At 42.6% G+C, this 66,185-nt stretch overlaps 3 protein-coding genes and 1 long non-coding RNA gene across 4 annotated transcripts in view; 2 read left to right on the top strand and 2 right to left on the bottom strand.

The window, feature by feature from the left end:
- Positions 1-11,961: 11,961 nt before the first annotated feature.
- Positions 11,962-27,523, top strand: LOC142107021 (putative oxidoreductase YrbE). The gene is made up of 10 exons (XM_075190146.1): positions 11,962-11,995; positions 13,651-14,001; positions 17,892-18,473; positions 18,837-18,907; positions 19,675-19,783; positions 20,849-20,979; positions 21,398-21,505; positions 21,757-21,875; positions 22,350-22,506; positions 26,582-27,523. The coding sequence occupies exons 2-9, from the start codon at positions 13,757-13,759 to the stop codon at positions 22,386-22,388; spliced, it is 1,404 nt and encodes a 467-aa protein (XP_075046247.1). The 5' UTR covers positions 11,962-11,995; positions 13,651-13,756; the 3' UTR covers positions 22,389-22,506; positions 26,582-27,523.
- Positions 27,524-28,826: 1,303 nt separating this feature from the next.
- Positions 28,827-32,848, top strand: LOC142107022 (uncharacterized). Its single transcript, XR_012679850.1, has 2 exons — positions 28,827-29,163; positions 29,206-32,848. It is a non-coding gene; the product is annotated as an uncharacterized LOC142107022 (long non-coding RNA).
- Positions 32,849-40,884: 8,036 nt separating this feature from the next.
- LOC142107023 (tumor protein p73-like) lies at positions 40,885-49,333 on the bottom strand. The gene is made up of 2 exons (XM_075190147.1): positions 49,243-49,333; positions 40,885-41,813 (listed from the first exon to the last, which is right to left on the bottom strand). The coding sequence occupies exons 1-2, from the start codon at positions 49,246-49,248 to the stop codon at positions 41,493-41,495; spliced, it is 327 nt and encodes a 108-aa protein (XP_075046248.1). The 5' UTR covers positions 49,249-49,333; the 3' UTR covers positions 40,885-41,492.
- Positions 49,334-65,230: 15,897 nt separating this feature from the next.
- Positions 65,231-66,185, bottom strand: part of LOC142107024 (tumor protein p73-like) — an 8,449-nt gene continuing 7,494 nt past the window's right edge. The window contains exon 2 of the mRNA XM_075190149.1: positions 65,231-66,159. Within this exon, the coding sequence (XP_075046250.1) occupies positions 65,839-66,159 (321 nt within the window). The 3' untranslated portion in view covers positions 65,231-65,838. The remainder of the gene's footprint in view (positions 66,160-66,185) is intronic.

A 66,185-nucleotide genomic window follows, 5' to 3' on the forward strand; every position in this document is an offset into this window, starting at 1 on the left:
TGTGTATGTATGTGTATATATATATATATATATATATATATATATATATATATATATATATATATATATATATATACACACACACAGTATAGCCAACACTTCAAATGGAAACGCTGACGTTTATGAAGAATGCTCCAACAGAATTATAATTATTTATATTCCGCAGCGATGTACAGAGAATATTATTCTATCATTCTCATCCGTCCCTGTCCCATTGGAGCTTACAATCTAAATGTCCTACTGGTCTCGTCCATTTTGTTAGTGGCCAAGTAACTTACCAGTATGTTTTTTTGGACTGTGGGAGGAAACTGAAGCACCCAGAGGAAATTCACGCAAACACGGGGAGAACATACAAACTCCACCCAGATAGCGGCCTGGTCAGGAATCAAACTCATGGCATCCATGGTAATCACTGTGCTGCCGTCGTCCGGTATGTAGGCTTTCAGAGACAATCTGGACGATATATGAACAAGCCGAATCCATGGGCGATTCAGCGTTCTCTCTACAGGCTCATTGTGCTCTTCATAGGGTTCAGTGATTACGGTTTGAGGTGCTCATTAAGAAATGTTTAATACAACTCAGAACATACTAGGGAACAGGAAAATTGCCCAAGTGTATGAGGTCTACAGAGGAAACTGTAAATCTGCTCTAGGGACTCAACTTCCTTAGTCCACCATTGTCATCACTACAGATGGTGCCTTTTATTTTCCATGAAAAAATGCCTTGACTATCTGACAGAGTTTCATAAGTTGTCTATAGAGTAAATAAAAGCTATTTAGATCAACAGTCAGGGTTATTCCTCAGAGATCCTCCCCTGTACCCAGAGATAGTGAGCTTTCATCAGAATAGTCAAAGTAAGTTCCATGTGCATTTAGTGAGGGATTGGGTCAGGCAACCCAGCAAGAAAATCACTTAGTCTATCTTGGGGCAGCACGGTGGCTCAGTGGTTAGCACTTCTGCCTCACAGCGCTGAGGTCATAAGTTCGATTTTCAACCATGGCCTTATCTGTGTGGAGTTTGTATGTTCTCCCCGTGTTTGTGTGAGTTTCCTCCCACAATCCAAAATATACTAGTAGGTTAATTGGCTGCTATTAAAATTTACCCGTGTGTGTGTGTGTGTTAGGTAATTTAGACTGTAAGCCCCAATGGAGCAGGGACAGATGTGAGTTCTCTGTACAGCGCTGTGGAATTAGTGGCGCTATATAAATAATGATGATTTGAAGCCTTAAATACCCTTAATCAACTAAAGAACACAGAGCCTCAGTCTTCTGTTTTTTTTGCATCATAACATGGATCAGAACTGAAGAACTCCAGTTACTCTACTAAATATTTTACCTAATAGGGATTATTATTGAGCCCTCCCTTTAGTGAGGTTTCAAGAAGAAAATAATGTCCATGTTTCATGTAATGACATATACTTCCTTTTTCAGCAAATTAGTGAAGCTTTCTTCTATTATAACTAAGGGTGCGGTTCTTGAAACAATCATGGATAACATAATCAGCTGTGTGTATGTAATGATCCAAACACACGTTTTATTCTGATTTTCTGAAGTTTTATTTAGAGCTTTATATTATTTTGTTCGGATGTTGAACATTCCGGTCTTTGAATTTGATGTACAAGCGACTGTTATTATCTTTACTCAGTAAGTCGGCCACCTTTGTGCTTAAACAACTGTTACACTCTGTGTAGGAAACTGTGAAGATTTGTTGAGATTATTGTCCACGGAACTGTGCGGTTTTCTGCTCAGTGGAATATCTGACTGAACCCTGGAGTCATATTGGGACTTGTAAGTTCTTAAGGATTGTTGTCAATTTCTACTGATTTGAATTGTTTATTGTTAGTTTATACTTTTAAACCTTTTATTGTAGGTTATTGTGTATGTCATAATAAAATGTGAAGGTCTTGTAACTAAGCCAACTCTGGCTTCTCACTTATCCTTCCATTAACAGACACATATAGCTTGATTTAAATTTTTTATATTAAATTATATATTTATTTTCTATAAATGCATTTTTATTAATTGTGTCCACACAGTGGTATATAGCTCCATTTAGCAGCGTCATTAAAGCTTTGTTCTATTGTTTATAATGTAAATAGATATTTGCCAATTCTCTGTGAATTTTGTAAGGCGTCTGGTATTATATTGAGTAGTTTGTGTTGCATATCATCATCATCATCAATTATTTATATAGCGCCACTAGTTCTGCAGCGCTGTACAGAGAACTCGCTCACATCAGTTCCTGCCCCATTGGAGCTTACAGTCTAAATTCCCTAACATACACACACAGGCAGAGAGAGACTAAGGGCAATTTGATAGCAGTCAAATAGGAATGTGCAGATATATGGTGTTTTTGATGATGCATATAGCATAGTATAGTATTTGAATGTAGCATAATAATAGGTTTGGTACTTCTGTGTGTAATAAGTTATTTGTACACTGGCAGCAGTAATATTGTATTAAGCAAGATATTGGGGCAGTGATATTACTAGGATATGGCAGTGATATACATTATATGAATGTAAAGCTAAAACTGTTTTATACCATGTGTAAGATTGTATTAAAGAGAATACATAATATCTTAAATGAAGCTTTGACCTCCGTGCAGTCTTTCTTGATATAAGTATCATAGTCACTGTGATGTGTAACCAAGTGTATATGGCTATCTATTTGTATGGTATAGATGTGTATTAAACCTTATGGATCACACCGCACAGAGGACGGGTCTTACTCAATGGTTAATACATTTTCCTTGCCAGCTACACAAGGACAACTGTCAGTATTCACCTGAAAACATCATCATCACCATTTATTTATATAGCGCCACAAATTCCACAGCGCTGTACAGAGACCTCATGCACATCAGTCCCTACCCCCATTGGGGCTTACAGTCTAAATTCCCTAACATACACACACACAGAGAGGGAGAGACTAGGGTCAATTTTTATAGCAGCCAATTAACCTACTAGTATGTTTTTGGAGCGTGGGAGGAAACCGGAGCACCCGGAGGAAACCCACGCAAACACCTAGCAACTACCATTGATCAAGTGGCTCCAGCGACACTACATACTCCGCGTAGAATTCGTTGCCAACCACGGCACACTACAGTAACACGAACTCTACAAAAACTCTCCCGTAAAGCAGAACGTCACTGGCGTAAATCTTGTGCCTCTAATGATTTCATCACATATACTGCTATCTACCACTCCTACAGAAATGCTCTGGACACTGCAAAACAAATATTCTTCCAATCTCTCATCTATGCTCAGGCTTCTAACCCCAAACGCCTCTTTAACACATTTAAATCTCTTCTCAATCCTCCCACCCCAAATCCTCCAACTACCATCAGTGCCCAGGATGTTGCTTCCTATTTCAAGGACAAAATTGATAAGATCAGACTTGAAATGGTTTCATCTCCCTTGACAAGCAATCTGCTCAATTCCTTTGTAGCACCCTCTGACACTCTCTCTTCATTTGATGCCACATTTGAAGAGGAAGTTTCTACTATCTTCTCATCTTCCTACTCTACCTCCTGTCCTCTTGATCCCATTCCCTCACAAATTAGTAGGCCCCTGTCTCCTGTGCTCATTCCCTCTCTAAGTAAAATCTGTAATCTATCTCTTTCTACTGGTATTTTTCCATCACTAATCAAGCATGCAGTGATTACTCCCATTTTAAAAAAAATAAAATTCTGACCCAAACTCTCTCACAAATTAACTACCCCTCTCTCAGCCCCCATGCCCCTCCAAGCTTCTCGAGAGAATTGCCTACACTCGCCTCACACACTTTCTTACAGCAAACAACCTATTGGATCCTCTTCAGTCAGGCTTTCACTCTCAACACTCCACAGAGACTGCGCTGACCAAGGTTGTCAATGATTTGATCACAGCAAAGAGAAAAAAACATAACTCTCTTTTAATTCTCCTGGATCTCTTGGCTGCATTTGACACTGTTGACCACTCTCTCCTCATACAAATGCTACAATTCCTAGGTCTTGAAGACACTGTCCTATCCTGGTTCTCATCCTACCTATCTAATCGCTCTTTCAGTGTTAATTTCTCTGGATCCACCTCTGCTCCGCTGCCTTTATCAGTTGGAGTACCACAAGGCTCAGTTTTAGTATCATCTCTATACGGATGATACACAAATCTATCTATCCTCTCCTCATCTTTCACCATCTGTGTTGTCTCGCGTTACTGACTGTCTTTCTGCCATTTCATCTTGGATGTCTTCTCGCCAACTCAAACTCAATCTTTCAAAAATTGAATTAATAATATTCCCACCCAAAAACAGAAGCTTCCTGCCTGACATTTCTATTTCTGTCGATAACATGACCATAAATCCCACCCCGCAAGCTCATTGCCTAGGTGTAATCTTTGACTCACAACTATCATTTATTCCCCATGTCAACTCTATATCTAAATCATGTTACATACATCTAAAGAACATTTCCAGAATACACACATATCTCACACAAGACACAGCAAAAACATTAATTCATGCACTCTCAATCTCCCGCATCGACTATTGCAATTCCCTCCTTACTGGTCTTTCCAAAGTCAGACTTGAACCCCTACAATCTATTTTGCACGCAGCGGCTTGATTGATTTTCCTTGCAAACTGTTCTTCCTCTGCTGAGTCACTCTGTCAGTCTCTACATTAGTTGCCTGTATTTCAACAAATCTAATATAAAAATCTTCTAATTACATACAAGGCCGTCAACAAAATTGCACAGACATACATCTCCTCGCTTGTTTCACAATATCTCCCAACTCGACACCTCCGTTCTGCACAAGATCTATGTCTCTCTTCCACTCTCATCACATCCTCCCATTCTCGGTTACAGGACTTTTTTCGGGCTGCACCCACTGTGTGGAATTCCCTCCCTCGCACAGTAAGACTTTCCTCTAGTCTTCAAACCTTCATGCGTTCTCTGAAAACCCACCTCTTCAGGCAAGCTTATGATATTCCTCAACCACCATCTTAATCTCCCTAGGTTACCCTATTACCATCCTCTACACAGCTAACACAAGACAACAACCCTCTGACCAACATTGCTACACACACAGCCCACTCAATACTTTTACCTTTGCATTCTAGCTGGTCCAGTGTGCAATATGATGTAGCACATGCCCTTGTGTTTCAAACTCCCATTGTCCCATAGATTGTAAGCTTGTGAGCAGGGTTCTCTTACCTCTCTGTCTGTATGTATTACCCAGTATTGTTTTATTACTGTTTGTTCCCAATTGTAAAGCGCTACGGAATTTGTTGGCGCTATATAAATAAATGTTGATGATGATGATATCTTAAAACCTTAAATATGTCTATTGTACTACTCCCAGCAGCCATGTATGTGTAAACATTCCTTAATATCAGCCCCACCGTAGACATATAAATTGCCTTTTCTAGTAACTTAAATTATCCAGAATGCAGTGAGGGTTTAGTTGACTTGTTGCACTGATTTTGGACTTGTCTCATTATATGGAACTTTTGGATCCGACAGTGCAGATTTGCGACAGCAGGATTGGCAAATAACGATTTTTTTTATTGTGAATGGGCAATCCATGGCATCTTGCACATGCAAGAATTTCAAAAGGTGATAAAAATGTAATAATGGCAATATCTGTAGTTGTTAGAAAATGAATTCTCCACAGGTGGATGCAGTGCTCCCCTCCCCCAACACATGTGATCTCTGGATCTCTCTTCATCATGAGAATGGACGTGTTGGAGACATCTCTTCCAAAAGAAAAACATACCCAGAAATTCTTCACAGTTATAGCAATACGGCATCGGTTCCCTTAAAAGAACAGATACGGAGGTACTTTCTTCAGACCATTTGGCATGAAACCCAGAATATTCTTATAGGTTCCTCTGAGTTTATAATAACCTTCCCCCATCCTGGTCTCCCTGTGCCTCAAGACATGACATTTAAATGTACCAACAACTGCCCAATAGATTGTATGATACTTTAATGCATAAAGAAAAACACAATGGACTCAATATAATACTTTAAATTGACTTTATTGAATAGTCACAAGACAAATAACATTTTGTTTTAGTTTAAAATGGACTTAAGGGATGAATAAGTAAAATGTCATTTTTCTACTCTGCATTATAAAATTGTCATGTGACTCTTACAAACTTGTCCTAAAAGAGGGCCAAGATGGGGGAAGCCTCTGGACTCACAAAGAGTCGTCCTTCAGCACTCAGGAGAGGAAAAACCCCCTTTGGAGGAAACCTCTGGGGAACCATGGCTAGAAGGACCGCCCTTCCCTCTGGGCACTAAGAGGCTATGCAGAGTTAAATGACCAAACTAGGTTTTAGGGTATCCAGCTCCATCTACAGACATATCCATGGAAGACGCCCAAACTGTTCTTCTAATTTTTCTCCTACGAATCACGAGACCTAGAAAATATATCCTTGAAGAATGTACAGTCTTGTAGCTTGGTAGTGGGCTTAGCAATAACAGATATATTCATAGTATGGTGTATCCTATGTGTGTGCTGGTACTCCTCCAGGAAGAGCCCGATTCTTTATACCCAGTAAGGACCGCACCCATTGGCCTAAGGTACGATGCATCCTGGAGGAGGGAGTGCCTATCCCTACTTCTCCAGGATTATGCTATCACACCATGCTGTCATGATATGATGCATCCTGGAGGAGGATGTGCCCGATACGTACTTCTTCTCCAGGACGGTCTATATCACACCATGCTGTCATGGTATGATGCATTCTGGAGGTGGATATGCCTATCCTTACGTCTCCAGGACGGTCTATATCTCACCATGCTGTCATGGTATGATGCATCCTGGAGGTGGATATGCCTATCCTTACGTCTCCAGGACGGTCTACATCACACCATGCTTTCATGGTAAGATACATCCTGGAGGTGAATGTACCTATTATACTTACCTCTTCTCCAGGAAGGTCTATATCTCACCATGCTGTCATGGTATGATGCATCCTGGAGGTGAATGTGCCTATCCTTACGTCTCCAGAACGGTCTATATCACACCATGCTTTCATGGTATGATACATCCTGGAGAAGTGTGTGTCACGAGACGTAAAAACTATATCCTTTATCCTAGTCCCTTGTTTACACCTCTATTAGAAGGGCTTGTTGTCTCTGTATATAGAAGAGCAGCAATGAGAATGAATAAAAAGGTCAATAAGGTTAAACCGCTGATTGGCCAATACAATACAAATGTCAAAAGCCAATTAACCTAGTAGTACAAGACATACACACCAGACTAACCTTAGAGCCTTCAGGTTGCAGGTCCTACTGCTTTCTTCCTGTAGTAGACCGATGTCTAGTGGCCAAAAACTTCCCCTTATATAGGCAAGTGGTGTAACAATGACCCTCCCTATGTCATCCATGTGTGTTGAAATGGGTGTGGCTGGTGGGTGTGACAATGGAGAGCTGGTTTAGTGGGTGTGGCTGATATGGGTGTGGCTGGTGGGTGTGACAATGGAGAGCTGGTTTAGTGGGTGTGGCTGGTGGGTGTGACAATGGAGAGCTGGTTTAGTGGGTGTGGCTGGCGGGTGTGACAATGGAGAGCTGGTTTAGTGGGTGTGGCTGGTGGGTGTGACAATGGAGAGCTGGTTTAGTGGGTGTGGCTGGCGGGTGTGACAATGGAGAGCTGGTTTAGTGGGTGTGGCTGGCGGGTGTGACAATGGAGAGCTGGTTTAGTGGGTGTGGCTGGTTTAGTGGGTGTGGCTGGCGGGTGTGACAATGGAGAGCTGGTTTAGTGGGTGTGGCTGGTTTAGTGGGTGTGGCTGGCGGGTGTGACAATGGAGAGCTGGTTTAGTGGGTGTGGCTGGCGGGTGTGACAATGGAGAGCTGGTTTAGTGGGTGTGGCTGGTTTAGTGGGTGTGGCTGGCGGCTGTGACAATGGAGAGCTGGTTTAGTGGGTGTGGCTGGTTTAGTGGGTGTGGCTGGCGGGTGTGACAATGGAGAGCTGGTTTAGTGGGTGTGGCTGATGTTATGACAAAATTCTTGGCTAGTTGTACTATGGATGGGACCGGTAAATTTGTGTGTTGTAGGAAAAACATTTTGCTTTGTTGGTGTGACAGTATGTATAACAAAACTTATCAGGAAAGACTGCAAGAGCTGAACTGGTACAACTCCGAGGAGAGAATAGACCGATAGAAACATTTATATGTATTAATAGAGTTCAGGATGGCAGTATTCTTTAAAGTGATAGGATTTCTAGAACAGGGGACACGTTTGGAGGGAAGAAGACTCAAAGTTGACATAAGAAAGATTTTTATTTTTGCCAAAAGTGTGATAGACCCATATAAAAATCTCTTAGCATTTGTGGGAGGGACTCACAAATTTTGGGGAGTTCTCCTGGACACCTGTAGAGTAAACCACCCTTTCACACCCTGCAAAGTAGGCGAGGTTGTGATGGCCCGAATCGCTGCGGATCACATCCTCATGACCCCACTCCCTGCTTTGTGATGCCGGAACTGAGCGTCGATGTCATAGTCCACACGTGGAGACACTGTGTGCTGGCCAGGTGTAATGATGTCGTCACGCTTGGTAGGCCTGCGTGCGCAATGCGGCCCCCTCAATAGGTCATTTCAAACATTGGGAAGTGTAAGTATAGTACCATTCATGTGTTAGGAAACACTGTTGCTTTTACAGCTGTCGCTTACAGTCTGTATTTGCTTTCAACTTTAAATTGTTTTGTTTTTCCACAGGATCCATCACCATGGTTTATAATATCATTACACAGAACATAATAGTATATATATATATATATATATATATATATATCAGCTCACAGAGATGATAATTTCCTAATTACTAACAGAAATGTACAGTACGTAGTGCACAATTGTATTACCCTGTTGTGGTCAGGGTGTAGTGAATATAAGGTTAAGTACATGTCCCTGGTACCTTTGTGGGACGCGGCCCTGCAGACTCCTGCTCCGGTGCACTAACTTCTGCGGCAGACCGTCTTTTCCAACATACCGCGCCACAGCAGAGGGGCAAGGGTCTCCCAAATAGATTTTATATGGATAAAATGCAGAGTAGGTGATGATAAATAGCAAATGGTTGGTGATTCTGGTCACAGCTATATATTGTGCATGTTGGGGGGCCCCAGCTAGCTGACAGGAATCAAATATCACAGTTCTCTCTCGCTGCAGTTAAATAATAACATTATAACGTTGCGGTGCTGTATATTACAGGTGAATGGTGGAAATGTTACAACATGATCATTTCTTGTTCATTGGCTAACAGTTTAGTGCAAATAGTGTAAGATGTGTAATCAATATATAAGCTTATCTCTCACAAACTAGAAGGTTCTTCTGTGGTGTAGCTTCCCCTGAGATGCATGGAGATTAATGGTGATAATGGTGATATTGGAAGTCTATACACTTCTGTACTTTTAACTGTATTCAGCTTCCTTTTTACACTGTCACACTTGTCTTCCTGCTCCTGTATCTCCTTTTTTTGCTTTAAACTTGCTATACTTTGTCAGCTTTCAACAGTAGTGAACCGAAGTAAAAGAGATACAGGTGGAGGACATATGTGTGACAAAACAATAGTAAAAAGTCTGATGTAACGTACTTATGTTGAAGTGGTTTAAAAGCATCTCTTTCCACAGCTAGCAGCAGGCTAGACTAGATATTATGGAAGCAGCTCTGATAGATCCAGTGTACACTGAGGGGGTCATGTAGAGTTGAACGCAAGTTGCCTTTTCGACATATAATACGATTTTTACTTCTACACAAGGGCACAAAGTACTGGTTCTGAATATAGTGCTTTGTGTGCACAGAGCCGTAACGAGGGCAGTGCGGCTGGTGCGACTGCCCAGGGCGCCACGGCCGCCCGCCAATCACACCCCTCCTGGAATTATTGTGATGCTGACACAGAGCAACACCTTCCCGCCCCTGAACGCAGACTGCAACGCGCCTCCTGCAGCATCGTTACGCTGATGATGTGAAGAGGAGCCAGCAAGGAGGGAAGCTGAAGAGAGACCCAAGGTAAGTTCAAAGAGAGGAGGAGAGGGGGAGCGGAGGACAGAGGCAGCGGATGACGGGGGGAGACTGGGGTAGCGGATGACAGGATTAGCGGTGACAGGGGCATCGGATGACAGGAGGAGGAGAGGGGCAGAGTGGTGTCTCTTGCCCAGGGCACTAAAGTGTCTAGTTACGGCTCTGTGTGTGCATGCTCAGAAGCAAAAAAGCGTATTAGGCTGGGTACACATTACAGGTTTTTAACCTGATTATCGGGCCAATCACATGATAAACGACCATTCGACCCCCATATCGCATTAGTGTCCACACACACCAACGATGAACAATTATCGTTCCAAAGGACATCATATCGTTTGATTTGATTTTATAAACCAAAAATCCTGTTCAATGATGGACCAATGTCGTTCCAATCCTGCAGTGTGTACACACTCAGGATCTCCATAAAGTTTACAGAAAATTTCTGCCGATACAATATCATTAACAATTGCACAAAGGGTGCAACTGCATTTTTTGTTTGTTTTACTGGCTGCAATGCATGTAGCCCAAAAAAATACTTGTCATCCTTATTTTTACACCGAAATTTAATGTTGAGCTACAACACACACACCCTCCCAACTTTAATTGAAAATGTACATACAGATTTAATCTCCCCCCTGCCTGTATTGCAACATGGTTTTGCCAAGGTGCAAATTTGCTCCTTGTTTTGCTCCTAACTTTAAATGAGATGCATATTGTCCTATTGCAGTAACCTGCGATGCATTATTTAAATGATTAAGTGTTTTCTTTAACATTAATTAATACATTGCAGGTTATTGCAGCAGGAAGAAAGGTGGAGGGTTTGAAAGTAGAGCATTATGTGCTATATGAAATAGGTTGGTGGATCAGTATACTTAAAAGCCACTTCAACTAATATATATATATATGTACATATATATACACATATATATATATATATATATATATATATATATATATATATATATATATATATTATATACAGTGATTGATGTGGGGGTGTATACGGTGGTGTGCCATACCGCCACTTCTCCTATTGCTTTTATTGTAAAACTATAACATTTAGTTCATTTACATTTTCCATACCACCCCGTCTAAATTTCCAAATCAACCACTGGTGATCAGGAAGTGATGGAACATTCCCTCTGATGAAACGGTCGGCACACTAGTAGGCAGAGAAACGCGTAAAGGATGAGAAAAGTTTAGAAGTTGTGAGGTTGACCAAGCATCACTGAATATACACCCGGATCCTAAGAGACGGAGAACATATAAAGAGACTGTGAAGATGGATTACCAACCGAGCTAGGGTCCTCATCGGAACATTCTCCGTATAGAAGTCCAGGCTTCTAGTGTGCGAGCCGGCACCCTTATTACGCACTTTGATAAATAGGCCCCTTTATCTGGAATGAAATAAACCAAAAATCAGTTTGATAAAATTACAGGCAACCACAAGAAATGGAAAAATTGTGTTCCCTAATGGAAAAATATTTAGTTCTGTGGCACTGTTTCTCATTGCCAGAGATTGGGTAATTAATGCATTATCTTTATGCACTGGACTGGGATCTGTTTGATCCACTAACTCCATAATGTCTACTAACTGCTGGAAGGTCAGTACTCCCCTCACAATTTTGCCTAAACAATTTATGACGTAATTCTATGAGGGGCTGCAAAAACTACAGTCAGTTCTGACAAAATCCTGGGAACCTGGTTTGATGTTAACTAACTTTGGGGAAGACTGACAGAGATGTCATTGGCTAATCCTATTAAATTACATTAAAAAAATGCTATACTGAGGTAATATATAGTGATAAACCAGTATTTTGAAAACTAATTTTCCAGAAGTAAATACATTGTATTCCAATTTAGTCAATAAACTACAGTAGTTGTAATACAAGCAGTCACCACTAGATGTCGCCCGTTAATTAGCCGTCTGCTCAATACTCGGCCGCCGTCTCTATGACTTATATCCCTTTCCGGTTTCGTTCCGTCTCCAGGTCAGCTGAGAATTTGCTTTGAAACTAGTAAACTTTACCTGGGGTCCCACCGTCCCAGAGCAGACAGCTGTGTCCGGGGGGAGGGGAAGACATAACAGGCTGCACCGGGGAGCAGTGTCCTGTGTGGTTCTCTATGGTATTTGTAGTATAGACAGGCTATATATAGTATATAATACAATATATACAGCACTGGGGTCCTCCCTACACTCTATACATGAAGTAACTGTATGCAGACAGGCTATATATAGTATATAATACAATATATACAGCACTGGGGTCCTCCCTGCACTCTATACATGAAGTAACTATGCAGACAGGCTATATATAGTATATAATACAATATATACAGCACTGGGGTCCTCCCTGCACTCTATACATGAAGTAACTATGCAGACAGGCTATATATAGTATATAATACCATATATACAGCACTGGGGTCCTCCCTGCACTCTATACATGAAGTAACTGTATGCAGACAGGCTATATATAGTGTATAATACCATATATACAGCACTGGGATCCTCCCTGCACTCTATACATGAAGTAACTGTATGTAGACAGGCTATACATAGTATATAATACAATATATAAAGCACTGGGATCCTTCCTGCACTCTATACATGAAGTCACTGTATGCAGACAGGCTATATATAGTATATAATACCATATATAAGGCACTGGGATCCTTCCTGCACTCTACATACAGTTTCTACCTGTATAGACAGGCTATATATAGTGTATAATACCATATACAGCACTGGGGTCCTCCCTACACTCTGTATACAGTTTATTCATGTATAGACAGGCTATATATAGTGTATATAATACCATATATACAGCAGTAGGGTCCTCCCTGCTCTCTGTATACAGTTACTTCATGTATAGACAGGCTATATATAGTGTATAATACCCTATATACAGCACTGGGATCCTTCCTGCACTCTGCATACAGTTACTTCATGTATAGACAGGCTATATATAGTGTATAATACCATATATACAGCACTGGGATCCTCCTTGCATGCAGTTATTTTGTGTCTACATCTCCCCTGTAAGACCACCCCAAGGTGGGCTGTATTCCTCTCACTAGCACAATAAATGAAGGTATGGGATATGAGGGAGGCTTGGGAAATAGATGTCTGATACCTCTGGCTCCTTATTAATTAAATATGACGTGTGAAAGAATTTCCTGGCCCATATGGACTGTAGTAAACTGAAAAAAAAATATCCTCTGCACCCCCATTGGTATTCTGTTACCATAGCATCTTTTGATTGAGGACATATTAATTGGTATTAAAGCATTTATTATGTTTTTAAACTAACAAATTTATATCATTCCTGGTAAAAAAAATTTTTTTTAACTATATTCTGGTATATTCTGGTTTTAGCTTTTAGCCCAAAGTGTAGAAGTTGAACATTGTGCCTCGACTTTACAACAGGAACGGAAAGATCTGTTATTAGCTATTTTGACATTTAATAAAAGTGTGTCTTATTTTCAAAGCTAAAAAGGATTTTATGTATGTGTGTAACTATATATAGTGGTAAATTGGAACATGAGGAATTTGGTTAATAAAGGCCCCCCTGCACTTGAGTTATATAGAGTTTTGTATAAATTCATAGCAAAGCTTGCAGTGTTGTTCTTTTTTCCCCCCAAGGCATGCGATCAAAGCATCCAAGTACTTTACGAGGCCCTACCTGCAAACACCAGCTAGGTTATTGTTGTACAATAGGCTGAACTTTTATAAGCTTTATTTTCCTAATATGGGACGGAAGAAGAAGACGCTGCACGATTACGCTGCAGAGTTCACAGACTTGGCAGTCAGGAGACATTTAATTGAGCACAATGACACCGGGGAGACCTCGGTCATGGAGACGTTGTACTGTAAGTCTTGCGAGCTGCCTATGCGGGTGAGAAGGGATCGCATTTTAGAGCACCTGGCCTCCGGAAGGCATTACAGGAACCGACGGTTGATTAAACAACACTGGAACAGAGCCCCTCTGTTAGTGTAAGTATGATTTTGGGTTTTTTTTCCACCACAATTTACATATTACTTTGTTTGTGGCAGATCTAGACGAAGAATCTCTAAAATTGAAAAACACCCTATTGCAAATCTATTGCTTACATATCTGGATATAATTATCAATCATCTTTTTCTCACCAAATCTTAGAGGTATATTCACTAAACTGCGGGTTTGAAAAAGTGGAGATGTTGCCTATAGCAACCAATCAGATTCTAGTTATCATTTATTTAGTACATTCTACAAAATGACAGCTAGAATCTGATTGGTTGCTATAGGCAACATCTTCACTTTTCAAACCCGCCGTTTAATGAATATACCCCCTAGAATTTTGAGAAGTGAAATCTCATGTGACAAATAACAGGACAGGTTTGACTTTGTCATTACGTATTCAACAAACCAATATGAAGAAGTGGATGAAAAAGTACAACCCATGTGTATATCTTAAAGTAATAATTCTCTATTATCACTTTTAAATCAATTTCTGAGTAATATTAGCCCATAACACCTTACAGTGCTGCTTCATTTCATTCATATATGAGGGTATTTGTTTATTCACAGCTCTATTAGAAGACCACTGTGCTTGACGATTGGTAGCTGTTTCTTGTGGTGATAATGTGTGTGTGTTTTGCCAAGCATGGCACGGTGTATTAAAACAAAATAACTCAACTTTTATCTCATCTGGTCCAAGGAAATTGTTCTGTAAGACTTGTGTTTCGTTGAGAAGCAACTTAGCAATCCTAAGTCATATTGTGTTGGTTTTTTATTTGGAGGAGGGGGGGAGGGGAGTCAATGGTTTTCTCTTGGTTTCTTTGCCATGAAAACCTTACGTCTTCAAGTGTTTTTCTGATGGTAGAGTCATGAATTTTAACATTTACCATATGACAGAGGCCTGGATATTCCTGGTTGTTGCTTTTAGGTCCTTTGCGGTTTCTTTAGATCATCATAGTCTGATCTTTGGGGCGAATTTGCTGGGACGCCCACTCCTAAGTAGATTGGCAACAGTCTTCAGTGTTCTCCATTTGTAAAAACATATTGTTTGCTGTAGAATGATGGACAAATTGTTTGGAAATGTCTTCATAACTAACAATTGATTCTCTGAGATCATCAGATGTCTTTTCCTTGTGGCAAGGTGTAAACATTGAGACTGAAACAGAGCTTGTAGTATGCTAATCTTTTACCTCTGAAGAAACAGCTGTTTAGGCTGAGAAACGCGTTAGTTGATGCTGAATTTGGCTTTACATGCTTTGGAGTCTTTGGACATTTACAACCCCGGGGTTTGTTATTGATTAATAGAATTGGACACTGACTATTACTTGAGAAGTAATCACTTCTCTCTAACTACTCATTGATAAAGGCAAGCTGACACCTGGAAAGTTATGTACTAAGCTGACTAATAGATATCTATCAATTGCACTGTGGATTGTTCCTCTCTGCAGGGTTCTGATATACACCGCTGATGTTTTCAGCTTGTGTACCTTTTAATTCATCTACAAGGATTATTATTCAGTTGGTGTTGAACATTCAATAATAGTATCCTATGAGAGATGTCAAACTTTTTTTCCTCTGGAAGGATCATTAAGAGATTGTGTGAGATATTCATTCTCTATTGCAACGAGTTATGTGTCCAAATTTTTTGATTTATTACAAATGAATATTTATTGGTTCATTACATATCTTTAATTAAGGGCCTGTGAGTCAGTGTAGGAACCATTGTATGTATCCATACAGTGTGTTAGATACATATGTAAAATTATTTTGTAGATTTTTACAGTTTTATATATATTGTGCACTAATTAAATTTGCTTATTTATCCCTGTTCAGTGCCTTTCTGTATTTCTATTTTTAAGAAATGCTTCCGAACGGAACTTTGAAAGACCTGCTTTTAATTATATATGTATGCATATATATATATATATATATATGTGTATATGTGTATATATATTAATCTTTATATATATATATATATATATATATATATATATATATATATATACATACAAGTTAACCCGTGCATGATACTCATGCATTCTAGTCAAATCAAGCTACTTAAGGTGTTAAAAAGGTTCTTGTCATGCATTTGGGCCATAGCCCAGGCCTCAACCACCAACCACTCCCCACTGTCACCCCCGGCAACCACTCCCCACTGTCACCCCCGGCAACCACCAACCACTCCCAACTGTCACTTCTCCTTCAAGAAATATATATATATTTTATTGAAATCTTTATAAACACTTTTAACAATTAACAAATTAAATTAACAAATTAAAAACATCTTAGTATACCAAATTTCAGCCCTTTCTGAATTTTTTTCCCCCACACACACACTAAGAATTTAGTAGGTCAGTGTATAACTCCGCCCAGCAGGTGGCGCTGCAGCTTGGTTTTATTTTTTCCACACACACACAGACAGACAAACACACGCCACTAGACATTTATATAATATATATATATATATATATATATATATATATATATATATATATATATCTTTCTATATATTATAATGTGTTGTTGATGTGGACAGCAATGAGGGTGTACTTACTTTTTCACGCATGGCTTCTGCAAGTTAACTTATTTTATGTTGACTAAATAATAACAGTTGAATATGTTGTGTGTTATTTGTCGCATGAGATTAGGTTGATCAAATTTTAGGACTTGGTGAGGGCCTGATGATTATGTCCTGGCATGTAAGAACGCAGATTTGAAAGAATGTGTCCTATTTCACATCCCAGTGCATTGACAGAATTTGTGCTGTTTGACATCTTATTCCCATTTTATGTTTTCTGTCATCAGACATTGCTGTGTGTGTCCTTCAATACACAGAAAGTCTCTTGTGCATAGGAAATACGCCCCCCACCCTTACAACTTTGCTTAAAATAGTTTCGGGTCATATAAGTCCCTGAAACTTTGACATATATTTGTGAATTCTTTTGGTAGCTCTGTTATTTAAGGCAACTTGTGTTCAGATTAATACTAGCTCTTTGAAGTAGATGCTTCCATTGATAAACTCTTTCAAATTTTATTTATAAAATAATGTTTTATTTATGACTTGCTCTGCGCAATAAAGCAAAGGTTGGCACACGTTGGAAAGATGTTTGGTTCAAAAGTTGAACTTTAGCAAATATCCCACCGTTTCTGATGATAATTTGGCTAATGCTACTAGGGTTCAGATAAACCAGATATTGGTAACTGACGAGCCAGCCCGTTATTAGATCACGTCTTGCAGATCTATTAGTGGCGTCTTGTAGGAAAACTTTGATTCACGTCTCCTGTGCATCTACCTATGTATGGCTATTATTCAGGTTTGTCCTGGTGACCAACTGTCAGGGCTATGGAGAGATTGGATGAAATGACTTAGGGCTAGATTTACTAAACTGCGGGTTTGAAAAGTGTAGACGTTGCCTATAATAACCAATCAGATTCTAGTTATCTTTTATTTAGTACATTCTACAAAATGACAACTAGAAACTGATTCGTTGTTATAGGCAACATCTCCACTTTTTCAAACGAGCTGTTTGGTAAATCTACCCCTGTGTCTCTTAATTACATATATATCTATAATTTTGTGAGTTCATCCCTGAAAATTAATGGATGGGGCAAAAGTGGAAAAACATAATATTAAATTTGGTTTTAAAATAACTTAATCTCATATTGCGAGAGAAGGCAAAACTAAACTGGCTTTGTAAGTGGTAAAAGGTCTTGTTGCATTGTGTTTTCCAATTGTATTGCTTCCATTAATGACGGTGGTAAAAATGTTTCTTAGAAATGTATTTCATTGGTCGTAGAGCGGCTGCTTCTATAGAAACAGACTTTATTTTAGATAGAGAAGTCTTGTATTCATAGATGTATTCACACCTCTTGGTTTTTTTGCTAGTACGTCTGGTGGAGACCATGGCGTAAACCTCTCGATGTCTCTAGACTCCTCTCGCCATCCTCAGCCCTCCTTCACGCTGCAGTCTAACTCCGCCAGTAATGCTATCAGTACGAGTAATCTGGTCCCTTCTCCTCCACCTCACTGCCATCAGACCTTGCTTCCCGGTCACCCAAGCACCATCAGCTCCACCACCAACATTATTTCCGGCAGAGAAGATCAAGCACCGTCTACCTCTTCCTCACTCCCATCATCGTTCGGCACCATCCACATCCAGAACCCATCCGTATCTTCGAAACACAGCAACCAAAGGCACGTTATCTCGGAAGCTTCCAACAGCGTCGTCACTGGAGGACACTATACCAGCGTTGGTTTTCACGGCAATGGTATCGGCTTGGCGCTGGTAGGAGTTGGCCATGGCAGCAAGGCATTGCTTCAAAGCCTAACCGAGGAAAATGGCTGCTCTCTGTACTACATTGTTGAAAACCAATTCTCCCAGGTGGAGAAAGCTTTTAGTGATGGACTCTTAATGAAGACCAGAGTATTGCAGGAACAGGATGTGGACATTGTCCTCAGCGACCAACGGTAAGAAGCAACTATTACTGTCAATGTTCTCCCACCTCCTTACGTTTGCAATTTTGGGGTCCCCTGATTAGATCTGGCCTCCACTAAGAGATCTTTTGATGCCTCTTCAAACTACTTCTGTAATTACTTCCACAAGTCCCAGCGCCAATAGTTATTTTTTTTATATGTGAAATTATCAATGCATATTTTTTGGAAGAATTCCCCACCCTCCCGATTTCATGTAACACCTTTCACCTGTCCCGTGTGGTGTCCTGTGTTAGGTATATTGTCACTTGTGTCACTAGGACGCCAGACTCGGGAACGGTGCTGCCGTTGCATCTGATTTGGTTACGGTCTTCCACTTTACCTCTTGTCCCATTGCAGGGTGTCCGGGGTGGTGATTTGTTCCCCGCCGGAGGTAGCGGCTATTATGGCGCTGGAGGTGTTACGAGCTGGTAAGTGGGGGTTGTGGTTTGTACCCCCGTTTATCCTGATTTCCAGTTCTCTCACTATTGATAGCCATCGCCTAATGACCAAGCACAGGGTCTGTAGGTTTGGTGGAAATGTACCAAAAATCAGGCTTAATTACAATTAATGGATGACTAACACCAGAGGGGTATGAAAGTTACTAAATATTATTATTATTACCATTTATTTATATATCGCCACTGATTCTGCAGCGCTGTACAGAGAACTCACTCACATCAGTCCCTGCCCCATTGGAGCTTACAGTCTAAATTCCCTAACATACACACAGACAGAGAGACGGTGACAGACACAGACGGGCAGGGACAGACACAGATACAGACGGACCGAGACAGACGGATAAACACAGACACAGATAGACACACAGACTAGGGTCAATTTGTCAGCAGCCAATTAACCTACCAGTATGTTTTGGAGTGTGGGAGGAAACCGGAGCACCAGGAGGAAACCCACGCAAACACGGGGAGAACATACAAACTCCACACAGATAAGGCCATGGTCGGGAATTGAATTCATGACCCCAGGGCTGTGAGGCAGAAGTGCTAACCACTGAGCCACCATGCTGCAAAATATTATCTGTTAAATGAAGAACGATGATAATAAATTGATGTAATATTTTGGATGGAAATTTGCAGAAGTCTTATAAAGTACATAGCAGCCGTCTCTTCCAGTTCTCTTCCGGTGACCATTGTATGAATTCACCAATATTTGCCTATATCTCTGTCGTCTTTTGAAGGGAAAGCCGTGTTGTGCGAGAAGCTCCTTAGCACGAGCAGGCAGACGATTGAAGCGTGCTTCGATGAAGCGGACAGATACGGGAAGCCGCTCGTGTGTGGCTTTTACAAGTAAGTTACGTGGGTACCGTGTACTGTATGTAAATGTGCTGCAGAACATGGTACCGTCAGCACTGTAGTCAGAATCAATGGAAAGCAAATAGCAAATATCGAGTTTCTCAATCTTCTTTGCATGTTTACCGTCTACCCCCTAAAAGTAAATTTATTTGATGTACCCCCTAAAAGACCGCTCCGTGTGCATATAAAAGGTTTTAAAAATACAGCGTGGTAAATGTTTTATTATTTACAAATAAATGTGTTTTTTAGTTAAATTTTAACAGTGTCAACTACCCCTTGAATCTATTTAAAGTCCCGCCAGTGGTACACGTACCACACATTGAGAACCTGGAATCTAGCGCATTCATAGTATCGCGGCCCCATTTATCTTTTGGGAACCGCACCCTTGAATGTCATTGCAACATCTCTTCCTGCAAAAGGGGATTTTGTTTGTGAATTTTTGTGCAAGACGAAACGCAGGTGTCTACTTAGCCCACATTTATCAAGGCAATCCCCAGTCCAGGACTGCCTATCAGACGATGCAAAATTGGGCGCTCTTTCTAGACGCTCCATCTTGACACGGAGATCCGTACGCTTCCAGTAAAATAGGCACATAACGTCACAAACTTCTCCGTAGGGGCACATTCTTACACTTTCATAAATTACCATTGATGAACAAGATACAGATGGTAAATGAAATGGGAAATAGCACATAAGGGGCAGGACAGCCACATTTTATTTTCCATCCACGTGAAATAAATACAAAACTGGTATTTAATAAGTTCTACTTTGTTGTATTCATTTTTATTTGACCAGGTTACTCTTTCAATATTGGTGCTATTTCTTAAAGGAGTAAGTGCAACAAAAGCCAATCTAGAGTCTTCAGTAGCAATAGAATAGAGATGAGTGACCCTTAAATCAGGTACCCAGGAAATAGACAGGACCTCTGTAGTTGGGGTCACCTCCTGCATCAGAGCATTGCAGCCCAATGACCACCTTAGGAACAATGGGGGGAGTTTTTCTAAATAATTTATGTAGTGAGTAATTTGGACAATGTAGGATTGTTTTCTTTTTACACAGGCGTTTTGACCCCGCCTTGAGGTACCTGTATAAAAAGATTCACGAGACGAACACCCTGGGAAGAATACAAAAGTTGTCTACGGTCAGCCGCACTTATCCCTCAGCTTCTCTCAGCCAGATAAAGACATCAGGTACATTCTAATTCCAACCACCTGGACATTCTAGAATGCTGACCAAGAACATTTGATAGCTGAGTACATTTGACAATAGGTATATAGACGAGTTTATTCAGAGACTCGCAGGGGATCTAGTACAGGAGAGATATGAAGTGTAAGGGAAAACTGGGCTAAATAGACAATAATATAAAAGGTTTCATTTGGAAGTATTTTTAGTTCGCACCTAAAGATGTCTGATTATCTTATGTTTGTCCAAGGAAGCCACATATCACATGTATTATTGTAAGGACACAATTTGCCTGAAATAAAATAGCGTAACTTTAATACTGGGCTTCAGGTCAACATTTTAGCTCCCACCTCTTTGTCATTTCCTATTTGTGAACTTAAGAAAACGTGTTGAATCCCAGTTCTAAATATGTCCTGTTATTTGCAGGGGGTATTTTCTATAACACAGCCTTACACGATGTAGACGTCGCCAACTGGTTACTTGGCGTCAGTGTGCCGGATACGGTATTCTCGCTCGGACATGCTTTCTGTCCAGGTAGGAATTTAAATCTTAACGTGGTAATTATAATGCTATATAATCCGCTTGTGGAGTTGTGTTCATTTGTTCAGAGAAGATAATGTAAAAATGTGACTTTACATATTGTTTCTCCTGATCATTATTCCCATGCAGTGTCACAATCTGATAATTATAGTCCCAATAGAAGCTGATTATTATGTATAGCGGAGGACTTATTGTCGGTCTCCACATGGCACGATGGCGATTTCACATTACTTTTCCGTTCTCAGACATGGCTGCCTTGAAGGACGCAGACACGGTCAGCATCAACATGAAGTTTTCTAGCGGTGCTATAGTGAGTTTGGACGTTAGCCAGCACTGCACCAAGAGCTGCGATCAGAGATTAGAGGTAATGACTCCTGTATGGTACCTTCTACATTGTAACCAAAAGTGAACCAAAGTCTAACGTCCCTCTTCAACAATCCTTAGGTTATTAGCGATGAAAATGGGTGTCGTACGTGGCACGTATAGCGCTTTTACTGTTTCTCTTACCAGGCGGGGGTATACCAGCTTTGTACAACCTTGACTTCCATACGCACAGAGAAAACCGCCCCCCAAACTCTACCTCTTGTAATCGACTACACCTCCAGAGACAAAACTATTGCTGCTTATATTGTGTGACTGCACAGCGTGGTCTGTCTCACATTGGGTGTGGAAATCTTGGTGCCGTCGTGTGGCCCTGACGGTGACTAAGAACCCGCAATGGGATGTATAATTTATAATGTGTTTGTTGATAGAATATTGTTGTTCTGATAGGAGATAGCGCCGTGTACGGAGCTCATTATCTGTTCAGTGTAAGACGCTGCGTCTCTCTGTCGTTTAGTTGAACGGCTGTCTGGGATCGTTACGTCTAGACAATTAGAACCCACTGTGCATTATAGAAAATGGTTCGTCCTTCCCGGGGCCCTGCCAGACACACCACGAGAGGTACAGAGACTCCTACAAAGAGCTCGTCCGTCATTTTCTACGTACCATCAAAGGTCGGTAATAACTTGAATGGAACCTTATCCTTGCAGCTTTCAACATTGAAGCCGAGTTGAATACTGACAATAAAAGGAGCCCCATTTAAAACACTGAAAAGTTAATGGAGACCAGGATGTTTACATACCCGGAGTGACTGCTTTGCTGGGGTCCTCCCAGCTCTAATCAGTACAGAACCGCTCTGCTGTATACTAATGCCGCTTACCTGTTGTAAGCCAGCAGCAGTGGTACCAGTGCCAATCCTGTTCACGTGGCCTAGGAAGCTCATGGGGAGGTGGTATTGACCACTGCTTGTGTGTAACAGGCCACTGGTGGGAGTCTAGAACAGCATCAGAACTCTCCTGAAAACAGTCTCTAACACTATATAGACATATGTGTCTTCATTCTATTACAGTAGTTGCTATATTTTAATTCTACTGGTGTTGGTTGAAATTGAACCAAAAATTAAAAAAACACTTTTATGTTGTAGGTTACCTGTGCTTTAAATACACTTTTATACAACCTAATTTAAGTTCAAAATATCAGGAAGGAATCACTAATATCTAACTCTCATAAAGCATATTGAACAAGGAAGATATTGGTCTGAATTCACAAAAAAAATTTTTATTGTCAAATGAGACAAGTTATATGTACCTTTGTTCACACATCTCCTGATATACTCTGTGCTGCTGAGGACACTGCTCCTTCCACTATATAACTCTGTCTGTGGCTTCCTGTTTCCTCCATTCCCCTCCTCACATCATGTCACTGCCCCTGTCACATGCAGCCCTGTCCTCACTAACACATCACGCATCTCCTGATATACTCTGTGCTGCTGGGGGACCCTGCTCCTTCCACTATATAACTCTCAGTCTGTGGCTTCCTGCTGCCTCCATTCCCCTCCTCACATCATGTCACTGCCCCTGTCACATGCAGCCCTGTCCTCACTAACACATCACGCATCTCCTGATATACTCTGTGCTGCTGGGGGACCCTGCTCCTTCCACTATATAACTTTCAGTCTGTGTTTTCCTATTGCCTCCATTCCCCTCCTCACATCGTGTCACTGCCCCTGTCACATGCAGCCCTGTCCTCACTAACACATCACGCATCTCCTGATATACTCTGTGCTGCTGGGGACACTGCTCCTTCCACTATATAACTCTGTCTGTGGCTTCCTCACATCATGTCACTGCCCCTGTCACATGCAGCCCTGTCCTCACTAACACATCACTCATCTCCTGATATACTCTGCTGCTGGGGACACTGCTCCTTCCACTATATAACTCTCAGTCTGTGGCTTCCTCACATTATGTCACTGCCCCTGTCACATGCAGCCCTGTCCTCACTAACACATCACGCATCTCCTGATATACTCTGTGCTGCTGGGGGACCCTGCTCCTTCCACTATATAACTCTCAGTCTGTGACTTCCTGCTGCCTCCATTCCCTTCCTCACATCATGTCACTGTCCCTGTCACATGCAGCCCTGCCCTCACTAACACATCACTCATCTCCTGATATACTCTGTGCTGCTGGGGACCCTGCTCCTTCCACTATATAACTGTCAGTCTGTGGCTTACTGCTGCCTCCATTCCCCTCCTCACATCATGTCACTGCCCCTGTCACATGCAGCCCTGTCCTCACTAACACATCACTCATCTCCTGATATACTCTGTGCTGCTGTGGGACGCTGCTGCTTCCACTATACAACTCTCAGTCTGTGGCTTCCTGCTGCCTCCATTCCCCTCCTCACATCATGTCACTGCCCCTGTCACATGCAGCCCTGTCCTCACTAACACATAACTCATCTCCTGATATACTCTGTGCTGCTGGGGGACCCTGCTTCTTCCACTATATAACTCTCAGTCTGTGGCTTCCTCACATTATGTCACTGTCCCTGTCACATGCAGCCCTGTCCTCACTAACACATCACTCATCTCCTGATATACTCTGTGCTGCTGGGGACCCTGCTCCTTCCGCTATATAACTCTCAGTCTGTGGCTTCCTGCTGCCTCCATTCCCCTCCTCACATCATGTCACTGCCCCTGTCACATGCAGCCCTGTCCTCACTAACACATCAGTCATCTCCTGATATACTCTGTGCTGCTGGGGGACCCTGCTCCTTCCACTATATAACTCTGTCTGTGGCTTCCTGCTGCCTCCATTCCCCTCCTCACATCATGTCACTGCCCCTGTCACATGCAGCCCTGTCCTCACTAACACATCACTCATCTCCTGATATACTCTGTGCTGCTGGGGACCCTGCTCCTTCCACTATATAACTCTCAGTCTGTGGCTTCCTGCTGCCTCCATCCCCCTCCTCACATCATGTCACAGCCTCTGTCACATGCAGCCCTGTCCTCACTAACACATCACCCATCTCCTGATATATTCTGTGCTGCTGGGGGACCCTGCTCCTTCCACTATACAACTCTCAGTCTATGGCTTCCTGCTGCCTCCATTCCCCTTCTCACATCATGTCACTGCCCCTGTCACATGCAGCCCTGTCCTCACTGACACATCACTCATCTCCTGATATACTCTGTGCTGCTGGGGACCCTGCTCCTTCCACTATATAACTCTCAGTCTGTGGCTTCCTACATAGCTTTCCCCATATCATGACATTTACATTCCACATTCCCATCTCACACATTGTCCTGGCAAGCCTGTGGTGGGTTTAGACTGCTGTTACCGATATAAATAGTTTGCTGGAAACTCATTTAAAGGACATTAGCATAACAACCTGAAGAGGTTATTAGTAACATATTCATAGAAAGTTACCTTTCTATGTGTGGATCACATTTATTTAATAGAGCTCCTTTTTGAATGTCTGTTTTTTTAAAACCATCATTAAAACACATTTACAATAATAATTACCTTTAAAAAAATCCCAAAAAACTATTTAAGTATCATCCTTTTGGAAAATATTAAATAGGTCTTCACTGTCATATAACTTTAGTTTATGCCAGGGTAAGAGATAAACAGCTGTGCCTGATTATGTAAATTCATGACTAAAAGCACAGATGGCGATAATGGTGATCGTTCCAGGAGTGCCGGCACAAGCTGATACATGGCGTCTTTAAAGCCAATGTAAGTCAGACTTTTTGAAAGCGCTTTTAAAAACTACCGATCATGGCCCGCATCCGTCCCTTTCTCTCTCAGGAGGCCACCAAAACCATCATACACGCACTCATCATCTCCCGCCTGGATTACTGCAACCTCCTCCTCACCGGCCTCCCACACTACCGTCTCTCCCCCCTCCGCTGTATACTCAATGCGGCCCAAAGACTCATCTACCTCTCACGCCGCTCCTCCTCTGCCTCCCCTCTCTGCCTTGCCCTACACTGGCTCCCCTTCCCCTACAGAATTCTTTTCAAACTCCTCACCACCACTTATAAGGCTCTTTCCCACTCTACTGCCCCTTATATCTCTAACCTCCTCTCCATTCACACTCCCACCCGCTCCCTGCGCTCGGCCAATGACCGCCACCTCTTCTCCACTCTGATCACCTCTTCCCATTCCAGAATCCAAGACTTTTCCCGTGCTGCCCCCCTTCACTGGAATGACCTCCCTCGCTCCATCCGCCTCTCTCCTACTCTGTGCTCCTTCAAACGTGCACTCAAAACTCACCTCTTTCTCAAAGCCTACCACCCATCCACTTAACCCCCATCTCCTCCACTCATTCTCCCCTCTCTCCCATTCCCTCAACTGGCTCCTCTTGTGCCTGGTCTGTTTAACCCTCCCTTAGGATGTAAGCTCGTATGAGCAGGGCCCCCTCCCCTCCTGTCTCCTTACCCGTTCTTCTGCTCCGTGTCTATTGCATCTGCCTGCCTGGAGTTTCTGAAGTATTGGTACTTTTGTTTATTGTTCTGTACTGTTATACCCTGTATAGTCTACTGTTTGTACTATGTGCGGCGCTGCAGAAACCTTGTGGCGCCTAACAAATAAATGATAATAATAATAATGGCAGTAAAACGTTTATAAATCACGAAACTATCAGAATAGGAAAATTTGCAAATTTTCCATGTTTAATAAACGCCTCTCAGCAATGGCCGGAAGACGTTACTGAACTTCGTCTCGTTTTCTCTTGCAGGGAAAGATCATCCGGCAGTCACCAAAGAGCAATACGTTAGCGCAATCCAGATCGTGGCAGCGGCAGAGCAGTCCTGGCAGACGGGATCCGCCGTAGACATGCGGAATGAAGCCGTAGATATATCTATTATCAAGACTGAGATTATATGACCCGTAAGAGCTGTTTTGGAGGCTCTGTTATCTGGGTGACATAGAACATAGAAATCTGTTTTCCTTCCTGCGTTAAGGTTCTTCCCTTGTCGGCCCCCGGACACGCTCACTGTCACCTGATGTTACATGTGCCGCTGACCAGAGGGTGACTAGAATTGCTCTTCCTGCTTATCGCAAGTAATAATTATTCTTCCATTATTCGTCTCTTCATGAAAGAGATTGTTTCCTGCTCGGAACATAAAGACTTCAGTGGAGACGTTTTCCTGTTTCTGTTCTTAAACTGGACCCGTTACTTACACGCAGCGGAGGTAGCCCGTGAGTCTTATAGTGAGCTGATCCATGTGGTCCACTTTAGCCAATCTCTGGAAATGCTGTTACGGTTTGACAAGTGCGACCATTGAAATGGGGTGCGGGGCGCGCCATCTTGCACAGAGCAAATGTTTTGTTTCAGGTCAAAAATGAAGAAAGTTGGGTAGCTCTTTTCTCAGATATAAATGAAATATTTACTGCTCATTCGCTACATAGAAGTCCAAGGTGTCTGCTTAACGTCCGGCTTCTCAGGAACGCGGTGCAGAAGAGTGACACCTCTTTTGAGGTCTGTATCGGTCAGGGATAGTCTTCTGCTGAAGTAGACAGCACATAGATGCTGGCAGTTGCTGGGTTAATCTTGTATTGAGTAGTATGCTTAAAGTGGACCCGTCATCTCGGAATTTGCAATAAATATTTATTGGACTGTGGCCCCTAACCTGAAAAATAACGTCCACACACCGATCAGCCACAATATTATAACCACTGATAAGTGAAGTGAATATCATTGATTATCTCGTTAAATTGGCACTTGGCAAGGGGTGGGATATATTAGGGAGAAAGTCAGTTCTTGAAGTTGATGTGTTGGAAGCAGGAGAAATGGGCAAGTGTAAGGATCAAAGCGACTTTAACAAGGGCCAAATGGTGTTGGCTAGACGGCTGGGTCAGAGCATCTCCAGAACGGCAGGTCTTGTGGGGTGTTCCCGGTATGCAGCGGTTAGTACCTACCAAAAGCGGTCCAAAAAAGGACAACTGGTGACCCGGTGACAAGGTCATGGGCGCCCAAGGCTCATTGGTTTGCGAGGGGAGTGAAGGCGCCCGTGTGGTACATTCCCACAGAAGAGCTACTATAGCACAAATTGCTGAAAATCAACTCTGGCTATGATAGAGAGATGTCAGAACACACAGTGCATTGCAGCTTGCCGCGTATGGGGCTGTGTAGCCTCTGACCGCTGTCCACCGCCGAAAGCCCCTACAAATGGGCACGTGAGCGCCAGAACTGGAGCAAAGGAAATAGCTGGCTTGGTCGGATGAATCACTTTTGATTTTACATGGTGTGTATGGCCTGGTGCGTGTGTATGGTTTACCTGGGGAAGAGATGACACCAGGATGCACGATGGGAAGAAGGAAATCTGGCGGAGGCAGTGTGATGCTCTGAAAATGTTGTTCTGCGATTCCTTGGGTCCTGGCATTCATGTGGATGTTACTTTGACACGTACCATCTACCTAAACATAGTTGTAGACCAAGTACACCCCTTCATGTCAACAGTACTCCCTGATGTCAGTGGCCTCTTTCAGCAGGATAATGCGCTCTACCACACTGCAAAAATTATTCAGGAATGGTTTGAGGAACATGACAAAGAGTTCAAGGTGTTGACTTGGCCTCCAAATTCCTCAGAGCTCAGTCAGATTGAGCATCTGTGGGATCTGCTGGAAAACAAGTCCGAGCCATAAAGGCCCCACCTCAGGACTTAAAGGATCTGCTGCTAACGTCTTGGTGCCAGATACCACAGGACACCTTCAGTGGCCTTGTGTAGTCCATGCCCTGACAGGTCAGAGCTGTTTTGGCGGCACAAGGGGGCCGCAAATGGTTTTAATGTTGTGGCTGATCAGTATATATATATATATATATATATATATATATATATATATATATATATATATATATATATATATATATATATATATATATATATATATATATATATATATATATATATATATATATATATATATATATATATATATACACACACACACACACACACACACACACACACACACACACACACACACACACACACACACACATATTGCCCTATTCTGAGGTTTTATTATTGTTATGGGGTAAATATATATTTTTATTGTTATTGACAAACGCTTCCAGTTAGTAATAATATTGACAGTGTTATTACATTGACATACCCGAGATTAAACCTTCTTGTGGTGTAAGTGCTGGCGGGTTAATATAGCTTTAAAAGGTGAGATTGTGATGGCATGTGTGCTTCAGCGCTCTCTAGTACCCCATACCACTGCTCTGAGGTATTAAGAGACAACTAGTCTTGTGGAGGGAGCTGCTGTGAGGCACACAGATACAGCTAATGTTGTGGAGGGATCTACTGTGAGGTACACAGATACAGCTAATGTTGTGGAGAGAGCTGCTGTGAGCGCACAGAGATAACCAGTGTTGATAGAGGGAGCTGCTGTGAGGCGCACAGAGACAGCTAGTCTTGTGGAGGGAGCTGCTGTGAGGTACACAGATACAGCTTATGTTGTGGAGGGAGCTGTTGTGAGGCGCACAGAGACAGATAATATTGTGGAGGGAGCTTCTGTGAAGAAGTTTCAGGTTTCGATAAGTTGGATGTTTCATATAGAGGTGTGTGTGACTCCACAGTCTTCCTGCATCATTGTAACAGGGGCCTCATATCACTACTGTGTGTTGTTGACATATAGATGCTCTGATTGGCCACAGTTCTAGCTCCTCCCACTACAGATCGATTGCCAGAGGATACGATATGTAGATTGAGTACTATAGATACTCTGACCTTAAGAGAGCGAGTTTTATATTGAATGAGAAATTGATCGTTCATCATGGCGGGTCCACTTTACAGGCTGTAAACCAAAACCCTTCACCCATCGCAAAGTAATTCACTGTCTACCAGCTGAACGTTTATTATGGGAAGAGTCATTGAGCGGAAGAAACACTGTACAAGTGTATTTCTATATAAGCTGCCAGCATTATACTATGCATTTCAAAGACCAAAAATCCTTCTTATGCCTGATCGCTGCCGGGGAACATTGCTTTTGTGTTGATAAGTTTGTGAGAATGTGCAAATAGTTACAAATATAAATGTCTATCAGCGTGGAGATATTCGGGAATCGCTGCACCACGTAACTAATCTAACCCTTTCTAATATATTCTAAGTTGACCTGTATATAGTGTATAGCCTTATATGACCTTCTGGTGAAGTCAGGCACTTAAACTTATTTATAAAGTCTAAATATTTTGCTATAGTCTTTATTATTATTGAACTTAATAAATGTATGTTTGGCATTCCTTCTTGCAATTCCTGGACTCTTCCAAGCTACTTTGATATCGGCAATGAAAATAGTTATTAAAGACAATTCTATCCGTGGTCTCTCACGCACCTCTGCGCAGTGCTGTATTTAGTCACTAAGACGTGAATTTGGGATTATGTGGCCGTAAAAATATCTCTGCTGTTGTTGATCTACAAGCTGAGCCACAAGTTGTCTTTGGTAACGATAAAAGCGGATCGATAGGCGTGAGAATCCAGCTATCGCTTCGCTAGCGTTGGCGCTAGTTGCTAGTGAAACCATTCTCACAATTATTGGTTGGCCCCCCGCACAGAGGACTAACTAGGCGTCTGGGGCAGGACCTCAGGAAGTGGAGGAGACGGGTTAGAGAGGGGGGTACAGTATCACATTGTAAATAATCATAAGGTGTGAGTGTGTGGGGGGTGTCTAGATTTTGATCAAAGAAAAAATCTAATAAGAAATTGCAATTGGGTCTGTGCAATTTGACTGGCAATGTGATTGTACAATGTATGTGTCATTTTCATCTCTCTTCCTGTATAGACAACTGCAGAGCCAGTCCTAGAATACATTTTATATTACACCATAATTACCCTGGGTGACCTTGCTTGGTAGGATTGGGAGGTGACCTGATGGAACGTGGGCTTGGTGTAACCTTTTGAATGGCGGGTGTGATTTCCTAGTTTCGTTTGTGGAACTACATATCTGCTTCCTATCCGTAGACGATGGGGAACACTTTTAATGTTTCCTCGTTTAATTCATTTCTTGTTGGCTTTGAACTGTTACATCCAGAAGAATCTAAGTCATGTTATTATGGCCATGAGTTGATAAATGCTCTATGTATTCAAAGCAACTTCCGTGGATTTAATCCCAAAGTGCCTTGTTATGGGGTGATGAATCGGTAGGGATTGTTGTGCCTTCTTCCCAATAGTGTAATGAGAAATGTCGTGTTATATGTGCGAGCTCTCGTGTTTCTTGAGTGTCCTATTTGTTTCCCTTTGTAACTTGCAATGTTCATGTTCTGCAGAATCCCGATGCACTTAGATTAAGTTAGTGGAACGGTCATCAGTGTTATGGGTCGTCTTTATGAGGGTGTGTGGTTATCCGGTGTCTTCCGAGAGCCCCGATCGCAGGTCATATAGAAAAGTATTTTTAAATGATGTTAACATCTGACGATATAATTTATGTTTAAAAAAAAGATTTGTGTTTATCCGAGTGTGTGAATAATGTAAACATTTGAAGCGCGGCCCATCGTCACTTGTTTCATACTAAAGTCCGTGTCTGCGCCTCGTTTTTAGCGTTGTAAATGTTACCGTCACTCTGTTCAGTGAGATGTAATACAAAGTTATACTTATGTTTGGTGTAACATTGCTAGGATCCGCTCTCCTGACAACGATGTTGTCAGTGCCCCTCCCCCCGTTAAATAGAAAGAAATGAAAACTGACGTAGGAGCAGCGTAGGCCCCCATGCTGCCGGTTTGGTCCAGGCAAGCAGTAATAGGAGCTACGATGGCAGCGCAGGACCATTGAAGCGTTAGGGAGGGTGGATCCTCCGTATCGGGGTAACGCCAGACTGAAGGTAAGCAGAACTTTGTATATTCTCTAAATGAACGAACGGGATCAGTGATTAGGGAAGCTGGCGAAAGTTACGTGTAAATCACCCAATGAGAGAGAACCACTGCAGAACAGTAAATATAAATATAGATTTGTATACTATTTGGTATTCACATTCTGCATTGTATCGTTGCTTTCTCTTGTAATTCCACTAGGGGGCAGTGAAGGAGGAGGCGGTCTCACTGTGGCTTTTGAATGATGTCACTTACTTGACCAATGATACTGGATGCTAAGTGGCCTAACAGATGTCAGCAGGGGCGACTGAGGGGGCAATTCAGTTCAGCCGCGTTATTCTAGGAATAACCCGGCCTCTGCACTATTACTGTTAGTGCGGTAAAAGTGCGCAGTATTACCGTTAGTATGGTAAAGTGCGCAGTATTACCGTTAGTATGGTAATTGTAAGGCTGATTTTTGCTTGCACCTCTCAGGGCCGCGAGTAAATATCTGGGTTAAAATGACCGTAATAAAAGGTAATACTACCAACGCCGCGTTATTCCTAGATTAAAGTGGCCGAATTGCATCTGCCCCTGGGAATAGTTTTAAAATCACCCATAAAAGTAAAAACTTGAGCATGTGTTTTAATTTTGTTTTTTGCATTTTATTTGATTTTCTGAATTGGAGGTTTGCAATCCGTGGCTCTCCGTCTGTTGCAGAGAGGCATGCTGGGATTTGTAGTTTGATAAGCTGATCGAAACCACAGGTTGCATAAATCTGCTTTAAATAATATCCGAGGCAAATTGTATCGGCCTTTGTTTAAGGAGACGTTGCACGATTCCCATTTACCATACGTTCTAGAGGTGTATTTTATATAGGACAGCCCTGTTTCTGTAAGATGACAGTGTTTTATGATCTTCAGATAAACTCTAAGGGCTAGATTTACTAAGCTGCGGGTTTGAAAAAGTGGGGATGTTGCCTATAGCAACCAATCAGATTCTAGCTTTCATTTATTTCGTACCTTCTACAAAATGATAGCTAGAATCTGATTGGTTGCTATAGGCAACATCCCCACTTTTTCAAACCCGCAGCTTAGTAAATCTAGCCCTAAATGCGGTTTCAATGGTCCCTGTTTTCTCCCCCATATAATGTTGTGTAGTCCAATCTCTATGTCTGCTGTAATAGCTATTAAACTCTTCCTTTGCCTCATGTTGTGTTGTATCCATGCACACCACTATAGCTGTATAAACGGGTGCAGACAGCCAAAGAACGCTTATTATCTGAGAACAATGCGTCTCTCTTGTAGAAACGCTATTGTGTATTGCACACATCCACATTGCCTTAAAGTGCTTAGAATGATTAACCATCCAGTGACACCATATATGTCAGGGGTCCGTACACCCCAGCCACGTAAAGAGGGGTTTTGTGTAATAATGGTGTTAAATAAATGAATAAATCAATTTATAGCTCATTTTTCTGGAAATTGACAAATGTCAGTTAAAATATGTAAAAAAAAATATCCCATCTACCTAGTTTATATTAAAAGAAACACGTAAAACGACAAAAGTGTCAGTCAGTCACCAATCTAAACCAAACAAAGGTACAGACTAGTATAAAAATGATTGTGGCGTAATGACCATTTCAGCCTGAAAACACAAAGACTATTATCAAACCAAAAATAATTTTTTAATCTATAATATTGGTCTAAACAATGGCTTTAATTTTACACCATATGTTAAAATATGTCCTAACTACTTGTAGTCTACTCCACCTTTAAAGAATCCCCCCATAGAGGGTGTAACTGATAGGCCTGGACTCAGTTGTTATGCACCCAAACCCCAAAGATTTATCACCAGACGCCAGGAGAACAATTTTTTTTTTATTTTGTGACATAAAAAGGAAAAGAAAAAAAACACAACAGAAATCACAACAAAAAATACATTTTTTTTTCCCATCGATATTACATTGTACAGATAATGTATTTACAGTCAAGTCTATATGTACTAATTAATACTGCCCATCAAACGCGTCGGATTACTGGGGAAACCAAACTCAACGTAAGTATCTCAAAGCAATAAAGTGCTTTAGAATGCTGCTGTGTGGTCAGCTAGTCCGCACCTCTGTGGCCGAAGCTGCTCAGGTACAGATATTGGTCGGGGAGATGGACTGAGCGGTGTGTCGGTGCTCAAGGTTGCGCCAGGGCTGTTGGCAACGTTCCCATAACTAATTATCAGACTAAATATGTATAGGTGACCGTAGAAGGAATCAATACTCTTCAGGCTGTGTAGGTAGCAGAGTTTATTGCCTTCACGTCATGGCAATCTGCACCAACCCAATACTGTAGATGTGAGAATTTGTGATGGAATCTGGTGACTTGCTCCCTTCATTTCAAACTAGACATTGTGTGTGAATATGGTGTTTCTAAATAAACATTGTCCCTTTTATTCAAATCGATTGATATCTTCAGTTTATACCATTTTTTGATTGTGTTAAATCTGTTGCCTGGCCGAGCCGCGTTACCACTAGACATCTATGTAACCGTAGGTGCTGCAGCGGCCGCGTGCCATCGCACGTTACCCGTTGCATTTAAATGTCTACAACAAGGTATGCCGAGCAAAATATACATACAAAAAAACATTGGAAAAAACAGTTACAAGCCCCCCCCCCCCCCCCTATGTTGTATAGAAGATAGGAAAACGTGGCAGAAATATAAAATGTACCTACTCCTTATACAGAGAGCGCAGGTAACAAAGTGGCCCGTCACTATTGCTCCGCCAAGGGCTACTGCCAGCTCCCTCCTGGAGCAGAACAATAAACGGATTAGACGTTCTCCAGGGGGTAAATTTATCAAGCTGCGGGATTGTGAAAGTGTAGATGTTGCCTAAAGCAACCAATCAGATTCTAGCTGTCATTTTGTAGAATGTAGTAAATGATAACTAGAATCTGATTGGTTGCTATAGGCAACATCTCCAATTGTTTCAAACCCACAGTTTAGTAAATATACCCCCCCAGGAGCATCGGCCGAATATTGATTCTACCAACCAACTGGCTGCATCCACGGTGTGTAGGAAACGGGTATACTTTAACATTAAATAATAAAGCTTATCGTTTAAAAATAAATGAGTGAAATATGTGGACCTTTACATTCGTACAGAATAAGTAACACATAACAACATCCGTGCTTATCCCAGGTTCCTCATGCGGTTCTGAACACCATAACTATTATATTTTTGTGCACCAAGTTCCCAGCTTGTTTTTATTTGGTTCTGCTAAAGAATCCTAAGAGACACAGTGGGCTTTTCTGAAAGCACCGTTCCTTATATAGGAAATGTGACCTCCGCCTCTGTCAGATTTGGCTACTCAGCGATTAGGCTGAGCGGTAAAATCCCACAGGACGCAGTTAGCGCGGTCAGACGTTATCCACGTTCATAATGAGATGTTAACTACCATCTCTAATAACAGCTGATAGATCCCGATTAGATGCTTATCGTGATCGGCGGACACTTTGCAATGTGATTTGCAGCCAGTTGGTCCTAGGAAGTCTCAATTGGCTGTGACCATCTCATTGTGTATGTGTAGCTTGGTAAGGATAATGGTACACAAAGCTGTATATTTAGAACTAATTGTGACTCTTAGAAACTGTAGGTTAGCAACACTGAACAGACGACGGTTATAATGTCCTGTGACCAGTCTGTAATTAATTATACCCGCTGTCTGAGGATTGCACTCATGAGTTCAATGCCCGACCATGGCCATATCTGTGAGGAGTTTGTATGTTCTCCCCGTGTTTGCGTGGGTTTCCTCCGGGTGCTCCGGTTTCCTCCCACACGCCAAAAACGTACTGGTAGGTTAATTGGCTGCTAACAAATTGACCCTAGTCTGTGTGTGTGTGTGTGTGTGTTAGGGAATTTAGACTTTAAGGCGCAAAGGGGCAGAGACTGATGTGAGTGAGTTCTCTGTACAGTGCTGCGGAATTAGTAGCACTATATAAATAAATGATGATGATGAGGATTGTATTATCCTGGCAGATGTGTTTACAATATAAACCCACTAGGGGGCGTCTCTGTGCTCCCAGTAAGAGAGAGGTTCTGAAACTTAAAATGGTCCAGCAGAAGGCATTTAGCTTTACCTAAACTCCAGATGTTAAACATGTAATAACTATTAACGTATAGTGATATTTTCCTTACATAATGCAATGTTACGGCAGGTAAATGTTGCATTTTCAGATCCATTGTTGGAACGCGGTCTATTGTGCGTTATGCGTTAATGTCTGTATTAATGAAGCAGAAATGTGTTAAAGGTGAAGTTTGTGCTGAATGCATATGAAGCTCTTAGCACCTACACAGAGAACTGCATATGTCTGTATGGATGCGTTTTATGTTCAATTACAGAGCAGGAGAGAGAGCACAAGCTGGACAGTCTTTCTGCACCGCGGGACGCAGAGTAAAACATACCGAGGTGAATATATTCTCTTATTAAAATAGAACTTGAATAACAGGGATTCACCTAGTTTCACATTGGGTAACAAATATCCCCCCACACCCTATCATTGCAAATGTGATTTGGCAAACTTTGTTGGTATTACAAAAATGTACATCTATAATAATTGTGTCTCGATGTGTTAAACGTGTTTTGACTTGTTGCGATATAGTGTAGCGTTAAATCTTTAATTTATGTTCTGCCGTATATGGCTAAAGGTTCCCAGAATTTGTGCAGGGACAGAACTATAGGAGCAGTTTAAATCAATTCTGTTTTAAGAAACAGGCGACAAGTTGTTGTTGTTAAAAGAGTGACAGGTTTAGAGTCATCAGATCTGCCATTTATATTGGTGTTCAAACTCACAAAGCTCAATTTTATCTCGCATTCTGCTTTCCCTAATAAATATTCTATCTAAGGACATTTACGGGGAGATTCAAATAGCCGCAAAGTGTTTGCAGAACGTCCGCGAGACGTTTTGCGTCGGAGATTTGTCAGAAATCTCCACTCGTTTTCCCTGGCGTCTCCGCGGAGCAGAGATTTCTGTCAAATGGCCGCCGCAAAGCGTCTCGCGGACGTTCTGGCGACACTTTGCGGCTAATTGAATTTCCCATAAAGTGTTATTATTGGCTGTTAGGGTGACCGAGGAGTGGGGCTACATCCAGCTAACACTTGTGAGCAATCTGTTTTAAAACGCTTATGAACATCCTTTATATAGTGGGATTTAGTTTAATTATTCGCTGTTGTCTGCAAACTAATTATATTACGGTTGTGAAAAATAAAATCGAATTGAAAATTGGTGACTTGTGAAAAATGTTATTAAAACACGACACTAAGGGGCGTATTCAATTGTTGGCGGAAAGGCTGAGAATCTTGCGCTCCGTGCACTGTTACCGTTATTACGGTAGTTTTCTCGCTGGATTTCAGCTCGCAGGTCAGGGAGCCGCGAGCCGAAGTCCAGCTTACTATTACCGTAATAATTCTAAGGCCGCGGGATATTCAACAATTAAATATATGCCCCTAAATGACACAAGATTTGCATGATCACTTTAAATGGCTCTGAGACCCGCTGGTCCTGAGTCATTGGGTACGAGCCCCAGGGCCGGATTAAGGGGGGGCACAGGGGGCATGTGCCCTGGGCCCCCCTCTCTCAGGGGGCCCCCGGACCAGCTGTGGCTCTTTTTGCTGCCCCCAAATGTCAGTCTACAGGGGGCAGCACAGGGTTCCGTTTTTAAGTGCTCTGTCGGCACTATAAGCACAGGTAAGCTTTTGCTTTTATTTTATTTTTGAGAGTTCTGGGTTTTCTTAGTTGCGTGTAGATGACAGTGTGAGGAGGAGCAGAGAAGAGCTGCCCTGCCTGTCTGTGGGGGATAAGGTAAGTTAAGATCTGTTGTGTGTGTGTGTGTGACTTTCTGTGTGTGTGACTGTGTGTGTGTGAGACTTTGTGTGTGTGTGTTTGTGTGACTGTGTGTGTGTGAGACCTTCTGTGTGTGTGTGTGTGTGTGTGAGACTTTCTGTGTGTGTGTGTTTGTGTGACTGTGTGTGTGTGAGACTGTGTGTGTGTGTGAGACTTTCTGTGTGTGTGTGTGTGTGTTTGTGTGACTGTGTGTGTGTGTGACTGTGTGTGAGACTTTCTGTGTGTGTGTGTGTGAGACTTTCTGTGTGTGTGTGTGTTTGTGTGACTGTGTGTGTGTGAGACTTTCTGTGTGTGTGACTGTGTGTGTTTCAGCCAGAGGAGGAGGTGATTATGAAAATGAAGGGGATAATTGTGAACAAGGAGAGGGGGTGATTTATGGACAAGGAGAAGGGGTGATTTATGGACAAGGAGAGGGGGTGATTTATGGACAAGGAGGATGTGATTATACACATAGAGGGGGTTGCAGAGTGACAACCCAGGAAGGGAAACCAACGCTGATGAGAAGGGGGTTGAAGATGCTAAGTAGGTGGGGAATGAGGAGTGAGAGGGAAGATAGAGGATTAAGATGAAGAAGAGGATTGAGGAGTGGGATGTTGGGGATATAAATGGAGAACAGAGAAGTACGATGTGCTCAGACCTAGATTGTCTATTTATTGTGGACCCTCTCTCCATGCCCCAGGGAAGTAGCATTTCTAAAAGTGGGCATTATGGGAAAAATGACAAAATTATGGCCACTCATTCTGTTAGCTCTCCTAAAGTGGACATACACTTTCTTTATATGGAAACGTATAACGTACAAAATGTAATATGCCTCCATGCTAGCTCTGTTGCCTTGCAACAAATCAGGCCTGCTAGTGCTTAGCTGGACTAGGCTGTTAGGGATAACCAATATATACTTACATATAGTAAGGTTATTTTGTTAATTATTTGTGGAGTGATTGTGAGGAATTTAATGTGTGCTTGAGTTTGGGGAGAAGGAGTGCTATTTATTAAATGTGAATATGAATTATAAAATGTTGGCAATGGTTTTGAAAAATAGGTTTATTTATTACATGTAAATGCTATTCATTTATACCAGGCTGTTTGGTGGGGAGGGAAATAAGTTTATTAAATGTGTACGCTATTAATATAATGTCGGGGCTGCTTGGGGAAAATAGTTCTATTATTAAAAGTGAATAGTATTAATTTAATTCCAAATTTGGGGCTGGTTGCAGGGAGGGAGGCCTAATTATTAAAGGGGGTGCTATTGATTTATTAACAGGACTCTTTGGGGACTCCTAAACTTTATGTACCTGTTTTTGTTTCAAAATAGGGTCTCGACATTCCAGAATCTACACAAGCAGCAACTGAGCTTAAGACACCAGCAGCCACAGGTGGTGAAAGTGACAACAGCAGGTAGGAGAGACCAGGACCATCTTCCAACTGTTCTCAATATGGTGGGAATGTCCAGAATTTGGGTGACTGTCTCACTTAGTCAGGATTTGGTCTGACTACAAGGACAGTTGGGAGGTATGTCCTACTACACACTGTTATGCTTGTGAAGGCAGAGTTGTGTGCATCTAACATTAGTGCACATAGCATTGCCTGTTTATTTGTTTAAAATGAATATCATATTCGACAATATGGGGCCCCCCAGAACCATAATCCAGCTCTGACGAGCCCCCATATCTAGCACACGGACTGTAGTGGCTGGAATTACTCTATGTAGAAAAGGTCGTGTTGTCCATCGCAACCAGATTTCTTCAATTAGTTTTCTAGCACAGTTAAGATGACGAAAGCAAAAGTCTGGTGGGTTGTTACAGGTTACACCACCTTTTATAGAACCGATTTCATAAATGTCCCCCCTAAGTGTGTTATTTGAGCAACAGCTGTCATTTTGCAGATCTCCATTCCAGGCACTAATATCTAAATGTAAAGAGTGTTACAGCGTTCTACTTTACAGTGATTAGTTATCGTTGCATGCTTTTTGTGTTTCTCATTTGATAAAGGAAGCCTTTGCAGTTTACAGATATGTAGAATTGCAGAACAATTCTGCCGTTTTCTAACGTTTGACGCGTACCGTCACGAATTATGCCGTACGAAATGCAGAATTATGTGTAAAATGATGTTATTAAACTAACCTAAGATTTGTTCTCAACCGGTTGTAGTCTGTTATAATATGCTGTCAGATGTGCACTTTGGGGCGTATTCAATTGTCAGCGTTAACGCTGCAAAACGAGCGCTCGAAAAATATTCTTGTTTATACGGTAATATTGCGCGTAATTACCGTTCATACGGTAATTTACTCGCTCAATTTCAGCTCGCTGCTCAGGGAGCTGCGAGCTGATATTGAGCGAGTAATTACCGTATAAACGGTAATATTTTTCGAGCGCTTGTTTTGCAGCGTTAACGCTGACAATTGAATACGCCCATTTGAACGCTAGCTATTTTTCCAGAAAAACCAAACCGTTTAAAGGAAATATCCCTATATGGAGATCTTTTTGAAACATGAAATTGTTTATCTTTAATGACGGAGCGTTAATCTTTTCCACAGCTGCAATCGTTGCTGCGTTGAACCCACTAGAATGCGGTTGCAGTTGACCCCTCCCTCTAATTTGCATACTAGAGCTGTTGGCTTCAGAGAGCAAACACCGATAGGAACCGAAAGGTCCAAATTTAAAAATGCACAAGTTTAAAATGCGGTAACGAAGATCAAAAGTGAGCTACAAACGCTATCAGGAAACTGTCCATTCGGGGGGCGGAACAGGTGCCCTTTAAAACATCTCCCCGGCGTAACAGAAGCACAATGCCGCCACGTGCGTTTTACTATTTACAACGACATAAATACAACATCCGATCACCAGCATTTCTCCCAATTTATATTCCGTTTTTGAACGCCACAAAGGGTTTCCTTTCTGAAGAATATAAGCACAACATCTCCATCCTCTCATTTAATGACATGAGAAAAGAAAAACAAATGAACAAAATTAAATATAGCCACATATAAAAAAAAAAAAAAACAGTGAATTAATAATACAGTATACATTGTATATTTGTTGTTTTTTTATTTAATCCCATCCGCACATTGGGAAGCCTCACGGAACAGAATGCCGAGCACTATGTAATTCCGGGCTCCCCCTTTTATCAGTCTAGAGGCGATGAATGTTTTATATTACAGATATAAATAAAATAAATGAAAATATTAGAGGATTTGGGAATAAGGGTCATATTTACATGAAGTACAATAGGTCACAGTCATAAATTACAGGTGTATTTTTGTGCCCCTAAAACGCAGCTGAATTGACTGAACCAACGTATTGTGTTTTTGTATTTTTTCTTTTTTACACTTAAATACACCATTTTCGGTGCGGTTCTTTACCTCGAACGTCGTGTTTCGTTTGAAAACACGTTCTTAAAAACCCATACGAAACGTCTTTAACATCACACGCACAATTAAAAGACACTGGTAAAATACTTTTTTTTTTGTTTTTGGCAGTTCGTCGGGGAAGTAGAGCCATCCGTTTTGTCCTCTTTAAAGTGTGTTCCGTACCAACCAATGGCAGACGTCTGGGGATAGAGGCGTCTCCCCAAATTGCGTGAACCCACAGGTCTTGACGATTTTCGCAGGGAACCCCCTCAATGGCGGTAGCCTTAACAGAAAAGAACAATATATTCACTTTCGGGGTATCAACCGAGGTTTACGTCGTCCAGTTCATTTGGCCGCCGTGCTTCCAACTCCAAAAGACTGATCTACCAAAAATATCTACAAATAACGAATCTCAGACGATCCCCCTTATCATTTACCCTGCCTCGAAAGCCACCAAACGTGCGCTCGTTTAAGACCCGTCTAAGACGTTACCCCTAGAAAGCTATCCTGGGCTTACGGCCCCGCCGTCGGGTTTTGGCTTTATCAAACTCGAGACAAAGGGTATCTTTACTTTTAGGACCGTTTTGTCCCCGGCTCTCCGTTTTACAGGCTTATATTAGTTGATATCGGATTCCGCAAACTCTTCCTTTATGGATTGTTTGCGCGACTTGCAGTCAGGTAAATCAAAACCAAAGTCTGCCCAGTCGTCGGCTCCGCTACGGTTGGGAATGGTGATGGTGTGCCGCACGCGGAAATGTACAGCCTCCATAACGCGCTGGCGCTGGAGCTCACCGGAGCTGCCAATGGAAATGGTGGAGGCGTTACTGCTGGAGCGGATGAGCTGCTGGGCGCCGTAGTCGTGGCTTTTGTTCAGCTCTTGGATTCCTCTCCAGATCACGGCTTTGTAGTGCTCCGGAATCTTCAGCGCTCCGAGATCCTGCAAGAACGAGACGGAAACAATAGTCAGAAGGCGTGAAATATTTTCCGAAAACTTATCGGTAACGTTAAAAGTAAAATTCCGCCGTTTAGTTGAAAATGCTAAGAACCTACCCTCGGCTCCTTTGCTACCCTTTACCTTAACGTCGGTCCCCCCACAAAGACGGAACCAATTTTGGCAACGTCGGTCCCGACAATGCACAGTTATGGTTGTGGGCATTTGAAGGGCCAAATCGTTATCACACAGAGATTACTGTAGCCTACGTAGGCATCTGTTATTGGCCTACTCTAGATAAAGGGCACCTCTACGGAAGCCCGATTTCTTCAGGAACCCCCTACGATACAGAGGATAAAGTTCACGTAGGACAGGTGCGGTCAACAGGTGGTCTCATGACACCTCACCCTTGTCTCCCAGCTCTCTGAACCTCTTGTTCAGTCTCGTTATCTGTAGGAGTGTGCGCGGTCACCTGGTGAATTCCACAACTCTTTTGCAGAATTTGGAGCAAGCGAAGGGGCGTTTTGGGATGAAAGATGGGGATGCCAAGGTCATTTTGGTTTTTATTTTATTTATTTTTTAATTCTTGTAACGAATGGTTTTAGGAACACATCTTGTCGTAACCATCGGGGAAGGCCGCGCGCGCGTCCTTTGAAATGCGTCAGGTTGGCCGTCCCTGCCGTAGAAGGAACGGCCACGGTTAAGGTAAGGCGTAGGAAGGTCGGCGTCGGTTTGTAAAACGGTCCACCTTCATTATCAATTAACATGCGTTTGTTATCTGCATTTAGCGCTCACTGTAAGCTTTCCCAACGGTTAGAGCAAGATGCGTTTTGAAAACCCGAACACTCTTCGTATACTAACGTTTATGGCTGCGCAGGGGATCAGATAGGGCATAATACTTTAGCCATACGCAGGGCTGATCTTTCTGGGTGGACAACCTGGCACTTTTTTTCCAAAAATGCCCTACAGAAGAAACGCAGTTCCGTTTCACATCAGGAAAACACCCCGGGCCACACCTATATTTCAACACATTAATGCCTTTTTTAGGGGGGTAGATTTTTCATACCTTCTATAAAAGGGAAAAAGGTGTTGCCCATAGCAACCAATCCTAGCTATCGTGCTGTAGAATGTAGCAGATAAATGGTAGCTAGAATCTTATTGGTTGCTATGGGCAACACCTCTTTTCCTTTTTAGAAGGTTTGATAATATCTACCACGGTACCTCTTTCTAATACCTTCCAATTTCAGTCCGCCTCACACTTGTGCACATTGTATATTGTCAGGGCAAAGTAAAATTAGTGTTCTTTTGATCTGCTCTTCAATACGTGGACTTACATCTCCAGATAGCGGTTTAGCTGCAGGTTACGTATGTTGTTTTTACAGGTGCAAAATAGCAGCACTAGAATTAATGACCGATCAATTCTCTTTTACCGATAGTGCCGGGAGGTGCTGACTTAACACCCTATACCAGTGATGGCTAACCTGTGACACTCCAGGTGTTGCAAAACTACAAGCCCCAGCATGCTTTGCCAGCTATCTACTGGCAGAGCATGGAGTGACACCTGTCACCTGACACCTGGAGTGTCACAGGTTAGCCATCACCGCCCTATACCATAGGTAATCAACTTAAAGAGAGAGACAAAGGTGTATTATGTAGGTGCACACTCCGCTATGGGCAAATGTTAAAATTACACCCAGGTTTATTGATGCGCATTAAAATTCATAGCTCGTCGGCGAGGATCGTATATCGTATCTGACGTTTGCACGCATGATATTGGTATTCACATGCGTTTGCTTATCCGTTAGCCTAGTGGTTAGCACTTCTGCCTCACAGAACTGGGGTCATGAGTTCGATTCCCGACCATGGCCTTATCTGTGTGGAGTTTGTATGTTCTCCCTGTGTTTGCGTGGGTTTCCTCCGGGTGCTCTGGTTTCCTCCCACACTCCAAAAACATACTAGTAGGTTAATTGGCTGCTATCAAAATTTACCCTAGTCTGTCTCCCTCTCTGTCTGTGTATGAGTGTGTTTCTATATTAGGGAATTTAGACTGTAAGCTCCAACGGGGCAGGGACCGATGTGAGCGAGTTCTCTGTACAGCGCTGCGGAATTAGTGACGCTATATAAATAAATGATGATGATGATTATGATGAATACACGGAGGAATTTGATAAAAGTTTGTGCCAATGCCGACGACTCTACACGTATTGTCAGATATAAAATAGCAGGCGGAACGAGGACCTTTCTTATATGTAATTAAAAGAAGGAGAATTATCCTACATTTATCCTACATTTACTATCGTTATATTTTGGAAAGCGGCTTTTTTTTTTCTGATAAACTATTTCTTTGACTTTTTGTTTGACGTTTTTAACTCTAGAAGAATAAGACGGGTATACTATGAATTTTAATGCCCATCAATAAACTTTACATCGTTTTAATATTTGGTCATAGGGAAGTGTGTACCTACGTAATACTCCCACTTTGTCTGTCTCTGTCGTTTGATAAACTGCAGATTAACAACAGGAAGAGCCAGTTCCAGTCTGAAACAAAGTATCCTCCAAATGCTTTAAATGCCTCTGTTGGAATTTGACTGCTATGTGTATATCACATCCAGGGGAGAGCTACCTTGGCCCGGGTCACTGTGCTGTCTGCATTTTTTGAGCCAAGTTTTGCCAACCCCCCCCGTCCCCCCCCCCTGTCCCCGGACTAAAATTTGCTATCCAGTCCCCTGATGATATAACTGCAAATGTTGTTATATATTCCAAACAAAATGTCATCTAATATTGGTATTGCAGTGCTTCTGTTGCCTACGGAAAAGGTAATCAATTATGCTGTGGCTTTAACCTAAATTTTTGAGATTGCAGACAAAAGAAAAAGTGAGTGCAGTCAGTCCCATGCTCGGCACAACGGACCAGCAACTTTGGTCACCGTAAACGCGCTTAGATTAAATGTCGTCGTCGTGCATTAGTTTACGATTAGTAACGGGAAGCAAATGGCCATAGTTAGTATCCAAACTGAGCGCACAAGTGTGATTTCATCAGTAATGTGTTCATGTTTCCTGAAACATGACCAGCCACCACGTAACACTGTAATCAATGCTATAAAATGTCTCGTCAATGCTATACCTCTTATTATCTGACATCTGTGCGGTCCAAACCGCCGGGTATCTACAGGAACCAGCGGTCAGGTTGTACTCGTGACATTTAACACTCTGAACTAGAGATGACACCCTTCATGTTCATATCCTGCGAACCCTCCCTCTCGTTCTCTTCCTTTGGCGTCCAAACTCTCCGTCTATTTTATCCTCTCCACCTTTGCGCTGCCGTCATTATCTGGACCCAGGTCCAGTTTCCCAAATCCTTGACAACTTTGCGGCCCGGCTCGCTTTTTTGCTATCATTTGATCTGCCTACTCTCTGGTACTAGGCATTTCCACATTCCCATTGATAATCCCACCGTCTCTTATGGCACTAAACTTCTTTCACTTACTTCCTCCTTTGATCTCTCCCAATGGACCTCATCTCCCACCCACTGTGAAGAACACTTCATTGACCTTGTCTTCTCCCGCTACCGCTCCATCTCTAGTTTCTCCAATTTAGCCTTCCCACTGTCCGACCACAACCTCCTTTCTTTCAGCCTCACCTGACCTAACGCCCTCCCCCTGCTCTCATATCCACACGTACACAACGAAACCTAAGTACTCTTAACCCAATCCACTTCTCATTTTCACTCAAAAAACTGCTTTTTCCTATGACTGCATTGTCCTGTCCTAATCAGGCTGCCTCTTTCTGCAACAAAACACTCACTTCAGCCCTAGACAACGCAGTTCCAGCTACTAAATATAGTCTCCGACGATCCAAACCACAACCGTGGCGCACCAAACAGACCCGCTACCTGCAACAGTGCTCCTGCACTGCAGAGCACCACTGAAGGAAATCTCGTTCCTATCCCGATTCCCTCCGCTCTAAATACATCCTTTCATTTTACAGCACTGCCCTTTCGATTGGCAAACAAACATTCTTCAAATCTCTAATATGCACCCAGTCTTCTAACAGACGTCACCTCTTTGCCACCTTCAACTCACTTCTCTGCTCACCTGCACCTCCCTCCCCTTCCTCCCTCACAGCCCGTGATTTTGCCACTTACTTCAAAAGGAAAAATCGACACCATTCCACAAGATATTTCCTAATGCCAAATTCCACTCATTCTACCCACCTTTACCTACACTCCCCCATCCACCCATAATTCATTCTCTCCAGTAACCGAAGACAAAGTCTCTGCACTCATCTTATCATCTCATCCTACAACCTGTCCCATCGACCCTATTCCTTCCCAACTACTCTAATCCCTCTCCTCCTCCGCATGTCCACCGTTAGCTCACCTCTTCAACCTGTCTCTCTCCACGGGTACATTTCATCCTCCTTTAAACCTGTGCTCATTTCACCAATTCTAAAGAAACCATCTCTCGATCCAGCCTCTAATCTCCAACTACCGCCCTATTTCTCTCCTCCCCTTTGCCTCCAAACTACTTGAGAGATTAGCGTACAAACGCCTGTCTCGTTTTCTCTCCTCTCAATCCATTTTCGACTCCATGCAGTCAGGCTTCCGGCCCCAACGTTCCACTGAAACCGCTCTAACAAAAGCGATCAATGATCTATTTACTGCAAAGTCTAAGAGTCATTTCTCCGTACTCATTCTCCTGGACCTCTCTGCTGCTTTTGACACCGTCGGTCACCCTCTTCTCCTACACACCCTTCACTCCATTGGTCTTTGTGACACAGTTCTTTCCTGGTTTGCTTCCTACCTATTGAACCGTGCCTTTAGTATTTCCACGTCTGGCGCATCCTCCCCTCCACTCCCACTATCCGTTCTTGGCCCTTTACTTTTTCTATTGTACACCTCTTCTCTCGGAGCAATAATTTGCTCGTTCGGCCTCCAGTACCACCTCTATGCTTAGGAAACCCAAATCTTTATCTCTTCCCCTGACCTCTCTCCTTCTGTGCTATCTCACGCGACCGACTGTCTTTCTGCTATCTCCGCATGGACGTCCCAACGCTACCTGAAGCTCAACACGTCCAAAACAGAGGTTTTTATCTTTCCTCCTGCCAGAGTCACCACTTGCCCTCAAATTTACCTCACGGTCTCCAACACATCAATTTCTTCGGTTTCCCAAGCCCGCTGCCTCGGTGTCACATTTGACTCCACCCTCTGCTTTATTCCTCACATCCCGATTCTCTCCCGGTCCCGTCTACTCCACTTTAATAACATACGCCCTTTTCTTACTCGGAATGCTACCCAAACTCTTATCCATTCTCTCATCGTCTCCTGTCTTGACCATTCTTCATAATCATTTATTGTAAACTCCTGCTATCTGGAATTCCCGACACCCGTATATCCACACTTCAATCCATCCCAAATGCTGCCACAAGACTGATCTCCCTCTCTCACCGCTCCACTTCTGCTGCAGCACTTTGTAAATCCCTACACTGGCTCCCTGTGTCCTAAAGAATCCAAATCAAATTACTCACCCTTATCTACAAAGCCCTCAACAACACCACCCCTGCATACATCTCAAATTTCATTTCAAAATGCTCTCCCTCCCGCCCTCTTAGATCTACCTCTGTCTGACCTGCGCCTTGTCTCGTCTCTGGTAACCACCTCTCACTCCCACCTACAAGACTTCTCCCGCGCTGCTCCCCACTTATGGGATTCCCTGCCACGCTCAATCGGACTCTCCCACAGCCTTCAAATCTTTAGACGCTCTCTGAAAACCCATCTAATTTGTTTAGAGGTGAGCTTATCCCAGAGACCACTCTTCACAGTAATGCACCCTCACAGGTGTCCCAATCTCCACTTGGAGCCGCTCTTCCTGTTTCAGCTGCGCCCTCTTCCGCTCAGAATGTGAGTGCGGGGTCCTCCGTACACTCGTTTTCACGTCTGCAATTATTCTGTCTGTCTTGTATGTCCCTGTTTTTTGTATGTCCTGTTTTCCCTACTGTACGGCGCTGCGGAGCACTGTGTCGCCTTACAAATCTACGGTAATGATAACCCCGTCGGCTACGTTATAATAATACAGCCAGTGTAAACGTGGAAGGCCACCGAAATGAGAGCTGCAGCTCTAGTCTACGGGGATATTTGTTTTAACAATTCATATAGACTTTCTGTGAGATTTGACAATTATCCCCGTAATAATTCTATGTTCAAACCTACATTTCAGTTATGCATATTAGAGATTAGAGGCCATTTAAGAGTCCATTTGACCGTAGACGTATTTAGCAGACGTAAACATGGATGTCGAATCCAAAGTCTAGAGCATTTGAGAGAACCTCCGGTGTCTGTTACTAAGCTTGGGTCAGGCTGCGGGTACAAACTTATTTAGGAAGACGAGGAACACTGATCCAGACAAAACGACAGCATTGCCGAATAGATATGTAAACGTTTTATGCCGTTTCCAAACTATTGGCGAAGCGTTTTTAGACATTTATCAGAACCAGTGTAGCGCACGTGAAATCTGGCGTCGCTCGCGGCAACCAATCAGAATCTCTCTGTCTTTGGCGTACAGCAGTTAAGAAGTTAAAAGCTAACATCTGATTTGTTGCTGGGGGCGACACCACAGTTTTCCCGTGCGCAGAGTGTACCAATCATTCCCGGTTGTTCTCTCCTATTGCTACTGTTTATTGAGTCTCTGACTTATGTGTCTGTGACTGTTATTACTGGCCCATTCATTCGACTTTATTTTAAGTTAATGTGTCGCCTACGCAGGATGGAAGCTGCCATTTTGTGGGCCGAAGTAATATTTGCAACAATGGCTGCCTCGCTGACTCCTAGTGAATTACTAGGTTGTACTCTTCTTAAGCACACAAAATGGCTGCCTCGCCGCATACGGGTAAGATGTGGGCCCTGAGTACGTACGGGCCGATCGGTCCAACGCACTAGGCGTTCCTTGTTTCTAGAAAATTGGGGTTGAAACTGTAACAACAAGCGACTTTGTCTTAAATGTGTTGTTGTTTTATCTTTCTCCTGTCGTGAGGAAATACAGCAGGTTTGCAGACTATAGTTGAACACGATTGGCGAATGTGGTTATGAAGCACAGAAGAAGGAATAAAGAGTATTTTAAATGTCAAACAATGGAAAGATATCTCGGGTTAGGATTATTCAGACTACAAATGAGCTATTCCTTATATTAAGCTTAATTTACTAAACTAGATTTAGGTGCAACTTTTGCACTAAGCCAATACCGACCAATCGGAAAGCAGCTTTGAAATATATAACACTCGGTAGACCAATAGATGCTAATTGCCGATTGGTTGTTTTGGTTGGGCGCACATTTTGCACCTATAGGCAAAGTTAGCGCGCGAACCCTGTCGTCTCATCGAATCGCATTATAAAGCAGCGTAGCTATGTGCTTTTCGGTCGACTTGGTTAGAAGAAGTTTTACCTCCATAGTTAGGTTCTGCAGGTGATAAATATTCTGTAAACCTTGTGATGTGAAATATTCGATGCAGTTTGGACACCCCAATCCTGTCAAAAAACTGGAGAAACAAAAAAAAAGGTTGGGAAACGTAAAGCGACATTTACTCACAAACAAACATACCGACGGTTATTACGACGGGACACGACCTAACGGCGTTACGGCCCCTGGCGACCAATCGGATTCCGTCATTTCATCGGTGCGGTATAGCGGACGACCGGTTGCTATGGAATCCAGAACCTTTTTTGTACGGTTAGCCGCGCGGTAGGTTTTATAAAAATGTCCTCGATTCTGTTTTTGTACGGCTTTGCGGTAACGCGTCTGCCGGCAACTTTGTTCCAAAGCAGTAGCTGGCAAACACAATCGCGTAATTTATAATGTGGCCACTGGGGGCAGCGTCACATTGATACAGTTATTGGTGTGGGCTAAAGTATAGCATGCAGATACGTTAGATTCGTTGGTCACAATAACTTGTACACCACGGGCCCGAGTCATTAAGGAGAGTAAAGCATAAAAAAGGAGTAACATTTGCACCTGGGCAAAACCACGTTGTATCGGAGGGGGAGGTAAATGTAAAGCGTGAGGCAGATTTATAGTTTGGGTAGGGCGTGTCCTAGATCAACTTTACATTTCAATGTAATGATAAAACGAGCAAGCATTTGCGTGCTAGATGAAAAAACAGCCGGTATTTAACTTGCGTACAAAAGAATAAACTGATTTGCACCCCTTACATTGTAACGTGGTTTGTCCCAGAGAACATTTACTCCTTTGCTTGCCTTAATGACTCGGGCCCCACGTGTGCGACTTGCATAAAGTAGGGCTTTTTTATTATTTGAACTTGTTTGGCGCGTCGGGTTTACCCATCGTCTGCGCAATGCTTTGCGGATTGGGCGACGTCACTAGTCGGCGGCGAGTCGATGGGCTTCATTCTCCTGAGTTTTGGTTATGGACGCAAAACAGCTGGCTCTTGTAAATGAGAATCAATTTTTGCGGTTGAACTTGGGTAGAATGACCTCACCCACTGATTTATAAATGTTTTTGTGCGAGCACTGTCCGAATCTGGATCGTTGCAGTAGGTAGGATCTTTGTCCTTTTTCCCACTTGTCTAATTAGCCCTTTCTGCTCTCTGACCTCCACCTCCTCACCTTTACTCTGTCATCCCCCCCCCTGTAACCCTGCTGCCTGAATCCACCCTCACCAAGCGCAACCTTGATGCTCTGGATCCTACCAGCTTGTCCTCTTCTCTGGACACTCTTCTCGGCCCACTTCCTACCCTGGTCTGCCACGATCGGTTTACCTCCCTCTATAACCTCTCCCTCACCAATGTTACGGATGTCGTTGCCCCAGGCTCTTGTGTTAACTGCCGCCGTCGGCTACCCCAACCTTGGCACTCTAAATGTACCCGCTTCCTTCAGAAGTGCACTCGAGCTGTTGAACGTCTACGGAGGAAATATGGCTCCCTGGCCAATTTCCTTTGCTTGAAGTTAATCCTCTTCTTCCTTCAGTTCTGCTCTGTGCTTTGCCAAACAATCATTCTTTAAGTCTGTCATCTCTTGTCAGTCCTCCAATCCCCGCTGCCTCTTTGTCGCATTTAACTCTCTTCTCTCCTCCCCTCACCTCCCATCCTTCTCTCTCTCTCTCTCTGCCACCGACGTCACTTTCTTTTTGTCCTGCAAAATCGAGGCTATCGGATTGGACATCTCCCCCCTCATCGCATACTCCAGCCACTTGTCATTGTACCTTCTTCCTCCAATAACTATCTCTGGTGCTCCTGCTCCACATCGGGTGATGAAGTTCACTTTCGCTTCTCCCTCTTCTACCTGCCAATTGGATCCCATCCCCTCTCACCGTCTTCGCTCCCTCTGCCTTGCACTCCTCTTCAATCTGTCACTCTATACTGGCATCGTCCTCTCATCTTGCACAGAGCAAATGTTTTGTTTCAGGTCAAAAATGAAGAAAGTTTTGTAGCTCTTTTCTCAGATATAAATGAAATATTTACTGCTCATTCGCTACACAGAAGTCCAAGGTGTCTGCTTAACGTCCGGCTTCTCAGGAACGCGGTGCAGAAGAGTGACACCTCTTTTGAGGTCTGTATCGGTCAGGGATAGTCTTCTGCTGAATTAGACAGCACATAGATGCTGGCAGTTGCTGGGTTAATCTTGTATTGAGTAGTATGCTTAAAGTGGACCCGTCATCTCTGAATTTGCAATAAATATTTATTGGACTGTGGCCCCTAACCTGAAAAATAACGTCCCTGAATCCCAGGTTCTGCTAACTTGGGTTGGGAGCAGTTTATTATAGTTTCTCAATTACACGCTAAAGTTAAAGCGAGTCTAATACTATATCTATCTGTATATCTATATACACACACCGATCAGCCACAATATTATAACCACTGATAAGTGAAGTGAATATCATTGATTATCTCGTTAAATTGGCACCTGGCAAGGGGTGGGATATATTAGGGAGAAAGTCAGTTCTTGAAGTTGATGTGTTGGAAGCAGGAGAAATGGGCAAGTGTAAGGATCAAAGCGACTTTAACAAGGGCCAAATGGTGTTGGCTAGACGGCTGGGTCAGAGCATCTCCAGAACGGCAGGTCTTGTGGGGTGTTCCCGGTATGCAGTGGTTAGTACCTACCAAAAGTGGTCCAAAAAAGGACAACTGATGACCCGGTGACAAGGTCATGGGCGGCCAAGGCTCATTGGTTTGCGAGGGGAGTGAAGGCGCCCGTGTGGTACATTCCCACAGAAGAGCTACTATAGCACAAATTGCTGAAAATCAATTCTGGCCATGATAGAGAGATGTCAGAACACACAGTGCATTGCAGCTTGCTGCGTAACAGACCGGTCAGAGTGTCCATGCTGGCCGCTGTCCACCGCCGAAAGCCCCTACAGATGGGCACGTGAGCACCAGAACTGGAGCAAAGGAAATAGCTGGCTTGGTCGGATGAATCACTTTCTATTTAACATGGTGTGTATGGCCTGGTGCGTGTGTATGGTTTACCTGGGGAAGAGATGACACCAGGATGCACGATGGGAAGAAGGAAATCTGGCGGAGGCAGTGGGATGCTCTGAAAATGTTCTTCTGCGATTCCTTGGGTCCTGGCATTCATGTGGATGTTACTATGACACGTACCATCTACCTAAACATAGCTGCAGACCAAGGTCACTCCTTCATGGCAGCGGTATTCCCTGATGTCAGTGGCCTCTTTCAGCAGTAAAATGCACCCCGCCACACTGCAAAAATTGTTCAGGAATGGTTTGAGGAACATGACAAAGAGTTCAAGGTGTTGACTTGGCCTCCAAATTCCTCAGAGCTCAGTCAGATTGAGCATCTGTGGGATCTGCTGGAAAAACAAGTCCGAGCCATGGAGGCCCCACCTCAGGACTTAAAGGATCTGCTGCTAACGTCTTGGTGCCAGATACCACAGGACACCTTCTGAGGTCTTGTGTAGTCCATGCCCTGACAGGTCAGAGCTGTTTTGGCGGCACAAGGGGGCCGCAAATGGTTTTAATGTTGTGGCTGATCAGCACACACACACACACACACACACACACACACAGCCCTATTCTGAGGTTTTATTATTGTTATGGGCTAAATATATATTTTTATTGTTATTGACAAACGCTTCCAGTTAGTAATAATATTGACAGTGTTATTGCATTGACATACCCGAGATTAAACCTTCTTGTGGTGTAAGTGCTGGCGGGTTAATATAGCTTTAAAGGGTGAGATTGTGATGGCATGTGTGCTTCAGCGCTCTCTAGTACCCTATACCACTGCTCTGAGGTATTAAGAGACAACTAGTCTTGTGGAGGGAGCTGCTGTGAGGCACACAGATACAGCTAATGTTGTGGAGGGATCTACTGTGAGGTACACAGATACAGCTAATGTTGTGGAGAGAGCTGCTGTGAGCGCACAGAGATAACCAGTGTTGATAGAGGGAGCTGCTGTGAGGCGCACAGAGACAGCTAGTCTTGTGGAGGGAGCAGCTGTGAGGTACACAGATACAGCTAATGTTGTGGAGAGAGCTGCTGTAAGCGCACAGAGATAACTAGTGTTGATAGAAGGAGCTGCTGTGAGGCGCACAGAGACAACTAGTCTTGTGGAGGGAGCAGCTGTGAGGCACACAGATACAGCTAATGTTGTGGAGGGAACAGCTGTAAGGCGCGCAGACACAGCTTATGTTGTGGAGAGAGCTGCTGTGAGCGCAAAGAGACAGATAATATTGTGGAGGGAGCTTCTGTGAAGAAGTTTCAGGTTTCGATAAGTTGGATGTTTCCTATAGAGGTGTGTGTATCTCCACAGTCTTCTTGCATCATTGTAACAGGGGCCTCATATCACTACTGTGTGTTGTTGACATATAGATGCTCTGATTGGCCACAGTTCTAGCTCCTCCCACTTCAGATCGATTGCCGTAGGATAGGATATGAAGACTGAGTACTATAGGTACTCTGACCTTAAGAGAGCGAGTTTTATATTGAATGAGAAAATGATCGTTCATCATGGCGGGTCCACTTTACAGGCTGTAAACCAAAACCCTTCACCCATCGCAAAGTAATTCACTGTCTACCAGCTGAACGTTTATTATGGGAAGAGTCATTGAGAGGAAGAAACACTGTACAAGTGTATTTCTATATAAGCTGCCTGCATTATACTATGCATTTCAAAGACCAAAAATCCTTCTTATGCCTGATCGCTGCCGGGGAACATTGCTTTTGTGTTGATAAGTTTGTGAGAATGTGCAAATAGTTACAAATATAAATGTCTATCAGCGTGGAGATATTCGGGAATCGCTGCACCACGTAACTAATCTAACCCTTTCTAATATATTCTAAGTTGACCTGTATATAGTGTATAGCCTTATATGACCTTCTGGTGAAGTCAGGCACTTAAACTTATTTATAAAGTCTAAATATTTTGCTATAGTCTTTATTATTATTGTACTTAATAAATGTATGTTTGGCATTCCTTCTTGCAATTCCTGGACTCTTCCAAGCTACTTTGGAATCGGCAATGAAAATGGTTATTAAAGACAATTCTATCCGTGGTCTCTCACGCACCTCTGCGCAGTGCTGTATTTAGTCACTAAGACGTGAATTTGGGATTATGTGGCCGAAAAAATATCTCTGCTGTTGTTGATCTACAAGCTGAGCCACAAGTTGTCTTTGGTAACGATAAAAGCGCCCCCCCCCCCCGTCGCCTACAACCCGAAGGTGCCGTTTCACGGGCCGGATCGATAGGCGTGAGAATCCAGCTATCGCTTCGCTAGCGTTGGCGCTAGTTGCTAGTGAAACCATTCTCACAATTATTGGTTGGCCCCCCGCACAGAGGACTAACTAGGCGTCTGGGGCAGGACCTCAGGAAGTGGAGGAGACGGGTTAGAGAGGGGGGTACAGTATCACATTGTAAATAATCATAAGGTGTGAGTGTGTGGGGGGTGTCTAGATTTTGATCAAAGAAAAAAATCTAATAAGAAATTGCAATTGGGTCTGTGCAATTTTACTGGCAATGTGATTGTACAATGTATGTGCCATTTTCATCTCTCTTCCTGTATAGACAACTGCAGAGCCACTCCTAGAATACATTTTATATTACACCATAATTACCCTGGGTGACCTTGCGTGGTAGGATTGGGAGGTGACCTGATGGAACGTGGGCTTGGTGTAACCTTTTGAATGGCGGGTGTGATTTCCTAGTTTCATTTGTGGAACTACATATCTGCTTCCTATCTGTAGACGATGGGGAACACTTTAATGTTTCCTCGTTTAATTCATTTCTTGTTGGCTTTGAACTGTTACATCCAGAAGAATCTAAGTCATGTTATTATGGCCATGAGTTGATAAATGCTCTATGTATTCAAAGCAACTTCAGTGGATTTAATCCCAAAGTGCCTTGTTATGGGGTGATGAATCGGTAGGGATTGTTGTGCCTTCTTCCCAATAGTGTAATGAGAAATGTCGTGTTATATGTGCGAGCTCTCGTGTTTCTTGAGTGTCCTATTTCTTTCCCTTTGTAACTTGCAATGTTCATGTTCTGCAGAATCCCGATGCACTTAGATTAAGTTAGTGGAACGGTCATCAGTGTTATGGGTCGTCTTTATGAGGGTGTGCGGTTATCCGGTGTCTTCCGAGAGCCCCGATCGCAGGTCATATAGAAAAGTATTTTTAAATGATGTTAACATCTGACGATATAATTTATGTTTAAAAAAAAGATTTGTGTTTATCCGAGTGTGTGAATAATGTAAACATTTGAAGCGCGGCCCATCGTCACTTGTTTCATACTAAAGTCCGTGTCTGCGCCTCGTTTTTAGCGTTGTAAATGTTACCGTCACTCTGTTCAGTGAGATGTTATACAAAGTTATACTTATGTTTGGTGTAACATTGCTAGGATCCGCTCTCCTGACAACGATGTTGTCAGTGCCCCTCCCCCCGTTAAATAGAAAGAAATGAAAACTGATGTAGGAGGAGCGTAGGCCGCCATGCTGCCGGTTTGGTCCAGGCAAGCAGTAATAGGAGCTACGATGGCAGCGCAGGACCATTAAAGCGTTAGGGAGGGTGGATCCTCCGTATCGGGGTAACGCCAGACCGAAGGTAAGCAGAACTTTGTATATTCTCTAAATGAACGAACGGGATCAGTGATTAGGGAAGCTGGCGAAAGTTACGTGTAAATCACCCAATGAGAGAGAACCACTGCAGAACAGTAAATATAAATATAGATTTGTATACTATCTGGTATTCACATTCTGCATTGTATCGTTGCTTTCTCTTGTAATTCCACTAGGGGGCAGTGAAGGAGGAGGCGGTCTCACTGTGGCTTTTGAATGATGTCACTTACTTGACCAATGATACTGGATGCTAAGTGGCCTAACAGATGTCAGTAGGGACGACTGAGGGGGCAATTCAGTTCAGCCGCGTTATTCTAGGAATAACCCGGCCTCTGCACTATTACTGTTAGTGCGGTAAAAGTGCGCTGTATTACCGTTAGTATGGTTAAGTGCGCAGTATTACCGTTAGTATGGTAAAGTGCGCAGTATTACCGTTAGTGCGGTAAAAGTGCGCAGTATTACCGTTAGTACGGTAAAAGTGCGCAGTATTACCGTTAGTACGGTAAAGTGCGCAGTATTACCGTTAGTATGGTAATTGTAAGGCTGATTTTTGCTTGCACCTCTCAGGGCCGCGAGTAAATTTCTGGGTTAAAATTACCGTAATAAAAGGTAATACTACCAACGCCGCGTTATTCCTAGATTAACGTGGCCGAATTGCATCTGCCCCTGGGAATAGTTTTAAAATCACCCATAAAAGTAAAAACTTGAGCATGTGTTTTAATTTTGTTTTTTGCATTTTATTTGATTTTCTGAATTGGAGGTTTGCAATCCGTGGCTCTCCGTCTGTTGCAGAGAGGCATGCTGGGATTTGTAGTTTGATAAGCTGATCGAAACCACAGGTTGCATAAATCTGCTTTAAATAATATCCGAGGCAAATTGTATCGGCCTTTGTTTAAGGAGACGTTGCACGATTCCCATTTACCATACGTTCTAGAGGTGTATTTTATATAGGACAGCCCTGTTTCTGTAAGATGACAGTGTTTTATGATCTTCAGATAAACTCTAAGGGCTAGATTTACTAAGCTGCGGGTTTGAAAAAGTGGGGATGTTGCCTATAGCAACCAATCAGATTCTAGCTTTCATTTATTTCGTACCTTCTACAAAATGATAGCTAGAATCTGATTGGTTGCTATAGGCAACATCCCCACTTTTTCAAACCCGCAGCTTAGTAAATCTAGCCCTAAATGCGGTTTCAATGGTCCCTGTTTTCTCCCCCATATAATGTTGTGTAGTCCAATCTCTATGTCTGCTGTAATAGCTATTAAACTCTTCCTTTGCCTCATGTTGTGTTGTATCCATGCACACCACTATAGCTGTATAAACGGGTGCAGACAGCCAAAGAACGCTTATTATCTGAGAACAATGCGTCTCTCTTGTAGAAACGCTATTGTGTATTGCACACGTCCACATTGCCTTAAAGTGCTTAGAATGATTAACCATCCAGTGACACCATATATGTCAGGGGTCCGTACACCCCAGCCACGTAAAGAGGGGTTTTGTGTAATAATGGTGTTAAATAAATGAATAAATCAATTTATAGCTCATTTTTCTGGAAATTGACAAATGTCAGCTAAAATATGTAAAAAAAAATATCCCATCTACCTAGTTTATATTAAAAGAAACACGTAAAACGACAAAAGTGTCAGTCAGTCACCAATCTAAACCAAACAAAGGTACAGACTAGTATAAAAATGATTGTGGCGTAATGACCATTTCAGCCTGAAAACACAAAGACTATTATCGAACCAAAAATAATTTTTTAATCTATAATATTGGTCTAAACAATGGCTTTAATTTTACACCATATGTTAAAATATGTCCTAACTACTTGTAGTCTACTCCACCTTTAAAGAATCCCCCCATAGAGGGTGTAACTGATAGGCCTGGACTCAGTTGTTATCCACCCAAACCCCAAAGATTTATCACCAGACGCCAGGAGAACAATTTTTTTTTATTTTGTGACATAAAAAGGAAAAGAAAAAAAACACAACAGAAATCACAACAAAAAATACATTTTTTTTCCCATCGATATTACATTGTACAGATAATGTATTTACAGTCAAGTCTATATGTACTAATTAATACTGCCCATCGAACGCGTCGGATTACTGGGGAAACCAAACTCAACGTAAGTATCTCAAAGCAATAAAGTGCTTTAGAATGCTGCTGTGTGCTCAGCTAGTCCGCTGACCTCTGTGGCCGAAGCTGCTCAGGTACAGATATTGGTCGGGGAGATGGACTGAGCGGTGTGTCGGTGCTCAAGATTGTGCCAGGGCTGTTGGCAACGTTCCCATAACTAATTATCAGACTAAATATGTATAGGTGACCGTAGAATGAATCAATACTCTTCAGGCTGTATAGGTAGCAGAGTTTACTGCCTTCACGTCATGGCAATCTGCACCAACCCAATACTGTAGATGTGAGAATTTGTGATGGAATCTGGTCACTTGCTCCCTTCATTTCAAACTAGACATTGTGTGTGAATATGGTGTTTCTAAATAAACATTGTCCCTTTTATTCAAATCGATTGATATCTTCAGTTTATACCATTTTTTGATTGTGTTAAATCTGTGGCCTGGCCGAGCCGCGTTACCACTAGACATGTATGTAACCGTAGGTGCTGCAGCGGCCGCGTGCCATCGCACGTTACCCGTTGCATTTAAATGTCTACAACATGACCTTGCCCTGCAAGGTATGCCGAGCAAAATATACATACAAAAAACATTGAAAAAAACAGTTACAAGCCCCCCCCCCCATGTTGTATAGAAGATAGGAAAACGTGGGAGAAATATAAAATGTACCTACTCCTTATACAGAGAGCGCAGGTAACAAAGTGGCCCGTCACTATTGCTCCGCCGAGGGCTACTGCCAGCTCCCTCCTGGAGCAGAAGAACAATAAACGGATTAGACGTTCTCCAGGGGGTAAATTTATCAAGCTCGAGTTTGTGAAAGTGTAGATGTTGCCTAGAGCAACCAATGAGATTCTAGCTGTCATTTTGTAGAATGTAGTAAATGATAACTAGAATCTGATTGGTTGCTATGGGCAACATCTCCAATTGTTTGAAACCCACAGCTTAGTAAATATACCCCCCCAGGAGCACCGGCCGAATATTGATTCTACCAACCAACTGGCTGCATCCACGGTGTGTAGGAAACGGGTATACTTTAACATTAAATAATAAAGCTTATCGTTTAAAAATAAATGAGTGAAATATGTGGACCTTTACATTCGTACAGAATAAGTAACACATAACAACATCTGTGCTTATCCCAGGTTCCTCATGCGGTTCTGAACACCATAACTATTATATTTTTGTGCACCAAGTTCCCAGCTTGTTTTTATTTGGTTCTGCTAAAGAATCCTAAGAGACACAGTGGGCTTTTCTGAAAGCACCGTTCCTTATATAGGAAATGTGACCTCCGCCTCTGTCAGATTTGGCTACTCAGCGATTAGGCTGAGCGGTAAAATCCCACAGGACGCAGTTAGCGCGGTCAGACGATATCCACGTTCATAATGAGATGTTAACTACCATCTCTAATAACAGCTGATAGATCCCGATTAGATGCTTATCGTGATCGGCGGACACTTTGCAATGTGATTTGCAGCCAGTTGGTCCTAGGAAGTCTCAATTGGCTGTGACCATCTCATTGTGTATGTGTAGCTTGGTAAGGATAATGGTACACAAAGCTGTATATTTAGAACTAATTGTGACTCTTAGAAACTGTAGGTTAGCAACACTGAACAGACGACGGTTATAATGTCCTGTGACCAGTCTGTAATTAATTATACCCGCTGTCTGAGGATTGCAGTCATGAGTTCAATGCCCGACCATGGCCTTGTGTGTGAGGAGTTTGTATCTTCTCCCCGTGTTTGCGTGGGTTTCCTCCGGGTGCTCCGGTTTCCTCCCACACTCCAAAAACGTACTGGTAGGTTAATTGGCTGCTAACAAATTGACCCTAGTCTGTGTGTGTGTGTGTGTGTGTTAGGGAATTTAGACTTTAAGGCGCAAAGGGGCAGAGACTGATGTGAGTGAGTTCTCTGTACAGTGCTGCGGAATTAGTAGCACTATATAAATAAATGATGATGATGAGGATTGTATTATCCTGGCAGATGTGTTTACAATATAAACCCACTAGGGGGCGTCTCTGTGGTCCCAGTAAGAGAGAGGTTCTGAAACTTACACTGGTCTCTGCAGAAGGCATTTAGCTTTACCTAAACTCCAGATGTTAAACATGTAATAACTATTAACGTATAGTGATATTTTCCTTACATAATGCAATATTACGGCAGGTAAATGTTGCATTTTCAGATCCATTGTTGGAACGCGGTCTATTGTGCGTTATGCGTTAATGTCTGTATTAATGAAGCAGAAATGTGTTAAAGGTGAAGTTTGTGCTGAATGCATATGAAGCTCTTAGCACCTACACAGAGAACTGCATATGTCTGTATGGATGCGTTTTATGTTCAATTACAGAGCAGGAGAGAGAGCACAAGCTGGACAGTCTTTCTGCACCGCGGGACGCAGAGTAAAACATACCGAGGTGAATATATTCTCTTATTAAAATAGAACTTGAATAACAGGGATTCACCTAGTTTCACATTGGGTAACAAATATCCCCCCACACCCTATCATTGCAAATGTGATTTGGCAAACTTTGTTGGTATTACAAAAATGTACATCTATAATAATTGTGTCTCGATGTGTTAAACGTGTTTTGACTTGTTGCGATATAGTGTAGCGTTAAATCTTTAATTTATGTTCTGCCGTATATGGCTAAAGGTTCCCAGAATTTGTGCAGGGACAGAACTATAGGAGCAGTTTAAATCAATTCTGTTTTAAGAAACAGGCGACAAGTTGTTGTTGTTAAAAGAGTGACAGGTTTAGAGTCATCAGATCTGCCATTTATATTGGTGTTCAAACTCACAAAGCTCAATTTTATCTCGCATTCTGCTTTCCCTAATAAATATTCTATCTAAGGACATTTACGGGGAGATTCAAATAGCCGCAAAGCGTTTGCAGAACGTCCGCGAGACGTTTTGCGTCGGAGATTTGTCAGAAATCTCCACTCGTTTTCCCTGGCGTCTCCGCGGAGCAGAGATTTCTGTCAAATGGCCGCCGCAAAGCGTCTCGCGGACGTTCTGGCGACACTTTGCGGCTAATTGAATTTCCCATAAAGTGTTATTATTGGCTGTTAGGGTGACCGAGGAGTGGGGCTACATCCAGCTAACACTTGTGAGCAATCTGTTTTAAAACGCTTATGAACATCCTTTATATAGTGGGATTTAGTTTAATTATTCGCTGTTGTCTGCAAACTAATTATATTACGGTTGTGAAAAATAAAATCGAATTGAAAATTGGTGACTTGTGAAAAATGTTATTAAAACACGACACTAAGGGGCGTATTCAATTGTTGGCGGAAAGGCTGAGAATCTTGCGCTCCGTGCACTGTTACCGTTATTACGGTAGTTTTCTCGCTGGATTTCAGCTCGCAGGTCAGGGAGCCGCGAGCCGAAGTCCAGCTTACTATTACCGTAATAATTCTAAGGCCGCGGGATATTCAACAATTAAATATATGCCCCTAAATGACACAAGATTTGCATGATCACTTTAAATGGCTCTGAGACCCGCTGGTCCTGAGTCATTGGGTACGAGCCCCAGGGCCGGATTAAGGGGGGGCACAGGGGGCATGTGCCCTGGGCCCCCCTCTCTCAGGGGGCCTCCGGACCAGCTGTGGCTCTTTTTGCTGCCCCCAAATGTCAGTCTACAGGGGGCAGCACAGGGTTCCGTTTTTAAGTGCTCTGTCGGCACTATAAGCACAGGTAAGCTTTTGCTTTTATTTTATTTTTGAGAGTTCTGGGTTTTCTTAGTTGCGTGTAGATGACAGTGTGAGGAGGAGCAGAGAAGAGCTGCCCTGCCTGTCTGTGGGGGATAAGGTAAGTTAAGATCTGTTGTGTGTGTGTGTGTGACTTTCTGTGTGTGTGACTGTGTGTGTGTGAGACTTTGTGTGTGTGTGACTGTGTGTGTGTGAGACTGTGTGTGTGTGAGACCTTCTGTGTGTGTGTGTGTGTGTGTGTGTGAGACTTTCTGTGTGTGTGTGTTTGTGTGACTGTGTGTGTGTGAGACTGTGTGTGTGTGTGAGACTTTCTGTGTGTGTGTGTGTGTGTGTGTTTGTGTGACTGTGTGTGTGTGTGACTGTGTGTGAGACTTTCTGTGTGTGTGTGTGTGAGACTTTCTGTGTGTGTGTGTGTTTGTGTGACTGTGTGTGTGTGAGACTTTCTGTGTGTGTGACTGTGTGTGTTTCAGCCAGAGGAGGAGGTGATTATGAAAATGAAGGGGATAATTGTGAACAAGGAGAGGGGGTGATTTATGGACAAGGAGAAGGGGTGATTTATGGACAAGGAGAGGGGGTGATTTATGGACAAGGAGGATGTGATTATACACATAGAGGGGGTTGCAGAGTGACAACCCAGGAAGGGAAACCAACGCTGATGAGAAGGGGGTTGAAGATGCTAAGTAGGTGGGGAATGAGGAGTGAGAGGGAAGATAGAGGATTAAGATGAAGAAGAGGATTGAGGAGTGGGATGTTGGGGATATAAATGGAGAACAGAGAAGTACGATGTGCTCAGACCTAGATTGTCTATTTATTGTGGACCCTCTCTCCATGCCCCAGGGAAATAGCATTTCTAAAAGTGGGCATTATGGGAAAAATGACAAAATTATGGCCACTCATTCTGTTAGCTCTCCTAAAGTGGACATACACTTTCTTTATATGGAAACGTATAACGTACAAAATGTAATATGCCTCCATGCTAGCTCTGTTGCCTTGCAACAAATCAGGCCTGCTAGTGCTTAGCTGGACTAGGCTGTTAGGGATAACCAATATATACTTACATATAGTAAGGTTATTTTGTTAATTATTTGTGGAGTGATTGTGAGGAATTTAATGTGTGCTTGAGTTTGGGGAGAAGGAGTGCTATTTATTAAATGTGAATATGAATTATAAAATGTTGGCAATGGTTTTGAAAAATAGGTTTATTTATTACATGTAAATGCTATTCATTTATACCAGGCTGTTTGGTGGGGAGGGAAATAAGTTTATTAAATGTGTACGCTATTAATATAATGTCGGGGCTGCTTGGGGAAAATAGTTCTATTATTAAAAGTGAATAGTATTAATTTAATTCCAAATTTGGGGCTGGTTGCAGGGAGGGAGGCCTAATTATTAAAGGGGGTGCTATTGATTTATTAACAGGACTCTTTGGGGACTCCTAAACTTTATGTACCTGTTTTTGTTTCAAAATAGGGTCTCGACATTCCAGAATCTACACAAGCAGCAACTGAGCTTAAGACACCAGCAGCCACAGGTGGTGAAAGTGACAACAGCAGGTAGGAGAGACCAGGACCATCTTCCAACTGTTCTCAATATGGTGGGAATGTCCAGAATTTGGGTGACTGTCTCACTTAGTCAGGATTTGGTCTGACTACAAGGACAGTTGGGAGGTATGTCCTACTACACACTGTTATGCTTGTGAAGGCAGAGTTGTGTGCATCTAACATTAGTGCACATAGCATTGCCTGTTTATTTGTTTAAAATGAATATCATATTCGACAATATGGGGCCCCCCAGAACCATAATCCAGCTCTGACGAGCCCCCATATCTAGCACACGGACTGTAGTGGCTGGAATTACTCTATGTAGAAAAGGTCGTGTTGTCCATCGCAACCAGATTTCTTCAATTAGTTTTCTAGCACAGTTAAGATGACGAAAGCAAAAGTCTGGTGGGTTGTTACAGGTTACACCACCTTTTATAGAACCGATTTCATAAATGTCCCCCCTAAGTGTGTTATTTGAGCAACAGCTGTCATTTTGCAGATCTCCATTCCAGGCACTAATATCTAAATGTAAAGAGTGTTACAGCGTTCTACTTTACAGTGATTAGTTATCGTTGCATGCTTTTTGTGTTTCTCATTTGATAAAGGAAGCCTTTGCAGTTTACAGATATGTAGAATTGCAGAACAATTCTGCCGTTTTCTAACGTTTGACGCGTACCGTCACGAATTATGCCGTACGAAATGCAGAATTATGTGTAAAATGATGTTATTAAACTAACCTAAGATTTGTTCTCAACCGGTTGTAGTCTGTTATAATATGCTGTCAGATGTGCACTTTGGGGCGTATTCAATTGTCAGCGTTAACGCTGCAAAACGAGCGCTCGAAAAATATTCTTGTTTATACGGTAATATTGCGCGTAATTACCGTTCATACGGTAATTTACTCGCTCAATTTCAGCTCGCTGCTCAGGGAGCTGCGAGCTGATATTGAGCGAGTAATTACCGTATAAACGGTAATATTTTTCGAGCGCTTGTTTTGCAGCGTTAACGCTGACAATTGAATACGCCCATTTGAACGCTAGCTATTTTTCCAGAAAAACCAAACCGTTTAAAGGAAATATCCCTATATGGAGATCTTTTTGAAACATGAAATTGTTTATCTTTAATGACGGAGCGTTAATCTTTTCCACAGCTGCAATCGTTGCTGCGTTGAACCCACTAGAATGCGGTTGCAGTTGACCCCTCCCTCTAATTTGCATACTAGAGCTGTTGGCTTCAGAGAGCAAACACCGATAGGAACCGAAAGGTCCAAATTTAAAAATGCACAAGTTTAAAATGCGGTAACGAAGATCAAAAGTGAGCTACAAACGCTATCAGGAAACTGTCCATTCGGGGGGCGGAACAGGTGCCCTTTAAAACATCTCCCCGGCGTAACAGAAGCACAATGCCGCCACGTGCGTTTTACTATTTACAACGACATAAATACAACATCCGATCACCAGCATTTCTCCCAATTTATATTCCGTTTTTGAACGCCACAAAGGGTTTCCTTTCTGAAGAATATAAGCACAACATCTCCATCCTCTCATTTAATGACATGAGAAAAGAAAAACAAATGAACAAAATTAAATATAGCCACATATAAAAAAAAAAAAAAACAGTGAATTAATAATACAGTATACATTGTATATTTGTTGTTTTTTTATTTAATCCCATCCGCACATTGGGAAGCCTCACGGAACAGAATGCCGAGCACTATGTAATTCCGGGCTCCCCCTTTTATCAGTCTAGAGGCGATGAATGTTTTATATTACAGATATAAATAAAATAAATGAAAATATTAGAGGATTTGGGAATAAGGGTCATATTTACATGAAGTACAATAGGTCACAGTCATAAATTACAGGTGTATTTTTGTGCCCCTAAAACGCAGCTGAATTGACTGAACCAACGTATTGTGTTTTTGTATTTTTTCTTTTTTACACTTAAATACACCATTTTCGGTGCGGTTCTTTACCTCGAACGTCGTGTTTCGTTTGAAAACACGTTCTTAAAAACCCATACGAAACGTCTTTAACATCACACGCACAATTAAAAGACACTGGTAAAATACTTTTTTTTTTGTTTTTGGCAGTTCGTCGGGGAAGTAGAGCCATCCGTTTTGTCCTCTTTAAAGTGTGTTCCGTACCAACCAATGGCAGACGTCTGGGGATAGAGGCGTCTCCCCAAATTGCGTGAACCCACAGGTCTTGACGATTTTCGCAGGGAACCCCCTCAATGGCGGTAGCCTTAACAGAAAAGAACAATATATTCACTTTCGGGGTATCAACCGAGGTTTACGTCGTCCAGTTCATTTGGCCGCCGTGCTTCCAACTCCAAAAGACTGATCTACCAAAAATATCTACAAATAACGAATCTCAGACGATCCCCCTTATCATTTACCCTGCCTCGAAAGCCACCAAACGTGCGCTCGTTTAAGACCCGTCTAAGACGTTACCCCTAGAAAGCTATCCTGGGCTTACGGCCCCGCCGTCGGGTTTTGGCTTTATCAAACTCGAGACAAAGGGTATCTTTACTTTTAGGACCGTTTTGTCCCCGGCTCTCCGTTTTACAGGCTTATATTAGTTGATATCGGATTCCGCAAACTCTTCCTTTATGGATTGTTTGCGCGACTTGCAGTCAGGTAAATCAAAACCAAAGTCTGCCCAGTCGTCGGCTCCGCTACGGTTGGGAATGGTGATGGTGTGCCGCACGCGGAAATGTACAGCCTCCATAACGCGCTGGCGCTGGAGCTCACCGGAGCTGCCAATGGAAATGGTGGAGGCGTTACTGCTGGAGCGGATGAGCTGCTGGGCGCCGTAGTCGTGGCTTTTGTTCAGCTCTTGGATTCCTCTCCAGATCACGGCTTTGTAGTGCTCCGGAATCTTCAGCGCTCCGAGATCCTGCAAGAACGAGACGGAAACAATAG

Source organism: Mixophyes fleayi, chromosome 11, assembly GCF_038048845.1.
Source record: "Mixophyes fleayi isolate aMixFle1 chromosome 11, aMixFle1.hap1, whole genome shotgun sequence".
Taxonomy (NCBI): domain Eukaryota; kingdom Metazoa; phylum Chordata; class Amphibia; order Anura; family Limnodynastidae; genus Mixophyes; species Mixophyes fleayi.

Coding starts and splice junctions, on each gene's coding strand:
- LOC142107021 (XM_075190146.1), top strand. CDS start 13,757: ATGGGACGGAAGAAGAAGACGCTGCACGATTACGCTGCAGAGTTCACA. Junction 18,474..18,836: donor ATTGTCCTCAGCGACCAACG/GTAAGAAGCAAC, acceptor GTCCCATTGCAG/GGTGTCCGGGGTGGTGATTT. Junction 18,908..19,674: donor GCTGGAGGTGTTACGAGCTG/GTAAGTGGGGGT, acceptor CGTCTTTTGAAG/GGAAAGCCGTGTTGTGCGAG.